General features: G+C 44.0%; 1 protein-coding gene across 1 annotated transcript; it reads left to right on the forward strand.

Annotated features, from left to right (window-relative positions):
* Positions 1-4,849: 4,849 nt before the first annotated feature.
* On the forward strand, positions 4,850-22,137 carry LOC307198224 (Fc receptor-like protein 2; the record flags this gene model as incomplete). The annotated part of the gene is made up of 7 exons (XM_079944984.1): positions 4,850-4,876; positions 8,196-8,268; positions 11,528-11,548; positions 15,924-16,066; positions 17,340-17,679; positions 18,113-18,397; positions 21,809-22,137. The coding sequence occupies 7 exons, from the start codon at positions 4,850-4,852 to the stop codon at positions 22,135-22,137; spliced, it is 1,218 nt and encodes a 405-aa protein (XP_079801110.1).
* Positions 22,138-72,089: the final 49,952 nt, after the last annotated feature.

Here is a 72,089-nt window from a genome sequence, read left to right on the forward strand (position 1 = left end):
TATTGTTATGTTGGTTTCGTTTCTCTTGTTTGTGTGAGTATCTATTACAGATCTTTGGTTTGTGGTTACCATGAAGTTTATATATAGCGATATTTTATATATATATATGATTATTTAAGTTGCTAACTCTTGAGTTCAAATGCATTTTAACCCTCCATTTTTACAACCTGCCACACATGTGTTTACTGTTTTTGACATCATATTTTACATCTTTTTATTTTGTGTATCTCAAATATTTATTACAGATATAGATGATTTTATGACTCTTTAACCTTCCAGTAGATTTATAAATGATTAATTTACTACCTTTACTGTATATTTTGCCTTTACCAATGAGATTTTTCCTTTCATAATTTGTATATTTCTAGTTGTGGCCTGAACATCAGTTTAAATTTTATTTTGGTATCTCTACTCTTGGAAGTGGGACTTTGATACCCCCATATTCCAACATGACCTCATCTTCTTGGACAATACGTATATGACACCTGCTTCTGGAGCCTGACTCAGAGCCTTTGGGCTTGTACTTATACCCTTTCCTGATCGTCCTCAGTCCTGGAGAAAGACAGGAATTCCTACTAGTGCAAGGAGGCGTGAGAACATTGAGGATTTAGGATATTACTATAAATATGACCTTGCTATAGTCACTGAATTCACCATGGGTCTCCCCATGTTTACTTTAGGCTAATGGCCATATCTAGAATACAACCTAGAATACATCACCTACTGGCCAAAGGTACCACAGATTTCAGGCTGACCCTTCACATTCTGTACTAGACCTTGAGATACCACTCCAAAGGGAAAAGGAAGATTTTGAAAATATTTCTATGTCAGCATCAGTGACCTGGGTTAGGTGGAGGACAGGAGACCATTGTAGGGAAAGCACCAATAGAGACTGGACATATCACTCATAAAGTCTGCCACCTGCAGTATTCCTAGAGATCCTGGGAAAGATTACTTCTCTCTCAAATTTCCCTAGAACCTGAGAGGAGCTTATTTCACATTTAATTGGATCTTTTCCCTGAATCTCCAGTCTCTCTGCTCCAGTGGGTATGATAGACCTGCCAAACAAGGTCTGCTGTCAAGAGAATTGACTCATTGCCTTCATGACTCTTCCCATTCTCCTGGCAATCTCCTCCATTCTGGAGACGTGGAGGCAAGACAGGTAAACATTCACAACATTTCTCAGAGCATTGCAAGATTTAAAGTTTGAAAAGTCCTTCCTATGCTAATTGAAGAACCTTCACCCCCTAGTGTATAAATAGTTTCATGAGTTCCCCTCCTCTTCATTCTTTTGAAACTCTGGGTACTATGACACCATAAGACAGAAATCTATCAGATGCCTCTTTTAGTGGCAATTGACTGTCCAGTCCCTTTTGCCAAAGTTTGCAGGAATAAGCTCTCCTGCTCTCCAGGTTATGATTGCTCTGAGGACATACTAGTCCGTACCTCTGACATTTGCCCATTCTCTTGGTTTTAAGTGAAGTTTTCCTCCCCCAACCTGGGAGGGTCACCACATCTATAGAGAAGATGTTGTGTGTGGAGCTGGAAGATGTGGGGCTAAAAGATGCTCCAAGATCTCTATTTTCCCTAGCTGTGCGTCCTTACCAAGAGGGATGGAGGATGCTCCGGAGAATAGGAGCCATGGCAGCTCTGAAAGCTTAGGAGCCCTATGGTCTCTCATTTGGATAATAACTGGCAAAAGCAAACCAGGTTTCTTTTCATGTCTTAAAATTCTAATTAACAAAGAGAAGAGTCAGCTTTTACCATCCACTAAGAAAGTTGTATTTTTCAGGAATTTGTCCTTTGTATAATAGTCCATCTCTATCTTGGCTAGCCTTTGTGCTGCACAGCAGTAGCCTAGTGGCTCTTAATCTGATGTCCCTGGATCATTTATGAAAGTTTTGAGCCTCCCAAGTTATCTGAAAAATGTCTACCTTTGTGTCTTTGTATATTTGAGAAGATAAAGTGTCCATATATTATAGTAAGATCTCAGAGGAACATGTAATAATGAATATCCATCAAGTTTGCAGTTCATCTGCTCCTTAACTGTCATGTCTTACTATTAAATCCTTGATTCATGGTTGGAATGTTCCAGTGGCACCATTTCTTCTCTGTCTCTGGTTCTGTCATTCATTCCCATTTTTGTCATATAATCTTGTTCTTTCTCAAGCATTGCTTTGACTTAAACCACCTTTATATATCTACCTCTGAATAAAAGCTTACCCAGAACATTTACTTGTCACTCTTCTAGAGGGTGAAATATCAAAGGCGTTATAAAACAGAATGTATATGTATCTATATGGATGGAATTTCTTTGTTACCCTCTCTTCTTCCATATATTCAACAAGGCAGGCCTGGAGTCTGTGCCCTCAGATGCTGCCTCCTCCAGCCTCCTGATCCTCACAGATGCTAAACATAAACAAATCAACAGAGAAAGACCTGCACCTAGTAGCTTAGACAAGCTCTAGCTTGTTTCAATGCTTATGCACACATCTGTATTCCAGGGGTAGATTGACTCAAGGAAAAGGCTTTGTAAAGTCATAAAGGTCTATAACATAGGCTAAAAAGAGCTACCTTTGGAATCTGGATCTGAAATTGTGTTGGAGGAGGTAACCAAGAGGACGTGACCTCCAGTTGACCTGAGACGCAGACCTGGGCAATCAGAAGCTCTTCATGCCCTCCACTGTATTTGAAGTATACGTCCTGCCGACTGTCTTCACAGTGGGAGCTGTTTTCAAGGATACAGCCTTGACAGAACAATGTGTTGTTGAGAGCATCTGGAGAGTATACATGACTGAACCCAGTTAAGGCCTCTATATATACTTATAAGATTTGGCGAGAGGGTGCAGAAATCTACTCATCTGGTAGCCATCCAAGACAAGCCTCCTAAGTAAGTTTCCTTGCTTGTTAAACCTGCCACCTACCAGTCTGGAGTGCTTTGCCTCTTTCTTCTGTCTCTCCTTGCCTTCCGTGTATGGGGGCCAGTTTGTGAACCAATAATTGGTGAGCCAGCCAGGAGACCAACATAAAGGGCCTTGGGAAACTGACATCTATGGGGGAAATCCTGAGTTGGTCATCGACCTCTACATGTGGAGGGGTGGCTTCTGTGTTAGATGTGTGTGGACTGCCAAGTGAGTACAGGAATGCCCTGAAAATGCCAGCTGCTTTAATACATTTGTTTGAGAAAGTACACATAGTGAGTGCACTGTGGCAAGGAAGAGAAATGAATGGCTGCTTCAGTGGGCTGGCCTCTACTTGGGCAGTTAGGCTGGCCACCAATACCCAACTGGAAGCTGAAGCCTGAATTAGAAAGTTGGAACAAGAGGTGAAGTTAGAGAAGGATGTGCCGTTGTCCACTGCTCTGCTAGCTCAGGACTGGCAGAAAGGTGGAAGAGCAGAATAATCAGTTGGAGACCTTGACGCACTGTTTTACAAAGGTAGGAGGGCACAAGCTGCCACAGGTTAAGGTCCAAGTGCTTGTGACAAAGCCTGATTAAGATGCTAAGAGGTAAAATCCCTGGGAAAGTGAACAGAACAAGGGGAAGGATATTATGATGATTGACCATAAAACAGACGGTGCTCCTCATGCCATCTGAGCCCCCATACAAAGGAAAATTTTAAATAACAATTACTCTAGACTTCCAATAATAGAGAAATATAGCCCAAAACACCTAGGAGAAAACTTGCATTCTTTCTCTGTCCTTCGAAGTTGTAAATCTTATCATGTCTTTAAAATATAAACACCCCAGGAGATAACTAAAACACTGCCCAACACAGTGGGCAAATACTGAAAGAAGTCTGGGGAGGGGGGACAGAATTTTTAAAATACAGACTGCTATAGAATCTCTCTTGCTCAAAATCTAATCCACAGCCTCCATAAGGTTATTCATCAAGGACAAATACAAATCTTAAAAGTCTTCCCCAAAAATACTAATAAAAAGCATTTGCCATTTAAGTGGGTACGTGATTCATGGCTAAAGTTTTTGAATAAAAACTGTGGGGTCGGGCTTCCCTGGTGGCGCAGTGGTTGGGAGTCCGCCTGCGGATTCAGGGGACGCGGGTTCGTGCCCCGGTCCGGGAGGATCCCACGTGCCGCGGAGCGGCTGGGCCCGTGAGCCATGGCCATTAAGTCTGCGCGTCCGGAGCCTGTGATCCGCAACGGGAGAGGCCACAGCGGTGAGAGGCCCGCGTACCGCAAAAAAAAAAAAAAAAAACTGTGGGGTCTATGTTTAAATTTCTGTGTATGTTTACATATATCTATGGCTATATGTTATGTATATGTGGTATTTTTCTACCCTGAAGGATATTGCCAAAATTATTTTTTAAGAGCTCTATTTAACTGACATAAAGAAAAAATGAAACTTGATGTCAATAATATACTTATGGAAAACTGAAACTTCATTTTATTTCATCTACTAAAAGGACAAAATTTTCTTATATTATTGGTCAAATAAAAATTGATGCTAAACTTTCTTTAGGTTTATTTTATATAAATATATGTTATTAACATAAATGTTCTTACAAAAGTGCTTCATCTTCAAGAGATTCATGAGGAAGATATCTTACAAATAAGGTTTCTGATAACTAAGATCATTTTGCTTTCACATGGACCTTTCAAGAACTTCCCCAAGGTTACCTGCACAGTTCCACAATATGTCATGGGATGATAATTCAAGATCTGTCCTTCCTTTTCTTCCTCACATCAGTAAAATTGGCCCATTACATTAATTATATAATGTTCACGTGAAGACTTGCCTCTGCTGCAGGACACTCTGTAGGCTTTGCTGAAACATCTGCAAGACAGAGGATAAGCAGTGAACCTGCAAAAATTCAATGCCTAGGCACTACCATGAAGTTTGGGAAGTTGTCTGGTCAGGTAAGATGTGCGCTGTCCCAGAAGCTGTAATTGATAAGATGCAAGCCTATCAAACTCCTAAGAATGTAAACGAGATGAAAAGCTTTGCAGGGATTTGGGGGTTTGGGAAGAGTTTTATTCCACCTGGCACAGTGCCTCTGTCCCTTATACTTCCTAGTAAAAAGAAGGCATATAGGGGGCTGGGGATCAGAGCAGCAAGCCACCTTTGAGAAGGCAAAAATACTAATGAAACAAATTAAAGCTCTGGGCATCACCCAAGCAGGGCTACCATTTGATTTAGATGTATCGGTGATTCTGGAAGGTGTGAGTTAAGCACTGTGGCAGAGACAAAAGAAGGAGAGAGTATAGTTAGGATTCTGGAAGGGGGCAGAAACCCGATAGACTCCCACAGAGCAACAGCCCCTAGCAGTGTACACAGCACTCCTCAAGGTACGGCATCTCACAAAGGAACAGCACATCATGGTAAGAACTTCCCTTCCTATCAGGGGGTGGATTAAAAATATGTTTCATCAACCCACCTCCGCCATGGCTCAAACCCCCACTCTAACTTAGCTGCAGCCTATTTGCAGCAAAGGAGCACCCTATCTGCCAGCCCACTGTCTCTAAAAATGTGGGCACTACTAGGCCTTGTAGAGTATGTAGATTCTCCAAATAGCACCCCTCTATTCCTGTGGTAGCCCCCTGAAGCCTATAAAAAGTGAATGAAAAACATTCCCTCTGTGTCTGGTATTCAGATGCCTGCAAACACAGCAGCCAGTGGGCTAGCCTCAAGCAGTTTGGCTGGCCGATCATTCATGAACTCGGGCCATTAACCCCTTGTACTGACTGCTGGGCTTTTCTAATGGGATTAACCCTATGGCTTGAACAATGGGGAGCCGAGGGGTGGACGATCATAAGTAAGCCCCTGGGAGTCAGGGTATGTGGAAAGACATTTGGGTTCACCTGCAAGAGCCTGAGGCCATCCTCACTGTCTTCCATGTTCCAGCTCATCAGACACTGACATCTCTTGGCAATCAGGAAGCTGTTGCCCTAGCTTAGGTACAAGCCCTACAAACTGACCCTTCAGTAGATACAGCAGATTGAGTGCACAAAAAGAGTGGCCACCGCAACACCTGGGTAGGATGACGTAGTGTCAAGGATGCCAGGTTGCCTTTAAAATATAGTGACTTGGTTAATACAGTAACAGCATGTTTTGTGTACTCTAAACAACATCCAAGGCAACTGCCAAAGTAGTCTGGAACCATCCAGCAGAGTTCCCAATTGGTGAGGGATTGACAGATTGATTATATTACCCCCTCCCTCTGAGTGAGGTTTCTAAGTATGCCTTGGTGAGTGTGTATACTGTGTCTGGCTTAACTCAAGCTCTTTCCCGTTGCCAAGCAAATCAGGCTACCACCATTAGGGGTTTAAAGAAGCTGAGAACCATGTAGAGGTACCCTCATCAAATAGACATTATTTAAGGGTCACATTTCAAAAGTCATGATATGCAAGACTGGGAAGAAGAACAAGACCTTAAATGGAGGTTCCATCTCCCCTATAACCTGCAAGCAGCAGGTTAATAAAAAAGAAAAATAGAATATTAAAACAGCAGGGCTTCCCTGGTGGCACAGTGGTTGAGAGTCCGCCTGCCGATGCAGGGGACACGGGTCCGGGAAGATCCCACATGCCGCGGAGCGGCTGGGCCCATGAGCCATGGCCACTGAGCCTGCGCGTCCGGAGCCTGTGCTCCGCAACGGGAGAGGCCACAACAGTGAGAGGCCCGCGTATCGCAAACAAACAAAAACAGAAAACAGCAGAGTAAATTACTAACAGGAAAACCCACCTTGGCTGGGTGGACCAAAGTCATGTCCCAGGCTTTCATACATTTGAATGATTAACCAGCAGGGCCTGTTGCCCTATGTGCCAGACTGGGGACCACTGCTGAGGCACTAAATATCGTAAGGGTATGGGAATCACAAGAAACAGCCATTGGATCAATGAGCTATGCTGCTGAGAACATCAAGCCCCGTCACGCCTAGGTAAGGAATTGTCTACTGAAATTTTCAGTGGGACATCCTGTCATTGGGCCCTTTCCAGATTCTTAGACAGCAATATCATAGAATTGAATATGGCCTCCACAAGATTCTTAGGCAAGCAGAGCTTTTTATTTAAAGAGATAACTTGCGCGGAAGGGCGAAGGCAGAAGAAAAGTGCCAGCTCCCCCCGTAGAAGGGCCGAGTTGCTTTTATAACAAAAGTGAGGTTTTGTCTCATTTCCAGAAATCATCAGACTTCTTTGATCTGCAGCAGGTGATCAAAGGGTGGCTATCAGGAATAGGGAGTGCTTCTGTGAGGGGAAAGAAATGCATGAGACTTTTCTGCAAGAAAGCACAGGAAGAGGTAAGTTTAAAATGTATAGTTGTTGTCTTGTGGCAACCAGGTATACTCATTAGTGTAACAGAGATAAAGCTAACTTTTTATTCCTAGTTTTTTATCTCTGGAACTCTGGCCCCCAGGGCCTTTGTTCCTTAGCTGGCAAGGCCTGTTTTGCTCGAGGCCATTCCCTGGTCCTTTTCCAAAATGGCTGCATTCTTGTCTTCCTGTCTCAGTCCCGCCAGGATGGGTGAGATACTTCACACCCCTGGGTGAGGGAGAACTACTAGATCTCCATTGGGGCCCAACTGCCCTGCTACAAGCTGGACTTGCTGAAACACACTGTAACTGGAACGGGATACACACCATTAAAAGAGGAGAAAAGGTAAGGGTTCTGGTGTGGCATATCCTACCCCAGACCATGTCCTCATGCCTGACCATGCTGCCTCACCCAGAGCACACCTGAGTCAAGTTCCTGAAGCTGCCAACCTCATTCTCCTCGAGGTCGGGTGGGCATGTTCTGTTTTCCATTAGTACGGTCAGTTTGGCTGTTGTCTTTGTTCCCTCCATTGGCCTGGAGGACAATACAGCATATATAGAAGTCCTTACAAAGTTGACCCAGCAAGCCTTAAATGACAGCCAGCAAAGCCTGTCCTTACCAAACACTGAAATGCTCTCAATGGAGGAGAAAAGTTGCTCTCCAAAATAAAATAGCCTTGAACGTTATTATTGCCTCGCAAGAAGAAACCTGGTGCCATGATCCAAAAAGTGTTGTATGTTCAGAGCTGAATCTGCCAATGTTATCATCTTTAAATCATATAAAAACACAAGTAAACGAACATCCTGAGTGATCGGACCCCCAGCCTAGGGGACTTAGTAAATCAGTGGTTTGGATCATGGGGCTCTTGGTGGAAAAAACTGTTACTTATTTTAGGAATCCTTATCTTGATCTGTGTTTTCTCTTACAGGTGCCCATATTGCTGCTGTGGTATCTGACTCTGGTGCAGCCAGATAACCGCCAAACGAGCCACCTCCATGCTGGTGAGACCCCTTGCTGACCACTCAGGGCACATCGTTGGAGAGGGGGCTCTGTGAAGTTGTAAGAGTCGATCACGAGGGGTAAAATGTTGGAGGAAATAACCAGAGCACATGACTGCCACTTGACCCAAGAACTGGACCCGGACAATCATAGGTGCCTCACCCCCTCCCTGTGCTCCCACAGTGGGAGCCATTTTCAAGTACACAGCCTTTGAGAGAGCAGTGTGTTCTTGAGACTGTCTTGACAGTATATGTGCCTAAACCCAGTTAAGGCCTCTAAACAAACTCTTAAGATATGGTGGGTGAGGGCAAAAATCACTCACTTGTGGCCACCCAAGGCAAGCCTCGTGAGTAAGTTGCCTTGCTTATTAAACCTGTCACCTACCCGTCTGGAGTGGTCTACCTCTTACTTTGGTCTCTCCTTGCCCTCCACGTACAGGGGCCACTTGTGAGCCAACAAATTGCTAGTAAAGAAGAGTTCATTTGCCTTGTTTATTCCATTGTCAATATTCCTCCTTGGGGCTTCCCTGGTGACGCAGTGGTTGAGAGTACGCCTGCTGATGCAGGAGACACGGGTTCGTGCCCCGGTCCAGGAGGATCCCACATGCCGCGGAGCGGCTGGGCCCGTGAGCCATGGCCGCTGAGCCTGCGCGTCCGGAGCCTGTGCTCCGCAGTGGGAGAGGCCACAGCAGTGAGAGGCCCGCGTACCGCAAAAAAAAAAAAAAAAAAAAAAAAAATTCCTCCTTAACGTGGCTGACTGAGGATCATCAAGGTGCTCGGTTTTGCCTCACCCAAATATCTTCTTGGTCTCATCTCAGCAACCCACACATTGACAGTATCAGGAGGGGAACATGGACAAAGAAAGGTTTTTGCTGGGAAGGAGCTTCTAATGCTGGTATAACCTTTTTCCCCCCATTTAGGTCTACACTAGTTACTCTTGATTTGAGCCACTCTCACCTCACCCCAGACCCATGCTCTGCCCTTCTCTGCTGCTCTGTGCCCTGGGATGCTGACTCCTGCAGACTGCATCAGCCAGCCTCTCTGGTGTACAGTTGGACTCCATCAGTAGGAGGTGCTAAGGGGAGACCAGGCAGCAAGCAGAGGCCAGGGCATTTTCCCCCTCCCTCTCAGCTTCAGCGTCTCATCTCCAGCAGTAGCTTCATCCTTCCACAGTCACAGCTCCGCCTGGCGGCCCCTCCTTGGTGACTCCAGTTCTCACTGGGCTCTTGTAACAGTCCTTCCTCCCCTTGCTTCTTCACACTGCTTCTTCAGCTGAAACAGTGTCCCACTGTGACTGGCCTCGGGGTGACCCATCGTGTTTAGTTTATTGTTTCAACCCTGTCCCCATCTCTGTGAGTCAGTCCTTTCATTAAAGTCGCTTCTTTTAAACACTAGACTGATTCTATTTCCAGCCTGATATAAGAGCTCTCTTTCAAAATTTATTCTTGAACTTTGAAGTGTGAGGAGAGAGATGTGACCTGCTCTCTGTGTGTTAAAGCTCTTCAGACCACTGTAAAGTAATTTGGGGCTAATGCCTCAAGGTTAATACCACAGAGTGTATTACTTCTTCCATTCTGCTTGTACCAGTCTGGAACGTCTCATGGGAAGGGATGACTTGGGTTGGGTAGAATTTGTATCTTCCTGAGTCCCCGGACTACATAATACCAACTAATATCATCCTAATCCACCATTATTTTTAACAAATGCTTATTTATTTCTTCACGTCGTCTGGGCATATCTCCAAAGAGTGGCAGCCATGCAGTGTTAGCGTGGTGTCACAATATTAGGAACTGCATAACGGACCATGCATTCTGAGTGGTAAAGGGGATTTCCCTTTGAAAGAGACCATGCACGTAATTTGAACTTTAGCAGGTACAGAACTAAATCGGCAAAGTCAAAACAAGTTAGAAAGCTTCCCTAGAGGGACTTTAGCTATAAGGTGAAGACATCTTACATTTTAAGGAGAATTTCTAATCAATACACACATATCTGAGAAACTCTGTAAAGAAGAATATTTATTTTCTCAGCATATGTGGGGCTGGGGGTGGGGACAATGCTGATTGTCAAACAGAGAGCTTTCCTACTTCCTTTTTTTCTGTTTCTATAAAATCCCTGCTGAACCACAGTGCCCAATCCTGGCTTCACAGTCCATGGGGATAGACTGTGGATTCTGCTCTAGGACCTGAGCTGCACTTGTCACTGGGAGAACTTCTTGTCTCCAACCTTATGTTGCTGTGGCCATTGCTTCTGGTCCTTGGTGGGTAGGATGCTGGAGCAGGATTTGGGGGCAGCCAGGGCAGAACCACCTGTGCCTGGGCATCACAGAACCTCTTCTTCTTCTGCTGGGATGAGTAGGAATGGACTTCAGCTTCTAACTCAGGACCAATAGGTAATATGCAGATGGGTACTGAGCAGAGCAGGGGTCTTAGGAAAAATAAAGTACTGTGAGTTTCTTTTCCAAATACTGATGCCTTCTCCCTCTGTTTAATAACCATTTCTACTTTGATCTCTAGGAAAATTGGAAAACTTCTTAAAAGGACATCAAAGGAATTTTCTGTTAGGGTAAATTCTATTTCTAGCCCATGTAAATCCTACTCTGCCCCCAACCCCACTTCCACTTCAAGCTACCATATTTTTGGCTAAGCTCTAACTTTCCTAGACTTAAATTTTGGAGAGGCTTCAAAGATGATGGGATGAGATTGTGGTTTTTGCTGATTAATATGACTCTTGTATATGGATGCAAATGCAGTACTAGATCTAAACAGGGATAAAGGGAGAAACAGTGTCAACTAGATGTGAGAGGACACCTCCATTTCCTTCCTGGTCCTTCCTGGCTTGTGTGTTGCCACCAGGCAGGCAAAATGTCTCAAAAAAAAAAAAGTCTTAAAAAGAGAAGGTGAAAGAGGAGAAAATAAATCACAAAACTTCTGAGATTTTACCTACAAAATAACCAACTTCTGGTAAATGAGATGGACTGTGTTTATAAACTGTGGGTCTTACAAAACAAGTATTTGATTCTACGAGAGCGTTGCTTGTGAGTCAGGGAAGAAGGAAAGATGGAGGGGAAAAATAGGAGGGAAAATAAATAGAGGAACTGAGGGAGGGAGGATAGAAGGGAAGGGAGGATGAGGGTAGAGGGAAGAAGGGATAGAAAGAAAGGGAAAAAGAGAGTTGTTGGGAAGGTTCTTAGAGGGTTATAACTTTTTTAAAAAAGATCTTTATCCTGGTCCTGTGGTAACTCTCTGACTCTATTCTCTCACAGCTCCTCTCAGGGTGCAGTCAGGTGAGTTACTTGCTTTTTCGTTCTTTTCAGTCTCTGGGAATCATACTTATTCTTCCATGCAAGGAAGGTACCGCCTCTCTCAGCCTCCCAGGGATCAGGGCCTGGACTGGGGTAAAGAGAGCAGGAGGCCAGTGTCTCACCCTAGTTCCAGCCGGGGTAGGAATACTCCAGTGTCACATTCATCTTTGTTACCTGCCTGTTTGATGGGTGAAAGACCCTATCCTGACCCTCCAAGGCAATGAATTCTTTTCCCTTTACTATTAAGCCCTGGGACAGGAAAGAAGTTAACTGTGAAGGAAAAGCAAACAATGCAATGTACTGTTGGGAAAACGTTCTCCTGGTTCTGACCACAGGAGCTCAACGGCCTCCACCAGAAGCACTGGAGACAGTGATGGAAAAATATTTATAACAGAGAGAAAAACAGTGTGCAAGGGAGATGCTCTGAGTCAAACAAGAACTTCCCTCAATCTTTTATTTGGATTACAAACTATCTGTGCCTAACTTGTTTCCCTTTCTTTCTTTTTTTTTTTAATTAGAATTCTAATGTAATGAAATAAAGAGGAAAGCTTTGTTTTATATTAGACTGGAAAGTTACATTTTCTTCCTGAATCATTCCTTTGAGAAAGTATTCATTATATTATAGGGAGGGGAAGTGATACTTATAAATCTAGTACTTGTATGTCTGATGATATAAATTATATTATATCTGATATAATTTTAAGCAAGAGTGTTCTTAACACATTAGAGGGTCTCTGAATCAGCCTCATAGGATCCAGTGAACTCCCTGAAATCATGGTAAAAATGTGTGCATATGTCCAATTGTACCTTCGTCTAAGGAAAGGGTCTGTAAGTAATATGTCAAAGTTAAAGGCCACTTATGGTCCAATCCTTGTTCCAGGCTCAGTGTAACCTGGAGTCATCATTTCTTATTCTCCCTTGCCCTGTCATTATTACCAAGTTGGTCACATAAATCTTATTTCTCAAATATTTCTTTAATCAAATAGATTTCATCTCTATAATCTTTACTGGAAAACTTACCCAGTCTCAATGTGGAGGAAGAAACCTTTTGGCCTCCAGGAGGGCTTAAGACTTCTTTTTCTTTATCAGTATTTATGCCCCCCTCGCCCTCCACCCCAACCTCCTAGTCTAATGGTGGAACTTTCAAAGTGGCTAAAAGGTATAGAGTAGTTGTCTCTGAACTTATTTGATCACTTCACTCTATCAAGAAAAAAATTTTCAGCATGTACTTTAAATATATTACATAGATATAGATCCCTGTATTGATGGTGAATGTTGTAAAACATACACAAAAACAGAACATTTGTGGCTTCCCTGGTGGTGCAGTTGTTAAGAATCCGCCTGCCAATGCAGGGGATACGGGTTCGAGCCCTGGGCCGGGAAGATCCCACATGCCAGAGAGCAACTAAGCCCGTGTGCCACAACTACTGAGCCTGTGCTCTAGAGCCCCCAAGCCACAACTACTGAGCTCACATGCCACAACTACTGAAGCTCACACGCCTAGAGCCCAAGCTCCACAACAAGAGAAGCCACTGCAATGAGAAGCCCACACGCCACAACGAAGAGTACCCCCTGTTCACCGCAACTAGAGAAAGCCTGCGCGCAGCAACGAAGACTCAATGTAGCCCAAAAAATTAAATAAATTTAAAAAGAAAACAGAAAATGTTTTGATGAGGAAAGATGAGGCAATGTTTAATATAATATGAAAGTTCTAAATGCTTTCTCTCCACCTCCTTATGGGTCCCACTTTGCATGTTTTTAAAGTTGAAGTATAGTTGATTTATTATTTTCTGTTAGATTCTGCTTTTCAGCAGAGTGATTCATTTATACATATATAACTGAATATATGTAACATATATATTCTTTTTCATTATAGGTTATTACAATATATTGAATATAGTTCCCTATGCTATACAGTAGGACCTTGTTGTTTATCCATTTTATATATAATAGTTTGTATCTGCTAATCCCAAACTCCTAATTTATCCTTCTCCCCCTTTCCCCTTTGGTAATCATAAATTTTTTTTCTATGTCTGTGGGTCTGTTTCTATTTTGTAAATAAGTCCATTTGTATCATATTTTAGATTCCTCATATAAGTGATATCATATGATATTTGTCTCTCTCTGACTTACTTCACTTAGTATGATAATCTCTGGGTCCATCCATGTTGCTGCAAATGACATTATTTCACTCTTTTTTATGGCTGAGTAGTAGTATTCCATTGTATATATTGTATTGTATATACGACATCTTCTTTATCCATTCATCTGTCAATGGACATTTAGGTTGCTTCCGTGTCTTGGCTATTGTAAATAGTGCTGCTATGAACTTTGGGGTGCATGTATCTTTTTGAATTAGAGTTTCACAGATCCCACTTTGAAGACTGGATCTTGACACAATGAGAGAAGACCCTGAGAGCTGGCACTCCTTCCTTCCACCATAAATTTGTGGCTGGAGGGGTGAGCTGGGCAGACAGCCTAAGCAAACCCTCTCAAGTCCAGTCTCTTTCTCCATTCCATTCCGTCATGTCTGACACCACCTCTGTTTTACACTGAAGGGGAATGATCCAAAGTTCAGGCCTGGGATTAAGATTTTTTTTTTAACATCTTTATTGGAGTATAATTGCTTTACAATGGTGTGTTAGTTTCTGCTTTATAACAAAGTGAATCAGTTATACATATACACATGTTCTCATATCTCTTCCCTCCTGCATCATCCTCCCTCCCTCCTTCCCTATCCCACCCCTCTAGGTGGTCACAAACCACTGACCTGATCTCCCTGTGCTACACGGCTGCTTCCCACTAGCTATCCACTTTACGCTTGGTAGTGTATATATGTCCATGCCACTCTCTCACCTCATCACAGCCTCCCCCTCCCCCTCCCCATATCCTCAAGGCCATGCTCTAGTAGGTCTGTGTCTTTATTCCCGTCTTACCCCTAGGTTCTTCTTTTATTTTCTTAGATTCCATATATATGTGTTAGCATACGGTATTTGTTTTTCTCTTTCTGACTTACTTTGCTCCGTATGACAGACTCTAGGTCCAGCCACCTCACCACAAATAACTCAATTTCATTTCTTTTTATGGCTGAGTAATATTCCATTGTATATATGTGCCACATCTTCTTTATCCATTCATCCAATGATGGACACTTAGGTTGTTTCCATCTCTGGGCTATTGTAAATAGTGCTGCAATGAACATTGTGGTGCATGTGTCTTTTTGAATTATGGTTTTCTCAGGGTATATGCCCAGTAGTGGGATTGCTGGGTCATATGGTAGTTCTATTTGTAGTTTTTTAAGAAATCATACTGTTCTCCATAGAGGCTGTATCAATTTACATTCCCACCAGCAGTGCAAGAGTGTTCCCTTTTCTCCACACCCTCTCCAGCATTTATTGTTTCTAGATTTTTTGATGATGGCCATTCTGACTGGTGTGAGATGATATCTCATTGTAGTTTTGATTTGCATTAATGATGTTGAGCATTCTTTCATGTGTTTGTTGGCAATCTGTATATCTTCTTTGGAGAAATGTCTATTTAGATCTTCTGCCCATTTTTGGATTGGGTTGTTTGTTTTTTTGTTATTGAGCTGCATGAGCTGCTTGTAAATTTTGGAGATTAATTCTTTGTCAGTTGCTTCACTTGCAAGTATTTTCTCCCATTCTGAGCGTTGTCTTTTGGTCTTGTTTATGGTTTCCTTTGCTGTGCAAAAGGTTTTAAGTTTCATTAGGTCCCATTTGTTTATTTTTGTTTTTATTTCCATTTCTCTAGGAGGTGGGTCAAAAAGGATCTTGCTGTGATTTATGTCATAAAGTGTTCTGCCTATGATTTCCTCTAAGAGTTTGATAGTGTCTGGCATTACATTTAGGTCTTTAATCCATTTTGAGTTTATTTTTGTGTATGGTGTTACGGAGTGTTCTAATTTCGTAATTTTACATGTACCTGTCCAGTTTTCCCAGCACCACTTATTGAAGAGGCTGTCTTTTCTCCATTGTATATTCTTGCCTCCTTTATCAAAGATAAGGTGACCATATGTGTGTGGGTTTATCTCTGGGCTTTCTATCCTGATCCATTGATCTATATTTCTGTTTTTATGTCAGTACCATACCGTCTTGATTACTGTAGCTTTGTAGTATAGTCTGAAGTCAGGGAGCCTGATTCCTCCAGCTCCATTGGATTAAGATTTTTATCAGAGCAACAAACATTTTCTCTGCAATTCATCCCAATGTGCTACAATTCCAAATTGATTTTTAATAATTTCTAGCTCCATTGCCAACTGAAAAATTTCCCCCCAAAAAGCCCAAGCTGTAGGGCTGGGTCACAGAACAGTGTGGTGGCTGGCTACTCCTTCTTCAAGGATGGCCACACCCTGAGGTCAGACTGGAGCTCACAGAGTTTTGGATCTCATCAATACGGAAGGAAGACTCAGGATATTACTGGTGTGAAGCGATGACAGCATCTCACAGTATCTCAAAACAGAGCCACCAATCCTATATACAAGTGTAGATTAAGCTTCAGCGCTGGACTGCTGGGCTGGGTGGCACAGAGAAGAACAGTAGCTCCCATTCAGACCTGTGTTTGTCTTTTCAACTGTGCTTCCCCCCATCCCCGTGTGTGTGGGGGCTACAACGACCCATCTGGGTTCTGCTTTATTAACTGCTACCATGGCACCATTTCCCAATAGCTTTGCTCTCCCTGTCAGAAAATAATCCCTCTCTGGAGCATTTATGTATGCCTAGCACTGAAGTATGCTCAGTGAACCAAGAGATAAATAAATCATGGTCTCTGTCTGCAGAGAATGACTCCCAACTAGGAGGCACATTTAACCCAGGTAGAGCAATGAAGGAACAAAGTGATGATGGTGATAATGATGATGAGATGATGATGATGATGATGATGATGATGATGATGATAGAAACAACAATAAGGATCCCCAGCATTTATAATAAGTTTACTAAATGCTAAGCCTGAACCCAAGCTGTTGTACTCAATTCAGAACCCCTCTGATGCTCAGAAATATTTGCAGAGGGGAAGACTTGTAGAAAGTTTACCAAGTACTAGGAAGGCACTGCTCAGAGCAGTTTTATGTTTAGTCCTCACAGCAACCCTGTGAAGTAGGGTGAAAGTATCTGTAAAATGGATACTACTGTCATCCCCATTTTACACATGAGGAATTGAAAGCACAGAGCTGTTAAATGGCCTGACCAAGGGAACCCAGCAAACAAATGGCACAGCTGGAATTTAAACCCAGGCACTCTGGTACCAGTGGTTGCCCTTTTAACCACCTTGCTACATTTCCTACCTCAGCCAGGCCTGTGGAGGGTGGTACCAGTAATAGCTACCATTTGCTGGACATCTCCTGTGTAATGGGTGCTTTATACATCTTGTATCTTGTTTCATCTTCATGAGAACTCTATAAAGTTGGTATGATTATCCACACTTTATCTTTGAGAAAACTGAGGATCAGAGAGATTAATTTATCTACCAAGATCATGCAATGAATAAGTGGCAGAGGTGGGTGGGGACTCCCCCTGTTCCCCTCCCACCATACCCACTGCCCCAAGTTTATCTGGAGATCAGGAAGAAGCAAGATCACTGTAGGCTGTGGGCATTAGTGAAGGCTAATGAGTGTGGAGAAAGTGCAAGTTTGAAGTTTTGGAGTGTTCAGCAGCAGGGTGATCCTTCCTGAAGGCCCTCAGTATGCACCTCCCCGATGAAAAATACGCCTCTGCCTAAACCTTCTACCATCTCCACCTGCCATAATGCTCAGCAGGTAGTAACAGCCTCCGCATCAGGCCCTCACCTGCCCTCTTACGTTTACACAGGAATCCCCATGTCTGGAGCGTTCCTGGAGATCCAGCCCCAGGGGGACCAGGCAGTCGAAGGGAAGATGCTGGTCCTTGTCTTCTCTGTGGCTGAAGGCACAGGGGACTCCATGTTCTCCTGGCACAGAGAGGACACGAGGGAGAGTCTGGGGCAGAAAAGTCAGCGTTCCCAGAGAGCAGAGCTGGAGATCCCTGTTATCAGGGAGAGCCACGCAGGGGGCTACTACTGCACAGCTGACAATGGCTACGACCTCATCCAGAGCGAGGCGGTGAACGTCTCCATGAGAAGTAAGTAGCACTCTCCTAATTAGCCAGAGAGTCCCAACTGGGGTCAGTTTCCTTCTGTGGCAGTGAGGATGTTCCAAGGATGATACGGAACAGGGTTGTGAAGAGGTTAAGAAGCCATCTGAACATGCTAGGATTGTTACTGTAATGGTGTTGGCGGCGGTGGCACTGGCTACAGTGGCAGAAGAGCTAAAGGAGATGACAAGGGGATACAGGAGGCAGGCTACGTGGCACGGCCAGAGGCACGCTCTCCAGAACTTATCAAAGCTCTACGGGAACTGTCTCTGCAGTGTTGTTAGATCAGGAGGTGCGACAGTGAGAAAGAATCCCCGGGGCTCGAGGGATACTGTGTGGACACTTGGGTGAGGATGGAGTGGGTTATAAGTCTGTGCCGGCACAAGAGACCCTCTTTGATGGACCGTCCTGCCTTTATCAGTTCCAGTGTCACATCCTGTCCTCACTTTCAGTACTTCTGGGGCCCAGGCCTTTACTGGGGACATGGTGGAGCTTCGCTGTGAGAACAAGAGAGCATCTCCCCCCATCCTATACCGATGTTATCATGAAAATGTCACCCTGGGGAGCACCTCGGTGCCTTTTGGAGGAGGAGCATCCTTCAACCTCTCTCTGACCACAGGGCATTCTGGGAACCATGCCTGTGAAGCTGACAGTGGCCTGGGGGCCCAACGTCACGGGAAGGACAAGTCCAACATCTCCTTCCACAGTACTAGTTGCCATTATGCTAAACCATGGCTTGTGCGTCCTTTCCATGGATTTTCCTCTCCCTCAGGGAATCGAAGCTAGCCTAGAGAGCCTGTCAGCTCTTCCAGCCTCTCCTTCTCATTGGTCTAAACAATAGCATCACTGGCCTTCCTGTTTCCCTGTCACTTACCTCATCAGATAGGTGTGAAATAGGTACTGTACTAGGATCAAGGCAATACTGGAAGTGGGGTAAGTGTATGCTCAGAGCTCTCAGGGAGCAAGGAGTTACAACCAAACCTTGTAAATACTTAAGGAAAAAGTAGAAACCCCATGAACAAACCAGATTCTAGGATTCAAAACTTTACTAGGATTGTCTCATTAATCTCCATTAACAACTCTCATTTTACTAATGAGGAAACGAAATTTAGAATAAGTAACTTGCCCACCATCACACAGCTAATAGGTGCAAAGATAGAACTTTAGGCTAGGGCTACAGAATTGAAAAACTTTGCTCCCTGCCACTATTTTAATATGATGGTTATATAATTTTTTTCCTTTTAATTTATTATTGTGGAGCAGTGCATTAATAGATTTCCTAATATGGAACAATTATTGAATTCCTGCTATAAACCCTTCTTAGTTGTTATATCATCATAGGTAGCGGCTACATACAACTTACTAATATTTATTTCAAATGTTTGCATCTTTATTTAAAAGTGAGTTTTATTTCTTGAACTAGTTTTGGTTTCAGGGATAGGTTAGCCTCATAAGAATGTTTTCAGAGGTTTTCCATATTTTCTGTGCCCTGCAGCTTAAAACCATATTGGAATTATCTGCTATTTGATAAGTCTTTGGAACTAGCCCAAACAACATTCTGAGCCTGTTAGATCTTTACCTCCACTGTCAAATCCTCTTTTTTATTATTCTCCAAATTTTCTATCCTTTGTTAAAATAATTTGGATGATTTTACCCAAATTTAATACATAGTATTCTCATCGAATTTTCAGACAGCCTTTATAGATGTGATTATGCGCTCTTCTCATTTCTGGTTTGTGTGACCCCTTTCTTAATCATATTTGCCAGAGGTTTGTCTTTATTCCTCTTTTTAAAGAGCCAGGGTTTTTTTTGTTTTTGTTTTTTGTGGTACGCGGGCCTCTCACTGTTGTGGCCTCTCCTGTTGCGGAGCACAGGCTCCGGACGCGCAGGCTCAGCAGCCATGGCTCACGGGCCCAGCCACTCCGCAGCATGTGGGATCTTCCCTGACCGGGGCACGAACCCGTGTCCCCTGCATCGGCAGGCGGACTCTCAACCACTGCGCCACCAGGGAAGCCCACCAGGGAAGCCCTAGGTTTGTTATCTGTAATTCAAATCTATTTGGTTTTTGGTTTTCTAATTCATTTATTTCTCCTTTATCTTCAGTATATCTTTCTTCCTTTTTAAGTTTATTTTATGTAGTTCTTTAATGTCTTATTCATTTTTCATCTTTGTTTCCTAATAAGTGCATTAAAAACTGCATGGTTTCTTCTCAGTACCATTTTATCTCATCCTACAAGTTTTGATGTATAATATTTTTATTTGTCTAGTTTCCAAAGCATGTGAAATATGTTTCACATATTTATTTTATAACTTAAGACAACCACTTCTTATGAATACATTTTTATCTTCTATTTTATTAATTTCTTATAGATTTTTTAAAAAACTTTTCATTATAGATTTTTGTATTATCCTTGTATTAAATTTTATCAAAGAATATGGTCTGCATAGTTTTTACACTGGGGATTTACTGAGAATTTCTTTATGACCTAACACACAGTCAACAGTTTTCTAAATACTATAAATGGAATTTGAAAAGAATGTGAATTTTCTGTTTAGGATATACAAAGTTCAGTATTTTTTTTTTATTAAATTAAGCTAGCTGCTTGATCTATTCAGTTTCTATAGAGTCTTACATATGTTTGCTCTTTTTAATCTATTAATTTTTGAGAATTATATTCACATTATTACCTATAATTCTTTTAAATTTAGCTTTTTACAGAGGCTTTGCCAAGAACTTGGTAATTGACTGTGTAAGATGTGACATTTTGGTTGTTAATGACAGAAATCCCATACAAAATGGCTTGGTCCCCAAAAAAAAAGAAATGAAGTTGGTGGGAGGGGTCAGGTATGGACATGGCTAATGTGCGACTGGCCGAGCATTCTGTCTTTGCCTCCCCTCTTTCCTCTGCATTTCTCCATTAGCTTAACTCTCAGACAGGCAAAGCTGGCCACTGACATCTCCAGGCTTATATTCCTCCTTTCTGCTAGATATCCTAGAGAAAAGAGTCTCTTTACACATTACTCCAGTTTAAAAAACAAAAACCAAATAAATAGACAGACGGCTTCCTTGGTGGCACAGTGGTTGAGAGTCCGCCTGCCGATGCAGGGGACACAGGTTCGTGCCGTGGTCCGGGAAGATCCCACATGCCGTGGAGCGGCTGGGCCCGTGAGCCATGGCCTCTGAGCCTGCGCGTTCGGAGCCTGTGCTCTGCAACGGGAGGGGCCACAACAGTGAGAGGCCAGCGTACTGCAACAACAACAAAAAAAAAAATAGGTAAAGATTAGGGATTGACCAGTCTGTGTGATGTGTTCACCCCTTTCTCTCTGCAGAGACTATGAGCCTGTGATTGGTGAAGTCAGTAATAGAGTGGAGCAAAAGGAAACTGAGTAACTCAACTGACCTATTCTAGGCCTTTCCCTATTCTAAGCCTCGGTGTCCATTTCTGGGAAAGATCTAGTTCTAACCTTCTCTTTTTCTAAGATTTTCTGAGCTCATAAGAATCAAACCATAAGTCTCTACGTGCCCATATTCCTTTGTTTTCAGAAAGCAAAAACTTTTCCTAGGTGTCTTTGAGTGAGGGCCTTAGGTGGGGTGAGATGCTCTTAGGAGATGGTAATAGCATAGGATAGAGCAAAGCTCTGTGGTTCCCAACTCAGCAAGCCCCCTACCCCCACACCACATATCACCAGCACTATCAAACAACCTCTCTTAACACTGGGAACTGCCCTAAGAGGACATTTCCTTTTTTTTTTAATTATTTAATTATTTATTTATTTTTGGCTGCGTTGGGTCTTCGTTGCTTTGTGAGGGCTTTCTCTAGTTGCGGTGTGCAGGCTTCTCATTGCGGTGGCTTCTCTTGTTGCGGAGCACGGGCTCTAGGCGCGCAGGCTTCAGTAGTTGTGGCACATGGGCTCAGTAGTTGTGGCTCACGGGCTCTAGAGCGTGGGCTCAGTAGTTGTGGCGCCCGGGCTTAGTTGCTCCATGGCATGCGGGATCTTCCCGAACCAGGGCTCGAACCCGTGTCCCCTGCATTGGCAGGCAGATTCTTAACCACTGCGCCACCAGGGAAGCTGAAGAGGACATTTCTCAGTGTGCTCTGACCCCTTCTGTTTGCAGAACATCCACCCAAAATCCGCTTGGTGAATGGTGCCCACCACTGCAATGGGTGGGTGGAGGTGGAAAAGGAAGGTCTCTGGGGCACTTTGTGTGATGATGGCTGGGACATGAAGGATGTGGCCATGGTGTGCCGGGAGCTGGGCTGTGGAGCAGCCAGACACACACCTGCAGGCGTGTTGTATCTGCCAGTGGCAGAAGATGACCGACCTTTATTTATTCAGGTAGCCCTGTGCCATGGGACAGAAGAGGCCCTGGCTGAATGTGAACAGGTGGAGACCTTTGACTGTGGGCACGATGAGGATACAGGCGTAGTGTGTGAAGGTGGGTGATGGCAGGGCCTGGGGCATGGGAACTTGCTTACCCCCTCCGAGGCCCTTCTCTATGCTGCCTCCAATCCACCTTGATACTCCCCATTGCCCCTGCTGCCTTTAGAACCACTCACCCATTCTATACTAGCATGTGGTCAGGACAACACTGTTAGCTCATATTAGGTAGTCCAGAATTATAAAGGACTCTCTTATGCATGCTGTTATTAGCCTGTATCTGCCACCTCAAAAGATAAGACGTTGGCATTTTCACAGCCATGAGTTTGGCCATAATACCAGGAAAATAATTATGAAAGCATAGAATTACACAGTTTGAGTGATTTTAATCCAGGTCACACTGCTTATATTGTTCTATAATCCCAGCAGCTCTTCTGCGTTCTGTCCCCTAAACAACTCTACTCATCAAAATGAATCCCAGAATAGAAGGAGCACTGGGTGGGGAAGATCCAGATGCTCCTTCTCTCTCAAGATCCTGATGGGACAGGGGGTGGGTGATGGGAAGGACATTGGAAAGACTCTGGGTCCGTCAAGGAAACCAGGCCACAAACTGAGGGTGGAAGTAAAATAAAGAAAGCCCACTGCAGATCCCAAAGCCTCTATAACACTTGTGACTAGAGCAGAAGCCAGTGGGACTGCTCCCTCAGGCCCAGCCGCAGACCCTATCTCTGGCGGAGCACCCCAGTGCCCTGGGCCAGGAGTGCAGAAGCAGCCCTTGAGAGGTGGTGAAAAGAAGGGTCTTTAGAACTATTGAGCCCATGCCCAGTTTTAGGAACATCTAAAGGCCTGTGGCTCATTCAGGGAAATGAATCAGCTTTGGAAACCAGAAAGGATCCAGGATTTATAGTCAGCTATGCAGAGCTTGAGACCTGCCTGCTTCACCCACTTACCAGCCATAGAAGCAGCAAACTTCTCTGAAGCTCATTATCTCTGTCAGAAAAGTGAGATAATACCTGGCCCAGCTTCCTGACAGAGCTGGGACAAGATTGAACACTCATCACTCATAAAGACCTTTTGGAAACAGCAAAGTCCAGGAAGAAGCCCCAGGGCCAGCTTACTGATTTGGGATGGTCTCCATGAGAGGGACAGGTCTGGGGCTCAGGTTTGGCCTTCTTCCTTATACTGGGCTTCACCTCACCAGGGAGACACGGTGAGTTTGTCTGGAAAATCTCTTTTCAGATCTCCCTCTTCTGACCTCCATTTTCCCTTTTCTCTACAGCATTCTGGCCTAGTTCTTTTTGAAGATAGGGAGACTAGAGACTGGAGACTGAGCAGGCCTCAGATTCACTCCTTTTTGGCCTCCCAGGCCTGGTTGGTCCAACAGTTCTGGACAGACCTTAATGCTTTACCTGCGGCTCCATTGCGGCTCCCCTCAACAGGACTCTAAATTGCTCTTCTGAGCCAAAGTTTCAACTGTGCCTGCATCTGGGGCAAAATCCAGCTCCCAAAGAAGCCAAGCTTGAAGAAATTCTCCCTCCATACTGACTCCTTGGCCCCGGCCCTGGCTTTTCCAGTCTCTTCCAGAACTGTCTGGGGATCCCAATACTACTTTCTTGGGCAGATGTAGCAGCTCCTGAGGTGAAACAAGCAAGGAATTAATTGAGATGGGCCCTACATCTGTTGGTAGACTTGTGGGCATATAAAACAGACAAAATAAAAGGAAGTGTAGGGACTTCCCTGGTGGCGCAGTGGTTAAGAATCCGCCTGCCAATGCAGGGGACACGGGTTCGAGCCCTGGTCCGGGAAGATCCCACATGCCACGGAGCACCTAAGTCCATGCACCACAACTACTGAGCCTGAGCTCTAGAGCCTGCGCACCGCAACTACTGAAGCCTGCGTGCCTAGAGCCTGTGCTCCACAACAAGAGAAGCCACCACAATGAGAAGCCCATGTACTGCAACAAAGAGTAGACACCGCTTGCCGCAACTAGAGAAAGCCCATGTGCAGCAACAAAGACCCAATGCAGCCAAGAATTAAAAATAAATAAAAATAAAGAAATTTTTAAAAATAAAGAAAGAAAAGAAAAGAAAATATGGGTACAGTATTTAATTTTGTTTCCAAGTGACTTGGGAAGAAACTAGGTCCTAAATAATTTCTTTTTAAAATATTTTCTTAAATTACAAATATAAAGCATATTATAAAAAGAATAGTATGCAAAAAAGAAAATGAAAATTAGCCAAAATTTTAATACTCAGAAGTAACTGCTGTTAATATTCTGATAATTCTAAAATGTTCTGTGAATATATAAATATATATGAATGAGTATATTTGTTTGTATATTTTATACGTGTGTGTGTGTGTGTGTGTGTGTGTGTGTGTGTTTTCACAAAAACTGACCTCTCAGGAGAATCTTGTCCTACCCGGTTACATGGAAATTTTCTTGCCCTTTTGGAAGTCTGAGATCTTCTGCCTGCATTCAGTAGATATTCTGTGAGAATCATTCCACATGTATCAGTAGATGTATTTCTGATGTATTTGTGGGAGGAGGTGAGCTTCATGTCCTACTACTTAACCATCTTGATCGCTCCCCTCAGGAGAATGTCGATTCATAAGGTCTTTTGTTCTGCTGAGTATCTTGATTGGGTTTGGGTGTGCAAACTGAAGAAAAGGAAAAAGCCACATGCTCCATGATGTAACCTATCCTGTGAGCCCCCCAAAACTTCAGTAGTGTCTAAGTCTCAAAAAATATTTGAATGGGTGTTTTCTTTTAGAAATTTGTACCTAAGTTTTGAATCTTAGTGGATATGGGAAGAAGAAAACTGAAAATATATATTCCTTCATTAACAGTTTTCCTGATAATAAATAATTATCGCAATCTTACCTGGCTATGACATATATTAATATCCTATGGAATCCAATTTGATAGTATTGATATCTTATGTAAAACTTTTGCATAGATATTCATAATGAGGATTTCTCTGTAGCTTTTTATGCTTTCTTTGAAAAGCTTTGATCAATGCTGTGTTGGTTTCTTTTTTTTTAAATTTAATTTTATTTGTTTTTTTATACAGCAGGTTCTTATTAGTTTTCCATTTTATACATATTAGGGTTTCTTATTATTTTGGAAGTTTTCTTTCTCTGTGATTGCTCAAAAAATGTTTAAATACTACTAAATTTATCTTTTCTTTGAAGACTAATAAATATTAGTGTGTGAAACCATCTGGCTTGATATGTTTGTAACGTGTGGCTCCTAACAATGTTCTCATTGTTTTTCATGATTGTTGTTCTGTTTATTTAACTGCCTCTACCTGCAAAAAAAAAAAAGGTAATTTATACTTTTTCGAAAGTCATCCATTTAATGCAGGTTTTCAAAAGTTGTATATTTACTCATTGTCCCCTCTTTCTTGATCAGTCTATTCAGTGGTGTATCTATTTTTCATAGAAAAGCTTTTGAGTTTATTCACATATTCTGTTGGGGTTTTTCTGTTTGTTTTATTCAGTAATGTTTGCTTTTATCTTAATTAGTTTTGTTGATATTTTCCTGTTCTTAATTTCAATGCTTAGTTCATTTACTTTCATTTTTCCTTGTTGGTACTCTTTCCAATTGTTTAAAGACGAGTTTTAATCATATCCCTTAAGTTTTGATAGGTAATGTTTTGATTATAATTATTTTCAAGTCTGTAATATCAGTTTTATTTTCTTGTTTGACCTTGAAAGTTATTTAAAAGAGGAATTTTTTAATTGCCTGATGAAAGGATTTTTCCCTCAATTTTGTGATTTTTAAAATAATTTGATTGCTTTTATAATTTTTAAAGGTTTTCTTTGTGACCTAAAATATGGTCAATTTTGGTAGATCATCTATGAGTACTTAAAAGAAAGTGAATTCTCTGTTAACAGAATCGGGAGTTCAATATATATTCATTAGCCACTTATTAATCATATATCATTTGAATCATATGCACCCTTATTTTTTATCTACTTGATCTGCTGTGGGTCTACAGGCATCATTTGTTTTTGTCATTGTGATTAAGTTTATTTTTCCTTCCATTTCCTGCAGTCCATATGTCAAGTATTTTGATGGCATGGTATTTAATTCCAAAGATTTATGAGGCTTAGAGCTTTCTCATATATTTTAGCCTTTTCCACTCTCATCCAGTGCTTTTTGGCTTCATATGTCTTTGTCCAATCTTTCACTTCTAACTTTCTGAGCAACTTTCCTTTAGATGTCTCTTATATGTAGCATATACGGGTATGTTTTGGTTTTGGTTTTGGTTTTTCATTTATTTTATCCAAGTATAATTGATTTACAGTGTTGTGTTAATGTAACATACAGTTTTTTGGTTTTGTACTGAATACAACATTTATTTTATTAACAGTTTGCTTTTTTATTCTATATTTTCTCTTCTTATTACTTCCTTCATTTTTTGGTGTGTTTTGTTTTCCTTCATCTCTATTTTGTCACCTCTGGTGCCTAGTTAATCACACTCCTCAGCTCATGCTCACTCCCACTGTGGGCCCATACCTATTTTCTCTAGTTTTCTTTATCTACGGCCTTGTATCTTTAGTGGCTATTCTCATTCCTTGGCCTCCAATCATTCTAATATGTTTGATGTGTTTCCTTCACTTACATGTGTTGAATATCATTTTTGGTGAGCTTAAATTTTTTTTTTTTTTTTTTTTTTTTTTTTTTGCGGTACGCGGGCCTCTCACTGTTGTGGCCTCTCCTGTTGCGGAGCACAGGCTCCGGACGCGCAGGCTCAGTGGCCATGGCTCACGGGCCCAGCCGCTCTGCGGCATGTGGGATCTTCCCGGACCAGGGCACGAACCCGTGTCCCCTGCATCAGCAGGCGGACTCTCAACCACTGCGCCACCAGGGAAGCCCGAGCCTAAATTTTTTATTTACCTATGGTATTGCTCTGTTTTTCACTTGGTGCTATTTTTTGATCCATCCATGCTGTTGTGTGTACATCTAGTTCATTGCTCCTAACTTCTGCACATTATTTCACCACACTTTCCTTATCTAATCCCCCAGTGATGGACACCTAGATTATCCCCAACTTGTCACTACTGCAAACACTGACAAACTTCTTTTTTCATGTCCCACCAAGAACCTGTGTGAGAATTTCTCTGAATATATATCCAGGAGTGGGATTAATGCAACAAGGACTGCCAGGTGGTCCCCCAAATTGCTACTGCCTCTATCAGTGCATGACCATCCCCTAACCTGACATCCCAAGTAACACTTGGCATTAGTTAGTGCTTCAATTTTGCCAACCCAGTGGGCATAAAGAGAGATCTCACTGGCAATTTTGTTTCCATTTTTCTAATTATCACGTGTGTTAGCCTTCTGGGTTTCCTTTTCTATGAAATAACTACTTGCCCATTTTTAAAACCTTTTTTTAATTGAAGTATACTTAATTTGCAGTGTTGCATTAGTTTCAGGTGTACAGCAAAATGATTCAGATATATATATATATATATATATATATATATATATATATATATATATATTCAGATACTAGTAGTCTATGGAGGAGTTCAAGCACCAGATTCTTCCAGATATGAGTAACCCAACTTTACACCAGCTCCTGCAAAATGGGCAGAGCTCTGGCAAAAGGCTGAAGCAAACCCCAGGAGTTTCACATTCTGGGGATAGAGGGAAAAAAGCCTCTGGTGTAGTGATGACTGGGAGAGAATGCAAAGGTCACCATGTATGGGAAGAGAGTCAATAATCCCAGGCTCGTATAAGCAGTGTCAGAGGGACCAGTCTGCCAGACTGGGGCTGAGAAGAGGGGGACTGTATTTGTTTCTTCTCTTTCAGTTTTGATCTTGGAAACGGGGCTCTGCTTGAAAGCAGATAGGTCCTGTCAGCCATCCTGGTCTTCTCTATTTCTCATCGGTGCATAAGACTGGGGAAGTTATCATGATATTACAGTAATCTCAAGATGCATAATTCCTCTGCATCCCTGTAACCTTGCTCCTTCCAATCAGTCAAACCACCAAGTATTTACAGTAATTATGGGGATGGGGTGCCATCAGCTGACCACAGAGGTTGTGGGGGTATGAGGAGTGATCCCTTCCAACACTAAGCTGGAAAACAATTGGGAGCCACCACGCACAAACCTGGAACATTACAGAAGAGAGAGAGACAGTATAGACCGGAGCAGAGAGAAGATGGGGTCATGGCCACACTGGAAACACTTGGGCTTGAGATAAGTGTGGAAACATGAGAAGAAAGAGGGATTTATGGTCTTTGGGGTGTCCTTCAAATGAGGGTTAATGTTGTCCAGTGTCCTCCCCCAGATCTACCCGATAAGCCCCCAGGCACATGCCCAATGATGTCACTGTAGCTGCCTACCCTGACCCTCCTAGGGAAATCAGAATTCCTGAAATGAGTTCTTGTTTCAGGAGGCCATATGTTCCTAAGCAAGGAGGTAAGAGTTCTGTCCATCTCCACAGATATATGGTTAAAATCGACTCTGATTTTGTGTAATGGATGCTGTGATACACCGTCCAGATCCTCGGTCAGGAATGGAGGACTTATTCCTCCAGGTGCTAGGATTTCCACTGGCAGATAGCCTGCAGTCATCGGCCCTCTTGGGAAAGTGCCTTGGTCACTTTATTCAAGATCACTTTCCTTTCCCACAGTAATGCATCCAATGGTTGATCATCACTGGGGTATAGAAGCAGGGCCCCTTCACTCCAACTCAGGACCACTTTGAGAGAACATCCCAGCCCACGCTATCTATGGGGGTTGGCTGAGACCTTTGTGGAGACTGCTTCAAAGCCCAGCTTCAGCTTCTCCCTCTATACAAGCTTGCTTCCTCTGGCAATTTTTGATACTGAGATCACTCCCTGATAAATTTCCTACATGCTAATTTCCATGTCAAGGTCTGCTTCTCTGGAAACCCAACCTGTGACATCTTGTACTCACCCAGTGAGCTCTGAATCTAGAGTGATCACTGAGTCCCAGCCCAGCCCCTTCCCCAGAGCAGGGGTAAGTTATTGAGAGAAGCTTGTTCTTGTCTTCTCAGTGAAAAAGAGTGCCACATTCTCCTGGTGCACAGCAGGCAGAGAGAATTTCCGGGGAGGAGCCCTCAGTACTTCCAGAAAGTGAACTGTTGTGAGGGAGAGTGATTCTGTGCAGCTGGGAATAGCCATGACCATATTTTTAGGGGATGGGTAAATGTCACTATGAGAAGTACATTTGCACTCACTCATCTCAACGAGCAATTCCCAAACTAGGGTCATTGTCCCCAGAGGGATCATGAGAACTTTTCAAGGGTGACCCAGAGACCAGTCCTACAGAACACATTTAGCTACTTTTTTCAGGCCACGCCGTGCAGCATGCAGTATCTTAGTTCCTCGACCAGGGATCGAACCCAAGGCCCCTGTATTGGGAGTGCAGAGTCAACCACTGGACCACCAGGGAAGTCCACATTTAGCTACTTTACATGGCAGAGCCTATGAGATACCTTGCTACCTCCTTGGTGATACTGCTATTATTTGTGGTGATGGTAAAAAAAAGGTACTGAAAGGCCCTGGGAAGATCACCATGTGGAATTTATGGAAATCCAAGATCAGGAAGGTTGCACAGAAAAATGCTGTCCAAAATTCCTCATAAGAGCTCTAGGGGTGATTCCTCTGAACGTAAGGTCAGGACTGTGGGGATGCTGTATATTAGGAATGGACTATTTGCCTACTCTAGCCCCCCTGAGTAGATGGAGAGATAGGACAGGGTATTTGTGGAAGCAGTGAGTCCTTTTCTAACAGCTCCTTTATCTCTGTCATCTCCAGATTCTCAATCTGCCATAACCATCAGGGCTCCTGGGATTCAAAATGACATGGGGGACATGGTGGAGCTCCACTGCCAGGCCTAAAGAGAGAGTCTCTCCCACAAACTTGTATCAGTTTTATCATGAGGATAACATTTCAGCCCCTTTTGGAGAAGGACCATCCTTCGACCTCTCTCTGATCCAGAACATCTGGGAACTATGCCTGTGAGGCTGACAAAGGCCCCAGGACCCAGTGCAATGAGGCAGAGACACTTTTTGTCACTGGTTGGCTATCCCTGGGCCATGAGCCACAAGCCACTGATCTGACACATAATTTCAACCCTTGTGGCCCAAAACTACTGTCTGATTTGAGAGCATGTGGCAGTACCTCTGACAAGTTGCCCAAGTGAGAGATATCTAAGAACAAGATTTCTCAGTATAGTGATTCTACTTTGTGCACTCAAAAAGCTTTGGGCACCATGCTTCCTGTGTCATCGGGTCTCAGTTAAAGAAACAGAACCACTAGGCAATATATAGAATAAAGAATATTACTATAGATATTTGGCATTACACAATTCTGGGAACTGTCAAACAGTCTATGGTTGGGTTGAAGATGGACTGGTTAAAGAGCTTTCTGTGTCTGATGTGGCAGGCTGACGTCCACAGAGCAGGCATTTATGAGAAGCAAGGACACTCTGGAACCTGCATGAATGAGTGGTACCTATGAGAATGAGCTGAGACATGCATTAGTCGCTGAGAATTGCAAGCCATCCACATTGATGATGAGGTTGCCCTGCAGGAGAAGTCAGCACCCTTCATCACTAAGCTAGACATGAACGAGGCCCAGGGGTCAGAGAGCTGAAGGAGAAGATCTGGTAGGAGCTAAGCTGCAGACTGTTGCCCCACACCAGCAAAGTGAGCTACTAGAGAGAGAACCACACAGCGTCTTGGGTACAGCTATGCCTCTCAAAGCAGAAAAAGGATAGAGTTACTACTTTACTTCCACCTTGCGAACCTTCCACAAATATCTTGTGTGATCCACGCTTACATAGAACTATGCAGGGGAGGGAATTCTGGAGAATTTAATTCCTGCTTAACTAAGTTGACACAGTGCAAGTCTACCACACTTCCCATCCTGGCCCACTCCCCCTAACTGGGGAGGAAGCACGATATGATGGCAATATCATGAATTTTTTTAGTCAGACAGACTTGGATTCAAAATCCATCTCTACCAGACCTGTGTCTTTAGGAAAATTATCTAATCCTGCAGAGCCTTTCAGCTTCCTCTCCTATAACATGGGCATGTCAATTCCTAGTTTGTTAAATGGGAATTGGCCTTGAATGTGAAGATGCAAACTACCCTATTAAGCATTGATTCTCTTTCTTTTCCACCAATTATTGATTCTGTTAGAGGCTACTGGAGTAAAGATTAATTAATATCTTTATTGCTCAATCTGCACCTGTCACATTTTCCTCCTGACAACTTCTCAAGGATTCACTACATTCTGGGGGACAAAGAAGGAGTGTGTCTTCTATCACCTAAAAGTCCTACCCATGCCATGGGCCTTCCAAATGCAGTGATCATTGAGTCTGTGTCTCCTAGAGTTCCCAGGCCCTGTGGACTTCACAGCATGGCTAGGCCTTCACTGCCTGAGGGGGCTTTCAGACATACAGTCTGTTTCCCTGGCCTGTGGTGGATGCATATCTCATGAGGTCATTGGTTCAATCTTGACTGCATATTGGAATCACCGAGGGTCTTTAAAAGGTATGGATGCTTGGATCTCCCTCCCAAATTCTTTAAGAATCTGACGTGATGCCCAGGAATCAAGATTTTCTAATTCATTTTATTCCCCAGGTGATTCTAATATTTAGACAAACTGAAAACTACTTAAGATCTTACAGACCCCTACATTGATTGCTGGCCCTGAGAGGGATTGTGTCCTCATTCACTAGATCATCCTCCATGCTGCTGATATTCTGATTTTCTTTGGATCCAGAAAAGAGAGTGATGGATAAACTATATTTGGTCTTGTATTCGTTTTCCAGGACTGCCATAACAAAGTACCAGGGTCTGGGTGGCTTAAACAATAGAAATTTACTTTCTCACCATTCTGGAGGCTGAAAGTCCAAGGTCAAGGTGTTGGCAGGGTTGGTTTCTTCTGAGGCCTCTCTCCTTGACTTGCAGATGGTCGTGGTCTTCCTGTGTCTTCACATGGACTTCTCTCTGTATGTGTCTGTATCCAAATGTCCTCTTGTTATAAGGACACCAGTCATATTGGGATTACAGCCCACACTAATAGTCTAATTTTAACTTAATTGCCTCTTTAAAGGTCCTATCTCTAAATACAGTCACATTCTGAGGTCCTAGGGGTTAGGACTTCAACACATGAATTTCTGGAGTACACGACTCAGTCCATAGCACGTCTCGTCTGTTATCTCCTGTTGGTCGATTTAAAGTTTCATGACCACCTAATGTCTAATCACAATAGCCTGATAGGACTTCCCATTCTTACCTTCTCTGCAGCAATTGACTTTGAGTTTGCAACCTCATCTCTCCAGCAAATCTCTCCCTTGCTTCCCTAAATCTCTTGGGGCTCAATCTTACTCCAACCTCACATTTGCTCGGTCCTTTGTGGACTTCCTCATCCTTTTGATGGATTGTTTCTCAAGGCCTTGTTCTTCCCTCTAGCCTTTCTACTCTCAAGAATCCCATCACTTTCAGAGCTTTAACTATGGCTTCTATGCAAATAATTCAAAAATCTGTATCCCCTAACTTCTCTCCTGAGCTCCATGTTTAAAGGACTGTTCCACTACTAGAAGTTTTGTTCAGACATTTCAGTCATCTCAACTTAACTCATCTAGAATCAAAAACCTCTTCTTCTACAGAACTAATTCCCTTCCTCATGTCCTATTTCTGTTGTAGATTTCAACATTCTCTCACTGGCCCCAGCTGCCATCTCTGAGTCACTCCTATCCTTTCCTGCTCCTTGCCTCAAGTCAGTAAGGACAGCAGTTGTCACTACCTTTTATTCTAAACTCTTGTCAATCTCCCTTCATCATAGTTCTCCCCTCTTCCCTGTATCATTGTCACTCCTAGAAAAGTGTCCCCATCAGCACAGAGACTGAGGTTCTCTCTTAGATCAGAGAGTCTGTCTGTGGTCCCTACTAGCTCATATCTGTGAGCCCAGAGCCCCATGGGAACCACAGAGTGGGCTACTGAACCCCTCCAACTCACACGACATAGTCCCTATGGGGGACATGAACTTCCACCCTTGACTCACACAGATGAACATGGACACTTCCACCCTGCAAGAAAAAGGGCACTACTGTGTGTTGAGGTGGGAGTTGATTGAATCTCTGTCTTCCAAGCGATCTTATATCTAACCCACATCTCTCAATCTTCTTGAGAACTTCCACTCTCTCACAGAGTCGGTTTCAGTGAGCAAGACAAGAAAAATCAATCTCAAAACACCTCTTTCTCTCCCCTTCCTAACACTGGATGGTAAAATAAGCAACCAGATGCTGAGTAGAGAAAACTTGTCCTGAAAGGGCACCTTGCTTCTTAGTTTTTACAGAGGTCACAGTAACTTAAGCTGTCCTTTTGTGTCAGGCTGACCATAGCTACCAGTGGCTTCTGTTCTTAGATACTGGAGCTGCCCTGAACAGACCTGCCTTCTCCCTATGCAAAAGGAGGGAGAATGCAGAAGGCATTCTTCAACAGATTCTTGTCTTCATGACTCTGCAAGCAAAGAACTGAATAGATACTCAAAGAGAAAGCGATGTTTTCGGTGCTAAACGTCTGCTGGAATGTTCAGAACTGACTTACCAACTGCAAACTCTTTGGAGCTGTTGTCATGAAACCTCTGTTATATAATATGCATGGCCTAAGGTATATATAGAGAAAGATGAGTCAGACATAGTTCTTCACTGTTAGGGAGTTTCATAATCTAGTATCAGACATGTATATGTAAAGATTCCTCTTTAAATCCAGTGTTCTGGAGTTCCCTGGGGGTCCAGTGGTTAGGACTCAGTGCTCTCACTGCCATGGCCCAGGTTCAATCCTTCGTCAGGGAACTATGATCCCGAAAGCTACGTGGCATAGCCTAAATAAATAAATAAATCCAGTATTCTGACAGAAATAGAATCTATCTTTACAGATGGTGAATTTTATTAAGATTCTATAAAATTACCAAGAATAGTTCTCTTACAGGCTTACTGTGTGCCCCACACTGGGATGAGCAACTTTACCAGCATTATGACTTTTAACTATCAGAACAGCCCTCTAAGGAAAATTATGTTCTTCCCATTTTATTAAGTAAGAAGTAGGTAACCTGTTCAAAGTCTCATGACTAGAGATGGTGGGCTAGGGTTCACACTAAGGTCTGTCTCCCCAGGTGGTAACCACTGCTTTCTATGGCCTCCTCAAAGGTACGTTTAAACTGGGCAGAGTAAGTAAAAGTTCAGTAGATAGGAAGTAAGGAACAGGATAGTACCATTAGGGATTGGCAGGTGAAAAAGCCACAGAAATATGAAAAGTCACAATGTGTTTAGAGGTTGCTATGGACTGAATTGTGCCTCACCCACCATTCATATGTTGACGACCCAACCCCCAATGTGATTGTATTTGGAGACTGGATCTTTAAGGAGGTAACTGAGGTTAAATGAGGTCGTAAGGACACCAATATGACTGGCGTCCTTAGAAGAAGAACTGGCACCAGGAGTGTGCTTGCACAGAGGAAAGGCCACGTGAGGACACAGTGAGAAGGCGGCCACCTGCAAGCCAGGAGGAGAGGCCTCACCAGAAACCAGCCCTGATAGCCCCTTGATCTTGGACTTCCAGCTTCCAGAACTGGGAGAAAATTAATTTCTGTTTTTTAAGCCACCCAGTCTGTGGTATTCAGTATGGCATCCTGGGCTGACAGATACAGAGGTCAATGAGTAAAATGATACAGAGACATTAGACAGGCAAGTTGGAACTTGCCTGTAAAGGGCACTGAATGCTCCAATAAGGAGCTCTTTACTTGGTTGGTGCAGGAAACCTCTGAAGGCTGATAAGAGGATAAGAAACACTGTTCATCCTATTTTACGAATACCCTGTTGGTGGGTATATGGAGAGTCTGAAGAGTAGAGAGACTGATGAGAAGGTTGAGAACACAGATAACACACTTTTCCCAAGCCCAGGCCAGCAGTACAGAGTCCATCAGTCCTGATCACAGTCATTATACCTTAACCCATGTTTCACCATGGGCAGAAGGCACCAGCACAGTGCACACTCAGAAGATTTGCTGATTTGCTGTAGGCATTCAGGCATCTAATTTGAACATCAGGGCAGCTTTGGGATGGGTCAGCAAACAGTGGGCACCATAGTCTCCTTTTCATAACTAAGAACAACCAGGAACCACAGCAGAGTTTACTTGTGTTTCCTGTACTAGATCAAAGCATTTGACCTATCAGATGTATGAGACATCCTGGAGAGAACTGACCCCTCTGAGATGTTCATATACATCCTTCGTGAGTGAAGGGGAGATACCAGGTGCCTTTTCTGTAACTGCCAGCACCCCAAAAGGCCATCATCCTACCTGACTTTTGTTCACACAAATGACACTGCAGAGCTTTGTGCTGCTTCATGAGGATGGTTCAGACAACAGTACGATTTTCAAGTCAGATGGGGGGCAGATCAATCAGAAACTCTGAAAATCACAGCCAGAGCTGCCATTGCCCATTCAAGGCTTTCAACGTGAGCCAATTATTCAGTTGTCATTCAGAAGCAGAAGGCTAGTTTCACCCTCAGCTGGGTTCTAACAGCCAGGACCCAGAGGCCCTCTATTATTTTTTTTATTAATTTTTATTGGAGTGTAGTTGCTTCACAATGCTGTGCCGGTCTCTGCTGTACAGCAAAGGGAACCAGCCACACATATACATATAGCTACTCCCCTTCAGATTTCCCTCTCATTTAGGTTACCACAGAACATCGAGTGGTGTTCCCTCTGCAGAGGTCCTCTATTATGATACTGACCTCCAGGGCATCACTATTGAGAGTTCCTATGGCTCTAAGACCTATGGCTACAGGCAACTCACATCTGATCAACTGAAGTTACAGCAAAAGATAATACCCCATACAAGTAATAACTGCATCTTGATAGAGAAAGAACAGAATATTCCAGACCTGCTAGCAGATCCACAGGGAAGAAGTTTTCATGGAATCTGAATATTGAAGTTAGAAAGAATCTCAGAGATCAGCTTGGTCAAGGATCCCCACCTTTGTGGATGGAAAGACAATGCTCACCCTAAAAGCATCATGGGAGACCATAGTGGCTTCTAATATGTGCAAGGAGGGGACAAAAAGATGTATGGGGGGGGCCCTTCAGATTCAGTGGAACCACCCCATGATGGACCCGTTGAACTGCCAGGTGGATCTGACAGTGCTACTATCATGATGGCAACCAGTCTGCAAAACCCGTGATCAAGCTGACCTTCCCCCTCTCTAGATGAAGAGAACTGAGAGCTAGAGAGATGAAGTAACTTGCCCAAGCTCACCATGTTTGGTGGGAGCAGAGCTGGCACTAGCTTCCTTCTCACATTTAGAATACTTCCGACTATTTCATTTATGTATAAGGGGTTTTTGTACCATCTAGATTGTAGGCTCCATGCAGGTACTATCACATCTGTCTTCACCACACCATCCCCAGTCCCTGACAGAGTCCCTGAAATATTACAGAATACTCAATAAATATTTTTTGACAGACTCACTAAAGTGAGAGCTTCTTGAGAACAAGACTAATAGTCAGCATTTAATGAGAGCTTATGTGTGCCAGGCAGAGTTCAAAGAACTTATTTGTGTTAGTTTATTTAACCCTCAGAATAACCCTGAGTCATTATCATCTTTGCCATCTTAGAGAAGACAGCACAGCCCAGAGAGATTAAGTAAATTACCCAGGATCACACAGGAAGTGGCCGGCCTGTGTCTCTCACCCAGGCATTGTATATCAGAATCCACTCTCTTTTTTTTTTTTTTTTTAATGACTGACAGTAAGACATCTCTTGTTTATTTCCAGAAATATTCATTAAGGCGAGGCAGGAGATTTATCCAGAGCTGTAAACTTGGTACAGGCAGATAGAGACACTAATAAGATATTAATGATGTTATATATTGTTTATTTTTGTTTTTTTTAACATCTTAATTGGGGTATAATTGCTTTACAATGGTGTCTTAGTTTCTACTTTATAACAAAGTGAATCAGTTGTACATATACATATGCAGAACCCACGCTCTTATTCACCATAAAATACTGCCTCTTCATCCATCTCTTCTGTATCCACAGCTAACACATAGACAGCACTCAATCCATATTTATAGAATAAATGCCACATCAACAGACAACAGCCCAAGTCTATGACTCTTTCAGCATCAGGTAGTCCCGCCGGTTGCACCACATGGGTGGCCACTGTCTCAGCTCTGACTGAGGCACCCTGATCCCCTCTGGCTGAAAAGAATGGCTAGTTGGGTTTCTTCTTATTCTGGCTGAGCCTTCCTCCCTCAGCCCAGTCTTCCAGAGTCAGCCCCGTCCTTTAGGAAAGAGTGCCCTCTGCTGACACAGACCAGCTCTTGTTGTGTGCATCCCTTTGGTACTGCAGTGTGAGCTGTGAAAAACATTCAGCCAGTTCCATCCAGCCTGAGCCCTCTGGACACATCACCTCCTGCTGCTGCATCCAGATTAATTTTAAGACCAAGCCAGATGGAGAATTGAGGTTACTGCATAATGAGCACGCTTTGGCCCTGAGTCTTGTTGCCTGTCCGTTCCTCCTGCTGAGGCACCCCTTGGCCATCTTCTGCCTCTTCCTGCCCCTCCCCCACTACGGGGTCCACACTGAAAAATCCCACACAAATTGCATCCCTTTGTTAGCAGTATAGGGTCTTTGGTTTTCCTGACTGCTGACTTTCTGAGATTCTCTCTCTGAGCCCTATTTTCTTACCAGCTCCTCTCCTATTTTCACTTACTGTCTCAGTGAATACTATGTTTTCCTTGCTGCCACAGGGACCCACATGCAGCCTGGGATGGCTCCCAGAGGCCCCCCTATTCCAATTCCCCTGCTCCAGTGGGGCTGCATTCAGTGTGTAGCAATGATGATGATTTCCTTTGGGCTTAAATTCCAGAACTGAACCCAAGGGGGAGGAGAGATGTGGTGAAGTCACCACTGGGTGAGGATTGGAGGGGTCTCCTAACCACTCCAGCTCCTGCTGAGGTTCTAAGGAAAAGAAAAATGACAAGTGATATTATTGTCATTCATTTTTTAACTTCCCCTTCATAAACTCTTAAAAATGGTATAAAAATGAATCCAAGGGGCACTGCGAGAGAGACAGAGAGATTGACAAACATAGACAAGCATCTACCCAATAGCCATGGTCCAGATATAGCATGGCAAACGATTGGCCATACAGGACAAGAGCAGGAGAGGGAGACTTTTGGACACCAGAGGGGCAGACTCCCTGAAAAAACATTGGCTACATGGCCTCTTAATGGCCCAGCTCTGACCATCCATGTTGGAAGACTGTGGGAAAGTACTTCAATGACTTCATGATACAGAAAATTTGGGTGGAGCTTCCCTGGTGGCGCAGTGGTTGAGAGTCCGCCCGCCGATGCAGGGGACACGGGTTTGTGCCCCGGTCCGGGGAGATCCCACGTGCCGCGGAGCGGCTGGGCCCGTGAGCCATGGCTGCTGAGCCTGCGCGTCCGGAGCCTGTGCTCCGCAACGGGAGAGGCCACAACAGTGAGAGGACCACGTACCGCAAAAAAAAAAAAAAAGACCCAGATGCCTCTGACACCTCTACCCCTTATGCCCATCACGATGCTCCCTTCCCAATTTCCACATTTATGGGTATCAGTGGGCTGGACCAGAGTCTGGGTCCTAGATGTCCCTCCTCTGGAGACCTCTAAGACTCCAAAACTTCCACTTTCCTGATTTCATTTCCAAGGAGCGAACAGATGAAGCTTGTATGAGAAACCATCTCTCTTCTTTCCACTTCCTTTTAATACATGACCCCTATACTGTTCGCAAATGCTAGTTGTGGCTATCGGGATCCTTAGTTGTAGTTATTACTCCAAGTGATATATAATTAACTACTTAGTTCTTTTTTCCTTCATTAAACTGTAAGCAAATTGAGAGCAGAAGCTTCTTGTTTTCTGTTCCATCACCTGTAACTAGTACAAGAGTTGCATCATGATCATGAAAAACCTAGGGGTGAAACAGGAATAAAGACACAGACTTAGTAGAGAATGGACTTGAGGCTATGGGGAGGGGGAAGGGTAAACGGTGACAAAGCGATAAAGAGGCATGGACATATATACACTACCAAACGTAACGTAGATAGCTAGTGGGAAGCAGCCGCATAGCACAGGGAGATCAGCTCGGTGCTTTGTGACCGCCTGGAGGGGTGGGATAGGGAGGGTAGGAGGGAGGGAGAGGCAAGCGGGAAGACATATGGGAATATATGTATATATATAACTGATTCATTTTGTTGTGAAGCTGAAACTAACATACCATTGTAAAGCAATTATACTCCAATAAAGATGTTAAAAAAAAAAAAAGAGTTGCATCATTGCTATTCAATAACTGATGGTAGAAGAGATGAAACATTTGCTTAAAAATAAGTTGCTCATTCTCTGGGTTCTGGGCTGCTTTGGGAGCCCACCCAAGCACACATGTCAGATCACCTGAAGCTGAACATCATTGTCCCTGGAGAGGACCTGCTCAGAGCTGCCCACTCAGTTCTGCTAAAGAGAAGCTGCTAGGGACTCCTATGAATGGACCTGCTCAGTTTGCATCCAGCCACAGGAACTAAGCTCTTTTGCACATCATGTGCTTCTAGGATGGGCAGCATTCCTGGCCCTCCTGGAGAGCGTTAGAAGGCGCCCTGTGACAGCCTGGAAGGTACACTGCTCAGATCTCCCTCTAAGAGAGAATCTGTCCCCAAGAATGAACTTTCAGGATCCACTGCAGCATTTGAACCAATGCTAACCTCTCCCCAGATGGCTACAGCCACTGAGCACAGCAGGGGTGCTGTTGATCCTGAGAGGAAGACACTCATGTGCGTTCCCAAGCATCCAGAAATAATGGCATCAGTGCCAGACTTCAGAAACATTGCCTTGCACATGTCTCTGATTCTTGTACAACAGGATTTGGAAGAAGGGTCCAATAAGAGTGTCTGCCACATAGACGGAGGAAGATGTGAGATGAGGATGTGTGACAGCCCGGGGAAGATGCCTTTACCATGTACACTTTATTGTGTAAAGCAGTGGAAAATTGTATTCCCTGGAATTCCCAAAGGTTCTGATGGTTGTGAGAAAAGCTGCAGTCATGTGTGTGAGTAGGGTGAATTATACCTCCCAGGGAATACAGTGCAGCAAAACAAGTTCACAGGTCTGGAGGGGTGTGTGTGTGTGTGTGTGTGTGTGATCAACAAGGGAGAACTCCACAGTAGGGAGATGCCTAGAAAAGCAGAGAAGTGCACAGGAGAGCTCAGTGGACTCAGGGATAAGGGGAGTTCATGGAAAGGAGAGAGAGAAAAGAGAGGAAAGATTTGGTCCTAGACCCACTGCCTGAAGAAAGAGACAGACTGAAGCTAAGAGGATGTCTAAAGAGGACTGCACTGTATGAACATACGCTTCCTGGTGAAACACTTGAAATACTTTCAGTTGCATTTTTCTACCAGATGCTATTTCTTTAAATGTGACTCAGTCCAGGCTCAGAAAGTAATACTCTGATCACATTTTGTATGGGCACCTCCTCCCTTGTGCTCTAAGTATTTACACTCTGGGCCAAGCATCTTTCATGGGGTCCCATGACCCTACTGGGGGTGCTGAGCTGTGAAGACATAACTCAGGGACCAGTATGATGCTGAAACTAAGCCTGATTTACAAGGTACAGTTAAGTCAATCTGTGTGTGTTGTAGCTATGTGCACAGCTGTTCCTGAGCTGCCTGCCATTATACAGGGATGGTTCACATGCTTCAGGGTAAACAAACACATTGAGCTCCTGCTGAATGACAGGCACTGGGTGCTCATTGGCCTCAGATCAGTGGTCCATGACCTGGATTCAGAGCCCACCAGGTGCAACTCTTGCAGAATTCTTACTGAAAAGGAAAGTTAACAGGATGAACATCATTCAAGTATCCTTTCCAGGAACGCATGTGTTCTGAGTCTAGTCTTTCTCTCTGCCTTCTAGCTACAAAGTGGTTTCTGAAAAAGTGTTCTGTGGGAAAGGATCTGATATTATGATGTCTCACTTACTAAAAGTCAGTGAGTGAGTGCATGAGAATATAAGACACATGGATGTTCAGTGTAACATTGTCTATAATAGGGAAAAACTGGAAACAGTTAAATGTCCACCAGCAGGGAACTGGTTAAATATATCACCATATATCAATACAATGACATATTAAACTGTTTCTAAAGATCTATGCTACTTAGGGTAAAGCGGTGCATCCCTAGTGAACACAGGCATATTCAAATTCCCCAACCTTTCTTAAGACACTCCACAACAATTAAAAGATGCAAAATCTTAAAAAAGAAGAAAAAAAGTACTGCTTGCTATACTAGGCAGTTCTAAAAATACTGGTTTATGAAATGGTCACGTGCATGAGAGAAGAAAAATGTGTGAGGAAAAATAAAATGCAACTAAAAGAAAAAAGTAGATCTACATATAATGACAGAAAATATGCCCAAGATATAGTATTTTGCTTAGCAAGAAAAGCAAATGGTAGAATAATATGTGTAGAATAATCCCATCTGCTGAATTAAATTATATGGACTGTCTTTAAGTTTCATTTCAAGCCCCAAAGCTGAAAACGGTAGGTGTTAAAGACCCCTGCATTCTAAAGGGAAGTGCCCTAGAGAGAAGACTAGAGAATCAAAGGGAAGTTTAGGTTACTCATATGAGTAGAGTCTTGTGATGCTTTTCTTTTTCCCCTCAAAACCAGCCAATAGATGAAAATCCCAAGGGAATAATTGACAAGACAAGAGGTACCTACAGGAAAGGGAGACTGGCTTCTTACTGCCTAGCTTAACACTTGCATCTCATAGGCTTACCTAGGTGTACCACAGCGTAACAAGGTGAGAGTTCTGAGCAAAGGACTGCTGCCTACTTACCACTGGCTGGAGCTAGACATGACAGAGGACACGGGGAGAGGGGTCAGTGGTTGGGCAAGCTGCACTTGCAGCATTCAGTGGGTCGAGACTTTTTCCATTGGATTTCCTATGAGTTTCCTATAAGCCTAGTGGATGCTATGAAGAGTAACCATACTATTCCTTTTTATGGCTAACATTCCATTGTATATATGTACCACGTCTTCTTTATCCATTCGTCTGTCGATGGACACCCCGGATGCTTCCGTGTCCTGGCTATTGTAAATAGTACTGCAATGAACATTGGGGTGCATGTGTCTTTTTGAATTAACCTGTTGTATAGCACAGGGAGCTCAGCTTGATGCTCTGTTGTGACCTAGATGAGTGGGATGGGGAGGGGAGGGAGGTCCAAGAAGGAGGGGATATGGGGATATAGGTATACATATAGCTGATTCACTTGGTTGTACAGCAGAAACTAACACAACTTTGAAAAGCAATTATATCCCAATTAAAAAAATAAAAGTAGCCATACTAGAACCGCTTTGATGAGATCCCACCCAACAAGGCTGCCCTCTGGGGCAAAGGGAGTCCACCGGTAAGAAGCTATTGATTGTACCTGTAGGGGCAGGCCCCGAGTAAGGCTCCCAATAGGTCAGCCAGCAGGAAACTGGAGAGTGAGGAGGTCCCCTATGACAGACCTCCCAAGAAGTTGCTGCCACACTAGAAGATGTGTAGCAACTACGTCAGCCGAGAGAGCAGCCACTAAATAAAAAGAACTTTATCCCTTTATCCCTCTTCCTCTGGTCCTAGGAGGAGGGGACAGAAGGAGAATGAATGGCCCCTTTCCCACTGCAGGTGTCTGAGCCACAGGTCAGGCCGATGATTAGGGGAAAAGAAAAGCTTTGAACTGGATGTGACACTTAAGTTTTAAATGGAACTAAACTAGACTATTTTTTCACTGCCTGAAAGTGGTCAGAAAGCTATTGTGTCTGTTCAAGCCAGTCTTCAGGGGCAAGCAAGCTTCTATATAATGTGATAGATAGCAACAGCAGAGCTAAGAGAAAAAATGAAGCTGTTTCTTGTTTCAAGTTCAACCCATTCAATAAAACTATATATATAGCTATTCTTCTGTATCCACAAAAGAATTCTAGAGAAACACAAAAGGAAATGACAGTGGATATCTCTGCCACCAGAAGGGATAAATGGAGTGAGCGCTTGACTTTTCAGTTTGTACTTGTCCTGTGTTATTTTGGTGCTCCATAACAACCTTGTATTACCTCTATAATTTAAATAATTCATTTTCTAAAAATGTGGGTATGCTAACCAAAGTGTCTAGTCCAGAATCTTGTAGTCTCCCGCTCAGCTAGTGAGTTTTAGGAGGAGAAGGGTTTGTTCGGTGATGCAATGGTAAACCAGTGGCTGGAGGAGAAAACCATTCCTGGATTTGTATTATTTACCGATTTCCATGGTGTAAACACTGCAACCACAGTTGATTTCAAATTACCAACAGTTTAACCACTGGCTCCCCAAATCCCTGGCTATTTAACAAGTGGCTTAATCCAGCTGCAGCATAGCAGAAGAGCACCGCGTAGGAGGCAGCGGCTGGTGTCCTTTTCCTGGACCCTGGCAGTTCGTCTCCAGGCTCTGTTAATTACCAGCTGACTGACCAGAAAAGGGTCCCCAGAAAATGTCAGGGCATTCCAGCAGGGCGGTTGGACCCCAACAAACTGCCCATTTGAGCCACGTGGAAGATTCTAGCTCTAGGAGAGCTGGGAGGGCATTAACAGGCAGAACGGTGTATCAGAAGAGACAGAGGAGCGGTGCAAAATCTCAGTCATAAGTGACCCTTTGCAGCCATAGAGCTCCTCCGGAGCAAGGGTGAGAAGAATGTTGGAAAGTCACAAAGATGAATATTCTACTTCAACCTGCCGCTGTCTAATAATGGTAGTAATGTGACCATAACAATTTATATTATATATATATATATATATATATAGTCTTTTACAGATTCTTTTCCATTATAGGGTATTGCAAGATATTGAATATAATTCCCTGTGCTATATAGTAGGTCCTTATTGGTTATCTATTTTATAGGTAGTAGTGTGTATCTGTTAATCCCATATTCCTAATTTATCCCTCTCCTCACCTTATCCCCTTTGGTAACCATAAATTTGTTTCTATGACTGTGAGTCTGCTTCTAGTATGATAATCTCACCTAGTATGATAACTTCAAGGTACTAGTATGATAATCTCAAGGTCCAGCCACATTGCTGTAAATGGCATTACTTCATTCTTTTAATGGCTGAGTAATATTCCATTGTGTGTATATATATATATATATATATATATATATATATATATATATATACACACCACATCTTTATCCATTCATCTGTTGATGAGCACTTAGAACAACGACAATTTATTGAAAGCTCACTCTGTGTTATGTGTTTACTGTGTGCTAAAACGCTGTATACCCCTCACAGCAATCATACAAGATAAGAGCTGTTATCATTTCCACCTTACAGGACAGGACACTGAGACTTAGGTTAAACAACTTGTCCAAGACCCTCAAGTTCGTTACTGGTAAAACTGAGATTCAAACCAACGTTTTATTCCAAAGCAAAGCTGGATTTCTGCACAGGTGCATTAAGCCTCGTGTCAGAGTGAAGCAGTGTCCCCCACAGTAAACCAGGATCCAGTAGCAGATATGGAAATCTGACCTGAAAATGTCCAGATATAACTGCCACCTCCTGGTCTCCCCCAGGACAGGAGTGGATCGGGGCACAGCTGCTTCTTGGGGATAGAGTAGAGTCCAGGAGCTTTCTAACGTTGCTATGTGAGCTTTGGGCAAGTCATTTCATCTCTCCTAGTCTCTGTGTCACTTATAAAAGTAGAGAATTGAATCAAATAATCTCTAAGAATGACAGAGCCTTGTGGACACACCCATTTCTCTAACAGTGCAAATACCAGGAAGCCTGGGGAAATGAGTGTCTATTTTATGTAACAGTCGTTCCACAAATACATATCAGTACGCCTCAGGCATGGTTCTGAAAGACATTGAGGATACGCTCTTCTCTAACAAAAAGCTGAGGTCTTCAGAAATCAGAAAAGGGAGATGAGTTGGTCGAGGAAATTAGCAATTCCACACATCGATGTACTGAGGGCCTACAGAGTGCCTGATATTTCACAAGATCTGGGGAATCCGCTCAGAAGTCACATTATTACAAGAAGAAACGGAGGGCCGCTGGAGTCAGACTGAACTGCGGAATTATGTGGCCCTGGGCAACCCATCCCCAAACCTCTGTTTCCTGGTCTTTAAGTCAGGGATAGTGCCAAATTCCCTTCTCAGGATAAAATTGAGATAGCCTATGTAGTAGAGAGCTCAGTGCAGTCTCAGGCATGAGTGGACCCTCAATAAATGATAGCTGTGCTGATGATGAAGAAACAGCCTACTTTATTGGGATCCCACAGGCACAGTTGTTCTGGAATGGGCAGAACCCACGTGGCTATTTTGATGGAGTCAGGAAGTAGTTGAGCTCCTGAAAGGAGGCACAGGGGTGTCACGTATCAGGACTCAGCAACATCTATGTGCTACATAGGTTTGGGCGCCTGGAGGTTCCAGAGCCTCTGGGGAGGATGAGGAAAGAAGAGGATACCCTTGCCAGGTTTCCTTGAGCTCCACAGAGATAGACACACATTAAAAGCCGCTGATGCTCCAGATATGGACAGCTGGGGAATCTCCCCTAGATATACCTCCAAGCTTTGAGGATAGCAAATCCAGGAAAAACATATTGCTGTTTTCAAGGCCTTCCCACACCTCTGTTCTGCACCCTTGGCCCCAGAGCCCTGAACTTCACAATGTTCATATGACAGTCACCCCTGTCTAACTCCAAGGGGAAGGCCTACGGCTTTTCAGAGCTCTTTCTCCCTCTGTATCAGTTTATTCACTGGTACCTCATCCCTGCTCTCAGAAAAGCAACACTAGGGAGTGTATGTTCATCAGGGCGGCATACTCTGTGGCTCCTTCCTTTCCACCTCCCACTTATGGAGGTTAGAAAGCTTCTCCTACAGCTAGAGTTGGCAGGTGAAATCTAAGGAGACATCCACTAGGAGTTCTCTGGAAAATCTTTTGTGTGTGTGTGTGTGTGTGTTTGTGTGTGTGTGTGTGTTACGCGGGCCTCTCACTGCTGTGGCCTCTCCCGCTGCGGAGTACAGGCTCCGGACGCACAGGCCCGGCAGCCATGGCCCACGGGCCTAGCCGCTCCGTGGCATGTGGGATCTTCCCGGATGGGGCACGAACCTGTGTCCCCTGCATCGGCAGGCGGACTCTCAACCACTGCGCCACCAGGGAAGCCCCTGGAAAATCTTTTGCTTCCTCATAAAAGTGACAGGAGCAGTTGGTAGCACTGGCTTTCCTTCCTGCCTTGAGTAGCTGTGTGATACCTAGAGTTGCAGTAGCTATCCTGTGACCTCAGGGAGACAGTCATGAGAATGCAAAGCCAAGATGTTAAAGACGGTGCCTAGGTCCTCAATGATGCTACTGAGCTGACACATCAGCACAGAGACTGCTTATGCTCAGAATGCTTGTTTGTAAACCATAAATTCTCTCATATCAAAAGCCAATGTTAGCTGAGTATTTTATTTCTCATGAACAAAAGCATTTCCAACAGGTAAAATCAAGTAAACCAGCGACTGAAACATGAATATTAGAGAAGACGGGGCTTAGAGTTAGGGTGACCAACTTGCCCTGGTTTGCCCAGGACTTTCCTGGTTTGTGCACTGAAAATTCCACACCCTGGAACTCCTTTGATGTCAGGTAAACAAGAATGGCTGACCATCCTAGTAGACATACCCCCTCAGTTCATAGAAGAAAGTGCTAAGCCGCAAGGAAGAAAGAGGTATGTCCAGGATAACACAGGACATGGCCAAGCCTGGACCATAATCCAGATTCCTGAGAGCTCTTTAGTCATGTTGCAAATCCACAGAGTCGTGCTGTCCTTCCCAAGAATCAAAATGACCAAAATTACCTCCTCCCAGTGGAAAGCATGTGATTCCCTGGGACTCCTAATTAGGACCTGCTTCAGTCTAGCGTATAAGACACAGCTTCTGCGAATGCTGATGAATTTAGGGGAATGAGGCAAAGCCTGCATCTTCAGAGATCACTAGAGCAAAGTTGGAGGGTGCAAGACCACCTCCTGGCTCCCGGAATGGGCTGGGGCAGACGCAAAGCCTCTAGTCATCAGATGTGCTTTTGGTGAATGAGTGGCTCAACGTTAATGTAAGTTAATAGTCACAGGACATAAGCAGCACTGAATCAGTCCTCTACTCTTCATGGCTTCACATTCGACAAACACTTACTGGGGGCTGACTATGAGTTGAACACAGGGGCTACTGGTTTCATCCTGTTATTTCACTTAACTTTCAGAACAGTACTGTGAAATAGGTAGTTGTATTATCTCTACTTCATAGATGAGAACATTGCCCTGAAGACCCAGCTTGGTAACTGCAGACTCAAAGTCTATCTTTCTATCTTGCCTCAGTGTTGTTTTCCTTCTGTGCCCCCTCCTGCCTCCTTCCCCTCTCTTCTGTGGCTCTCCTTGGCCATTCCTCCTCTCTGCACCCTTCTCCAGGCTCACACTTGCCCCTCTTGAGCCTCGGGGACACGGGAGAGCAGCAACCAGCTGTAGCATGCCCCACTTATCCGTATAGACACCGGGTGACCTCACAGAGAGATGCTCGGGCTGGGGTTTTTGTGGAGCAGAGACTGTGGGATCCCCATAAACACTGATGTCAACATTTCTCATGCATGGACAGATGGGTCAGAGCTCTCAGAGACCCTGAACTACAATCCAGGCCCAACACTCACACTATGATATACAGTTTGATATCATTCATCTGCACTAATCTCTGGGTTATAAACTCTCTGAGCCTCAGTTTCCTCATCAGTTAAATGAGTATGAGATTACTCACCATACGGATCACTATGGAAAGGTGCCGAAGAGAAACCAGCCAACAGGACACAACTCCTTTCCTGGAAGAAAGGGAGGGTGTTGGATTCCTGACAGCCTCTTCCTACAGCCTTTCCAGAAGCACCTGCCCCCTTCACCTCCTCAGGATACACAGGGAGGCCTTCAGTGCTCCTGTCAAGGGGCACCACAGCCACAGCCTCAGGTCTCCGCCAGCTCCTTGGCCTGGACTTGGAGGGGCTTGCTTGACAGTGTGGGGACCTCACCCTTGGGAATTAACTGCGTTTTCCCTTTTGCAGTCAGTTCTCCCCTCAGACCCAAGAGGACGGTTTTCTGTGTCTGCCTTCTTTTCTTTTCCTGTTTTTTTGAACAGGGACCTATCATGTTAGTTACCTACCTGCAGGAGAAGATTAGAGGGATTGGAATTACGAGGGAGAGGTGGGTGGGATCTTGGGGTAAGAGAAATAGAGAGTGGTAAAGAAAGTGTCAGTTACACAAGATAAGTTCTAGAGCTCTGCTGTACAACATTGTATTGTGCACTTGAAATTTTTTAAAGACAGTAGACCTCGTGTCAAGTGTTCTTGCCACAAGAAAAATAAACAGAAAAACGACTGCCCTGGCAGCTGGATTGGCTGGTGACTCCGGCCAGCAGATGGCAGCACTGCACCACAGAATCTGATGTGACCCTGCTAAAGGGACACCAAAGTGTCCCGAACAAGAAGACTGGGAGGAACAACAGGAAGCGTGGGTTGGGTTTGGAGTAGGGAGCAGAGAGAAGAGGCAGAAGCTGTGACCAGAACCCACAGCGGGAGGGTAGTAGGGAGACTGCTAGATGCTGAGCCTCAGCTCCGGAGTTTCACTCCCAGGATGGAGTCAGCAGGATCTGGTACATCCAATGGGACCCCGTCCTAATTTTAAGACCTCACTCTGTCATCGACCCTTTGGGTGACTTTAGGCAAAGCCATTTCACTTCTCTCAACCTGTAAAAGGAAGCTGTCATCGTCCACTCAGGCAGCCATAACAATATACCACAAACTGGGTGGCTGAAACAGCAGACGTTTATTCTCTCACAGTCCCGAAGGCTGGATAATCCACGACGGAGGTGCCCTCAGAGTTAGTTTCCGATGAGACCTCTTTTCCTGGCTTTTTGCTTTGTCCTCACGTGTCCTCTGGGATGGGGGGTGGGGGGACTCGCTGGAGAAAGAGAGGAAATCTCTCTCATGTCTCTTGCACTTACAAGGACACCAGTCTTATCAGATTAGGACCTCATCCTTGCGAATTCATTTAACCTTACTTACTTCGTTATAGGCCCTATCTCCAAATACAGTCACGTTGGGCAGTTAGGGTTCCAACATACAGATCTGGGGAGAACACAGTTCAGTCCATAACAGAAGCTAACAAGAATACGTATTTGACATGGATGTTATGGAAATCCATCAAAATAAATACATAACAAACCGTATGATTCTGTCCACTCTAGGCAGTGACTAGAGACCTGTTTAAAATTCCCTAAGGATGGAAGGAGAATGATGGTGTCCTTTCTTTTCTCCTACCTCATCTCAGGCAGGTCCAGGCTTTCCCTCCCTGAAAGATGAACTGTTTAATATCCTACACTTTCTTCTTGAACGTCATAGCAAGACTGCTTAACACTAGACTTTAGAAAGGACTTGCTGGTGGGCAAGAGGCATTAGGCAGAAGATGAGAGAGGGTAAATTAAATTATCTCCTTTCTCTTCCCACTGGAGATCTATAAATAGGGAAAACTGAAGTCTTTGTCGTCTATCCAGGCAAGATGGTATTGATACAGAGGGAAGAGACCTCATTCAGGTGGCCTCAACCTCGGGGAAACAGCTAACCCCCTCAAGGTCAGGACACTGGGAAGCACATTTGGAATCTGTAGGGTTTTGCTGGAAGGTTATGGGTGGGATAGGTGTGGCTTGGAAGGGATCTTCGATAAAAGTGTCGAGCACGACACTTGCACTTGGATCTGCGTCCACTTGCTTCCTTTCCAGTGACTCCACCCAAACACGCTTCTCCAGCCCAACAGGGGCTCCTCTCTCCATTTATGGTGCCAGTTAGAAACTCAAAGAACCTTCAAGACTGGCCACGTGCTTCCACTGCCTTTGGGGACTGGGGAAGATATGAGAGAGAGAAGGCGAGCAGAGGTGGGAGGCTGAGGAGGTCAACATCACAATTGTTTTTATTATCATCCTCATTAGTATCATCATCAACAACAGCCCACATTTTTTAACTCCCTGGGCGGGGCAGGCTCTGGGCTAGCTAGAGCAGGGGTCATGTTCAGTTAATGCTGAGTCACCTAGTTTAAGGAGACACCTAGTATAGCCGGGGAGACAGGCCAATCAATGGCATGTGTAATGTATTTCATGTATGCCTGGCACTTCGTAGGTTTTCAAGAACTTCACGGAGGCAGTAAGCCTAGTTCAGGTAGCCTGGGAAGACTTCATGCAGGAGGTGGCTTTGAGCAGTAAGCCTAGTTCAGGTAGCCTGGGAAGACTTCATGCAGGAGGTGGCTTTGAGCAGTAAGCCTAGTTCAGGTAGCCTGGGAAGACTTCATGCAGGAGGTGGCTTTGAGCAGTAAGCCTAGTTCAGGTAGCCTGGGAAGACTTCATGCAGGAGGTGGCTTTGAGCAGTAAGCCTAGTTCAGGTAGCCTGGGAAGACTTCATGCAGGAGGTGGCTTTGAGCTGAAGACTGAACAAAAAAGTAGCAGTTAGAGAAGAGAATAGAAGGGCAATGCAAGCAGGAGGGATGCTGCAAGCCAATGCTTAGAGAAAGGACGAGACACACCTTGTCTGGGGGCTCCCATGGCTAGTGCAGGGATAAGAAGAGGAGGAACGATAAGACTGGGAACAAACTGGGGACAGTTCTTGGAGGGTCTTGAATGTCAGGCGGGCATTTAGATTTCCACATGAGGCCCTGGAGAGCTCCTGAAGCTGGGGTGTGTCTCCCCTCCACCTAGAGGTAAGACCTAACATTTCTAGACCAGTCTCTGCACATGTATTTCCTCCCTTCACTGTCTCCCCAAAGATTAGACTAGGGACTCACATCCTTCTCACCGTAACATCGATTTGACTTAGAGCAAATCACTGGGGCCTGCACGTCTTCCTCCTGGATCCAGAAGGCTCAGCAGAGATCTGGGGGGAGGACCCTCAGCTCCCCTTCCCTTCCCTGGCCTTCCCATTCCAGTTCCCCTGGCTGTGTACTTGTGTGAGATCATAAGTCACAGGACCATAAACCACTCCAGAGTGTGTAATAAGTGAATTATTTACTAGTGACCCTGGCTAAACGTTCAGAGGGATAAATGATTAAGCCACAGATCTGTCAGAAAGTTCTCATAAATAAGTAGTTCTGTGCTGCCTTAACGGGCTTTGTAAATTACTCATTTGTGCCATTGCTGAATCACTCTCTGGGGTAAATTCCTCACACCTGCTGATTTACCGCTGCAGTCTGGACAAGATGGGACAAATTCTGCTAGCCAGCTGGGTAGATTTCCAGGTGCTAGGCCACCTGGCAGAGTCCCCAGGGATGAGGACATCTTCCCGTGTCACCTCACAAGAATGTGAGGTCAGAGGTAGACTGGCCTTCTTGGCCACCTGGAGGTTCATCATATGCAGGGTAACTGCAGTGCCCAGGGTTCTTTTCCTACAGACATTCACCCAGTGAGCACGCTCTTAACACCTCCCATGTTCCAGGCTCTGTGCCAGTGAACAAAAATACAGGAGTGTGCCCTGCAAGTTCAGTCTAATGATGGAGACAAGAATGGACATACAATGTGATCAAAGCCACGCTAGAGTGCTACTCGAGCCCATTGGGGAAATAGCTAACTCAGCTGGAGAAATTGGGGAAGACACCTGCGTGTGGGATCTAAGAGTGCTCACTGTCTAGAGAGGCCTGGTTCCAACTCAATCGAGATGGGCTGCACTGTGTCACTGTGATACAAACAGCCCTACAATCTCAGTGTCGTACAACCACAAAGACTTACTGCAGCTCAGCTGAGGGCTCTACTCCACCCCCCCACCATCCTCCCACCAGGACCCAGGCTGATGGTACAGCGCCACCTGGGACACTGCCAGTCGTTGCAGCCGAGGAAAAAGAGAATGTGGCAAAGCACACCCCAGATCCTAGAGCTGCTGTCCGGAAGGGTCACTTCTACTCCCATTTCACTGGCCAGAGGAGTCATATAGCTGTGCTCCAGTTCAACGGAGACAACCTGGAGAAAGAAAGACAGAAAGAGACAGGGACAGGGCCAGAGACAGATTGAGAGGGAGAAATATTTGTGAACAGCCCGAAGGCTTACCCCAAGTGCAAATTCTGACTCTAGGAATGTGTTAGCTATACAGCTGTCAGCAAACTCCTGAACTTCTTTATCTTTTCATTTCTTCAGCTGTGAAATAGGGGTAATAATAATAAGTACTATTTTTTAGAGCATTAAGTGAGATCACCCATGTTATACACTTAGCACTGTGCCGGGTACACGGTAAATGCTCAGTAGCTTGGTTGGCTATTGTTATTACAGTTCTCATTATCAGTAGTCGTCGTCGTTGTCGTAGTAGTATTATCCTAGCAGAAGCTGAATATTGAAGAGTGAATGGGTCACACCCACAAACACACATGCACAAACACGTATATGCACACTGACTTTCACTGGTGAACTTATTCTTGGGTGAACCATCCTCCCAGCATCTGCTCTCCATCACCACCAGCACCATCTTCAATCAGAAGCAGATGGCAGTGACGGCAGGGCAGCAGGCCTGAGCAGCTGCGCCACCATCTTCCATCTCCTTTGCACACACGCTAAGCATTTGCCTCGTACAGGTCACTCCCCCACGCCAGGCCTCAAGTACCTACTTCACTGCAAATCCAGAGCAACAATATCACCTAAAGACCTGAGAGCTGGACCAGATGATCTCTTGAATTCCCCTTCCATTCCCAGGCCTTTGATTCTCCCTTCCAACTGTCATCACCCTCAAGCCTTGCCGCTCTCTGGCCCACCTCCCTGCACTGGTCCTGCATGACTCAGGCCTAAGTTCCCAGTGGCCTGGGAAGAAGAGAAGAAACATCAGATGTGGCATGGGCTTCCTTTGCCTTCCCAGAGGCCAGAGAGGCATCTGTTCCTGTGGCTCTCACGGCAGCCTAAACCGTGTGCCAAGGGAACAGGAGGAAAAGATCTTGTAAATCAGCTTGTTTAGCTCTGAGTGTTTCAAGCTGACTGGTAGAGACCCAAACCCATTGCTGGGAGGAGGGCCCTGAACTGTCGTTGACCATCAAGGCTCCGTGCCTTCTTCAACTTTCATGGGGACCACAAGGCTTAATGAGCTTCCTGTTGCTTAGCTTATCAAAGGTACCATTCTGGGCCCACAGGTCGTAGCCCTGCCCACTCTGTCTAAGTAGGCCTGGGGCAGCTGCGAGGTTTTATTTCCACTCTAAAACTGAAGACGTGCTTTCCCATCTTTCACAATCCAACCAACTCACACTTACAGCCTGGCAGGCTATCGGTGCTGCAGGAGCATCAGTCAACTCTTTATTCAGTTCATTCCACACCAGGTCCCTACCCTGAGCGAGGTGCTGTGCTGGGAGAGGTGGGGCCTCAGGCATCTCTACGGTGCCATCTGGGTCTCCTGGACATGTGCCGGCTACTGGGGAGAATGACACATGTGTGTTGGGAAATGACTTAAAGCAAGAGGTGTTACAGGTGTAAAGGGTCAGTGGAAGAACAAGAGCCCTCTGATAACAAGCAGCTGGTAAAGGAAAGGCTGTGATCTCAGAAGCTCTCCTTACCCACTTTCCAGTCCTGTGGACATGGTCCTGGCCTTGGAGAAGGCAGGCACATTAGGGCTATCAGGGTCTGACCACTGAGCGGAGGGAACCAGACAGCTACAGAGGTGAGAAAAGTGGGACAGGAGAAAGCGAGAATGATGCTGCGTAGGTCGGGGGCCCCTCTCTTGTTTCCAGAAGCAAGGGAGATCTGGGCCTGGTGGGATAGGGCATAAAGATGGGGAAACTGGGACTTCCCTGGCGGTCCGGTGGTTAAGGTAAGACTCCACGCTTCCAGTGGAGGGGACGAGGGTTCAATCCCTGGTCAGGGAATTAAGATCCCGCATGCTGCGTGGTGCAGCCAGAAAAGAAAAAAAAAAGACGGGGAAACTTACAAATTTTTGCTCCTCACATGTAATGTTTCTCATAATAAAATCAAAACAAATGTTTAGGACTTCCCTGGTGGCGCAGTGGTTAAGAATCCGCCTGCCATGCAGGGGACACGGGTTCAAGCCCTAGTCCGGGAAGAGCCCATGTCGTGGAGCAACTAAGCCCGAGCGCCACAACTACTGAGCCTGTGCACTCTAGAGCCCATGAGCCACAACTACTGAGCCCGCGTGCCACAGCTACTGAAGCCCGCGGCCTAGAGCCTGTGCTCCACAACAAGAGAAGCCACCGCAATGAGAAGCCTGTGCACCGCAACGAAGAGTAGCCTCTGCTCGCTGCAACTTAGGGAAAAGCCCACACGCAGCAGCAAAGACCCAATGCAATAAAAAATTAATTAGTTAATTAATTAATTAAAAAACAAATATTTGTTTCATATCTACTATGTTTCATGGACTGGGTTAGACACTTTCATTCTATGATGTAATTTACTCCTCACAGCAGCCCTTTGCTTGCGTTTTGTACACCCTGCTTCCCAACAAAACAAGGCTCAAGGAAAGAACTGGCTCACACACTGATGAGTGTGATGAGCCAGGACACACAATCAGGTCTTTGGAATCCTGCTTCCAGGATTTTGCGATCCCCCTTACAACCATCCTATAGGCAGCCACAGTGAACCTCTTAAAACACTCGTCAAATTGTGTTGTTCCTCAGCCTAAAACCCTTCAACGGTTCCCATCCTCAGAATGAAGTCAAAACCCTTAGTATGACATACAAGTCCCTCTATGTCTGGCTAGCGATGTCTTCAATCTTACATCCTATCAATCCCTGTATCATTGTCTGCACCCAGTAATTGGAAGAACTAGTATTTACGGAGCATCTATGTACCAGACACTGTTATAAGCATTTCACATGTATTGTTTGTTTCTTCCTCATGACAACCCTATGAGACAGATACTACTGTATCCCCACTTTATGGGTAAGGAAACAGATTCACAGCGTGGGTTAGTAATTTGCCCAAGGTCACATTATCTTGCAGAGTCTGGGAGTCACACCCAGGAAGTCGACTTCTAGAACAGAAATGCTGATCTCTTTGCGATCCCCACACCCAACCAGCTGCTTCAGGCTTCCATGATTTGACTTATATTCTTCCTTTTATCTAAAATATCATTTCCTTCTTTCTTCCCCTGGATAAAGATCACTTATCTTTTAGGTCCTGGTGTAGGACTTCTTTTCAAAGTATCTTTTTTCCCCTAAATTAGGTTAGAGTTTTTAGATTTTTCTAGAGTGTGTTGCTTTGGAACCAGGTGAGTATCTCTATGTGATGACTTCTGCTGATGTGTCTGTCTCTCCTTTTAGAATGAAAGGAACTTGAGGACAGACTCTACCATATTCACTTTTATTTCTCCAAACTGAAGGAAAAAGCTCGACCCTACTTCCCCCTCCAGATACCACCGTATTTTCCCTTCTCTTTACAACATAACTTCTCTAACAGTTGTCTGTACTCACTGTTTCTAACGTCTCTCCTCACATTTTTTCTGGAACCCCCTTCAGCCAGGCCTCAGCCCTCATCACTCCACCAAGAAGGTTTACGTCAAGGTCACCCAGGACTTCCTTATTTTCATTGTTATCTTGACCTACCAGCAGCCTTTGACACAGCTGACCACTTGTTCCTGCTATAAATTCCCTCTTCCCTTGCTTCCAGGACACCACACGCACTTCCTTGTGTTTCTTTTCACTTTCCTTCCAAGTCTCCTCTGCTGGTTCCCTCTCATCTCCCTGACCTCTACACATTGGAGTGTCCCCAGGTTCCATCCTTGGACCTTTTCTCTTTTCTTACCTACACTCACATCTTAGGTGATCTCATCCTGTCTCGTGGCTTTAAATACCATCTATATGCTAACAACTCCCCAATTTATCTTACCTGCTCAGAATATCCTCTTCTGAATTCTAGATTCCATTACCTAACTATTTACTGGCTAGCTCCACTTGCATGTCTGATACACACCTCAATCTTAGCATATTTAACACCAAGCTCCTGACCTTCCCTTGTGCCCTCCAGCCTCTCCCATCAAGACCTGCACCTTCTGCGTTCTTCCCTGTCTCAGGAAATGACCGTGGCTCCTCCTGGCACTCAGACCCTGAGAGTCATTCTTGACTCCGCCGTTTCTCTCACACCTCACGTCTAATCTGTCAATGAATCATGTCCATTCCACCTTCAAAGCAAAACCCGACTCCATCCCCTTCTCACCCCTCTCACAGCTCTCACTCTGGTCCAAGTCACTCTTACGTGATGGTTGAGCCACGCCTCCCCACCCCCTCACCCCCAACCCAGCCCGTCTGCTTCTGCCTGTTTCCCATGGCTGCCAAAACGTTCCTGTGAAAACATGTCAGGCTGTATCATTATCATTCCTCTGCTCTAAACCTTCCACTGGCAGCACAGCACGTCATACCCATATTAGAAGTCAGCGTCTTTGCAACGATCTCTAAGGCCTTTCTGACCTCTCCCTTTCTGTCCTTTTATTGTGCTCCTCACCCTCTGTGCTCAAGTTACACTCTCCTCTCTTTGCTGTTTCTCAGACACATTAGATGTGCTCCCCGCTTATGGCCTTTGCATTTGCTGTGCCCTCTCCGGAATGCTCTCCCCAGATTTCTGCATGTCTAACTCCCTCACCTCCTACGGTTCTTCATTATATGTCACCTTTTCCATGAACCTTTCCCTGGCAACCCTCTCCTAACATTTTCTATTCCCTCTTTTTGCTTTATTTATCTCCTTAGTTATATCTAATTATCTATCTATCTTATTTATAATATTGTCTCACATAAACTTATAAGATTATAATTATAAGCTTACTTATAATATTGTCTATTTCCCCTCCAGAAAGGTAGAAGTTTTTATTTGGTTGGTTGCTTTGCTTTAATTACTGCTGTTTCTCCAATGCCTAGTGCAATACTTAGCACATAGTAGGCACTCAATAAATATTGAATGAATGAATGAACCTTTGTAACCCTAGCATCTAGACGAGCATTTGTGGAACCGAACAAGTCCTCCAAAATGCACTGTACGGTGACAGTGGTGTTTCTCCATTGGCAGCAAGCACTGCACATTTTCAAAGCATCAGATGTCACTCCATTCACATGTAAATACAGAAACATAGCCCCAAGCCAAAGAGAAATTACTTGTTTGTTCTCCTGTTTGTGCGGATTGCCTACGCCTCTATTCCCTCTATCAGACAGTCGACAGGAATGTAGTTCACTTACAAATAGAAGAAATGACTTGAAAACCAGCTACTTGGTGAGTAAAGTTCTGGAAAATGCCCTCTTCAAAAAGAAAGAGGCAGTTTCTTGCTCACCTGGGAGGAAATTTCTGGTTTATTGTGTTTCTCTACAAAGTTATGGCTTTCCAATCCTGCCAGAAGCTACCCAGGGAGCACTGCCTTTCAGAATAGGGCTTCCAGTTCTGAAAAATTAATTTTAAATAGAGACACCATACACTTCCCCACAGGGCACTTAACAGAAAAGTGCTACTTAGACTCAACTTGGCAGCCAAGGCTGCTCAGGCTGGGGGACCTTCGGTGGGTGGCTCTCTGTCCCACTAGCCAATCCCCATAGGCCCAGCCTGGCTCCCGACCCCTCCTCCCTTCCAGAATTGCTACAGACAGTCCTGACTTCTCTTTTAAATGGTTGATGTTCCTCATCAGCCGTTTAAATTCCACACAAATTTACTAATGCCTGTTTTTCACCCTGCAGCTGAACTAGGTACTGGGAGAGGGTATGAAGACGGAATGAGTGTACCATCACTTCATTCATCAGAATTGGAGAAACTGTATCATTGGATCCCGCAAGAACCACCATATTCTTCATTAACTCACATTTGACTGAGTGCAGCCCCTGAGCCAGGCACTGTGTACAAGTCAGCAGACACAATGTATATACTTATTAAACAGACTGAATACTAAGAAAAGGCTTTAAATGCAAAGCAAACCAAGAGGCAGTTGGCTATAGTGGCAATAACATATCATTGGGATTCTGACAATCTGAGTTCATGGTCCATCACTGCTGCTTCTATGCTATGGGTAAGTTTCCTTGTTTTCCTCATCTGTAAAATAGAAATAATAACTCTCCTGCCTACTTCACAGGGCTATCATTTACAAGAATGAACGTGTCGTTATTTAAATTGCTATTGCTTCTAGTACAACTGCTGCTGCTACTAGACACAATCATTATTCTGGGAAGGGAGAGGCCAGTGTGAGTTCCCCAGGAAGACTTCCTGGAGGAGGTAGAACTTGGAGCCTGGACTGTTGCCATCTCATCCTAACCATTCCTATCTACAGCCTGATCTCTGCCCACTGCAGCCAGTGAGCTCTCTAGCCGCAAGTCCGCTGTTTAATATCCTTACTACAACACAGATCGCTCCCCTGATTCTAGCCTTTAAACTCCCCTTTGCCTTCAAGATAAAATCCAAACACCTCTAATGACTTCTGTGGTGCTGGGAAATCTTCTCCAATCTCAGGTCCTGCCAAGGCCGTCCTCACACCTTGCATTCTGCCTTTCTCAAGATTCCTCTTGCTCATAGACCTAGGTGTGAACATGCTCTTTTCTCCAGATAAAGTCCAGCCAACTCCTCTATTCACCCATCTCACATGTAGTCAATCTTCAAGACATGGCTCAAGAACCACCTCCTCCAGGAAGCCTTCCCTGACCCCCACATTGGGTTTTGTACTCCCCTCTGTTAACCCACTGTGCCCTTCGCCAACGTCTATCTCTAGCTCAGCACTTAACACAGCACTTTGTTATCGCTTGTTCATCTGTTCCTCCAGTCTGCAAAGTTCTTGAGGACCTGAAAAGTGCCTTGCACCTCTGCATCCTCAGAACACCCAGAGGTCTCTCAAAAAATAATTGCTAAATGAAGATATAAGCAATGGAAGAGAGCAGAATCAGTGGAGAGAAATGAAAAAGGCATTCCAGGCAGTGTAGTCAGGACAAATAAAGGCATGGAAGTTGGAATAAGTTGATGGTGGTGGGGTGGAAGAGTAATAAGCAGGCTAGTGGGTCCAGAGCCTCTGCTGTAAGGGATAACTAGGAAATAGGACTGGGAGGCTTGGTAGTGCCAGTCACGGAGGCTGTAAATGCTGGACCTGATCCCATAGGAAATAGTATAATGTGTGTCTGGGGACTTCCCTGGTGGCACAGTGGTTAAGAATCCACCTGCCAATGCAGGGGACACAGGTTTGATCCCTGGTCCGGGAAGATCCCACATGCCACAGAGCAGCTAAGCCCATGCACCACAACTACTGAGCCTGTGTTCTAGAGCCCATGAGCCACAACTACTTAAGCCTGCATGCCCTAGAGCCCGAGCGCACTGCAACAAGAGAAGCCACTGCAGTGAGAAGCACGTGCACCTCAATGAAGAGTAGACCCCGCTTACTGCAACTAGAGAAAGCCCTCACGAAGCAATGAAGACCCAACACAACCAAAAAAAGAAAAAGAAAAAAATGTAGGTCTGACAAGGTGATGGTATTCTGAGACATTTATTCCAAGGAGGGAAGAGATGGGACCTGGGTGCCTGCCCTGTGTGCCAGAAGGGTGTCTGGAGAAGAAACTTGGTTGGTACCAGGTAGGAGTCTATTGGCAGTGATGAGGGCAGGTCAGACACAAACTTGGTGCAGGGATATTGCAGATGTAATTAAGGCCCCAAATCAGTTGATTCTGAGTTAACTAAAAGGGAGATTATCCTGAGTGAGCCTGCTTAATCAGATGAAAACCCTTAATAGAGGAGCTGGGCCCTCACTGAAGGAAGAGACTCAAAGCAACAGAAACAGTCTTCTGCTGGCCTTAAAAAAGTAAACATTCATAGTGTGAGCACCTATAGAGAGGGTGGGCTTCTAGGAGCTGAGGGCCTCAGTCCCACAACTACAAGGAACAGAGCAGAGAACCCTTTCACAGTCTCCATACCACAGCTCTACAGACTTCCAGGATGCTCTTCCTATATCCTGGGCTTTAGACCCACTGGGCTAGTAATTCCACCCCTCACCCCATTACCCTATTCCTGCTTCATGCCTTTCTTTCTGCCCAGACTTCTGACCTACAGAACTGCGAGCAAATAAATGTGTGTTGTTTAAAGCTGCTAAATTTATGGTATTTGGTTACACAGCAATAGATAACTAATACAGGGAGGAAAAAAAATTTGACCTATAAGGTTTACTTCTAATCTTAGCCCCTTTCTCAAGGACACCACTAATCTAAGAGATCTTGAGTCAGCAAAGTATCAAAGAAATACATCCAGGGTGAGCTTCTGTAGGGTCTTTTTCATGAAGAAGACTCCACAGAGAAGAAGAGCTACAGCTCCCCCACTAGTTCGAAACATCCCCAAGGCCAGAGACCACATTTCCTGCTACATGTGGATCCTTTCTGCCCACCCTCCTGCCTTCCCTCCAGGCCCTTACATTTCTCAAGTATTAGGAAACCTTAATTGGTTAAGGTTTTCAAGGCTCTCCTCTCAAGAGAACAGGCATTGGAAACGACCCAAGGGTCCCTTTTTAGGGGCTTTGTTAAATAAATCATGTTACGTCCATATAATGAAATACTATGAAACTGTTGAAGTAAAAAGACAAGCCATCTGTAGAGCTATGGGGAAAATCTCCTGGATATACTGTTAAGTGAAAAAAACAAGGGGTAGAACAATGAACATACCACCTTTTGTCTAAGAAAGGAGGACTATAAACACATTCATTTGTATGGGCTCGTGGAGGCGCTGGGAAGATAAAGCAAAAACAAATTAATCCAGTTCCCTATAAGAGGTGGAATGGGGTTGGAGCAGGGTGAATGAAGATGGTAAAAACGAGAGTCCTCAATACATTCCTTTTTTTTTTTTTAAACAGGAGAAAATCGAATTTAATTTCATACCTACAGAAACACCACATACATAAGAAGTTCAAAAACAGGAAGGTAAAATGAGGTATATATGCCATCCTGAGCTAAGGCTTCCAAGCACAAGAGGATAATTCACATGGACAGTAAGAGGGAAACCAAATATTGGGTAGTTTGCTCCACCATGCAACTGGCTCACTCAGATAAAATTTTTCTCTGGTAATAATTCTCATTCTGGGAAGGACCCCCAATTTAAATCCTTTTAGGTAGTTAAGGGAGGGGCAGAAGTTTAGCTTGAGATTGCAGGATCTCAATTGCCTTTACCTCAAAATAATCAATGTGCAAGTGTGGCCCATTTGGGGGAGCTCATTCTGAACACTTTTGGTATCTTATCCATTAGTGTACAAATTCCCTTAGAGTGGAGATTAGGTTTTATTCATATTTGCATATGCCTAGACCCTAGTTCAATGACAAGACCATAAAATATAGTCAATAAATTCTATTAATTTTATAATAATAAAAATCCTTATAAAGTAAGTAAGTGATATAAATAAAGGCAAAAAAAGAAGTTGAAAGTTAAACAAGGATGAGATCAGATCACCTGGAGGAAAGTGTAGGGATTTATAAGTGAATAACTTCAAAGTAGCTAAACTGGAGGAAGAAGCCTAAAGATCAGAGGGGTCCACTGAGCAAAGACCAGTTGTAAAGAGTTACACTGCCTTTTCACTTCATGATATTAATTTATCTGGAAAAAAGTTGATCTGGATGACCTTATTAATTTGGTGTACCTCCTACTTCCTTCTCCAGTCTAGAAAGTCTCACATTTAAATAAATTCTACTGATGTTAATGAATATTATACCTGGTGGAATAATGAAGAGATTGAGTGCATTTGGGGACCAGTAACTTGGAAGCAGGCAGGGACTCTGGACAAGGGGCAGACACTAATTACAGAGAGTTAGGAAGCCCTCAACAATACAAATTTCTGAGGCTCCCAAACAATGCCTTTGCCCTAAGGTTGTTTTTGTGGGGTTTTTTTAAACTTAATTTAATTTTTTTATACAGCAGGTTCTTATTAGTTATCCATTTTATACATATTAGTGTATATAGGTCAATCCCAATCTCCCAATTCATCCCACCACCACCACCCCCCACCACTTTCCCCGCTTGGTGTCCATGCATTTGTTCTCCACATCTGTGTCTCACTTTCTGCCCTGCAAACCAGTTCATCTGTACCATTTTTCTAGGTCCCACATATATGTGTTAATATATGGTATTTGTTCTTCTCTTTCTGACTTAACTTCACTCTGTATGATAGTCTCTACGTCCATCCATGTCTCTACAAATGATCCAATTTCATTCTTTTTTACAGATGAGTAATATTCCATTGTATATATGTGCCACATCTTCTTTATCCATTCATCTGTCGTAGGGCATTTAGGTTGCTTCCATGACCTGGCTATTGTAAATAGTGCTGCAATGAACATTGTGGTGCATGTGTCTTTTTGAATTATGGTTTTCTCTGGGTACATGCCCAGTAGTGGGATTGCTGGGTCATATGGGAGTTCTATTTTTAGTTTTTTAAGGAACCTCCATACTGTTCTCCATAGTGGCTGTATCAATTTACATTCCCACCAACAGTGCAAGAGGGCTCACTTTTCTCCACACCCTCTCCAGCATTTGGTTTTTTTCCCTCAAGACTGCTTTGGCTATTTGGGGTCTTTTGTGTCTCCATACAAATTTTAATATTTTTTGTTCTAATTCTGTGAAAAATGCCATTAGTAATTTGATAGGGATTTCATTGAATTGGTAGATTGCTTTGGGTAGTATAGTCATTTTCACAATATTGATTCTTCCAATCCAAGAACATGGTCTATCTCTCCATCTGTTGGTACCATTTTAATTTCTTTTATCAGTGTCTTATAGTTATCTGCATACAGGTCTTTTGTCACCCTATGTAGGTTTATTCCTAGGTATTTTATTCTTTTTGTTGTAATGGTAAGTGGGAGTGCTTCCTTAATTTCTCTTTCATATTTTTCATCATTAGTGTATAGGAATGCAAGAGCTTTCTGTGCATTGATTTTGTACCCTGCAACTTTACCAAATTCATTGATTAGCTCTAGTAGTTTTATGGTGGCATCTTTAGGATTCTCTATGCATAGTACATTTCATCTGCAAACAGTGACAGTTTTACTTCTTCTTTTCCAATTTGTATTCCTTTTATTTCTTTTTCTTCTCTGATTGCCATGGCTAGGACTTTCAAAACTATGTTGAATAATAGTGGTGAGAGTGGACAACTTTGTCTTGTTCCTGATCTTAGAGGAAATGCTTTCAGTTTTTCACCACTGAGAATGATGTTTGCTGTGTGTTTGTCATACATGGCCTTTATTATGTTGAGGTAGGTTTCCTCTATGCCCACTTTCTGGCAATTTTTTATCATAAATGGGTGTTGAATTTTGTCAAAAGTTTATTCTGCATCTATTGAGATGATCATATGGTTTTTATTCTTCAATTTGTTAATATGGTGTATCACATTGATTGATTTGCATATATTGAAGAATCCTTGCATCTCTGGGATAAATCCCACTTGATCATGGTGTATGAGCCTTTTAATGTGTTGTGTTCTGTTTGCTAGTATTTTGTTGAGGATTTTTGCATCTATATTCGTCAGTGATATTGCTCTGTAATTTTCTTTTTTTGTAGTATCTTTGTCTTGTTTCGGTATCAGGGTGATGGTGGCCTCATAGAATGAGTTTGGGAGTGTCCCTTCCTCTGCAGTTTTTTGGAAGAGTTTGAGAAGGATGGGTGTTAGCTCTTCTCTAAATCTTTGATAGAATTCACCTGTGAAGTCATCTGGTCCTGGACTTTTGTTTGTTGGAAGATTTTTAATCACAGTTTCAATTTCATTACTTGTGATTGGTCTGTTCATATTTTCTATTTTTTCCTGGTTCAGTATTGGAAGGTTATCCCATTCTAAGAATTTGTCCATTTCTTCCAGGTTGTCCATTTTATTGTCATAGAGTTGCTTGTAGTAGTCTCTTAGGATGCTTTGTATTTCTGCGGTGTCTGTTATAACTTCACCTTTTTCATTTCTAATTTTACTGATTTGAGTCCTCTCCCTCTTTTTCTTCATGAGTCTGGCTAATGGTTTATCAATTTTGTTTATCTTCTCAAAGAAAAAGCTTTTAGTTTTATTGATCTTTGCTATTGTTTTCTTTGTTTCTATTTCATTTATTTCTGCTCTGATCTTTATGATTTCTTTCCTTCTGCTAACTTTGGGTTTTGTTTGTTCTTCTTTCTCTAGTTACGTTAGGTGTAAGGTTAGATTGTTTATTTGAGATGTTTCTTGTTTCTTGAGGTAAGCTTGTATAGCTATAAACTTCCCTCTTAGAACTGTTTTTGCTGCATCTCATAGGTTTTGGATCGCTGTGTATTCATTTTTATTTGTCTCTAGATATTTTTAATTTCCACTTTGATTTCTTCAATGATCTCTTGGTTCTTTAATAACGTATTGTTTAGCCTCATGTGTTTGTGTTTTTTACGTTTTTTCCCCTGTAATTGATTTCTAATCTCATAGTGTTGTGGTCAGAAAAGATGCTTCATAGGATTTCAGTTTTCTTAAATTTACTGAGGCTTGATTTGTGACCCAAGATGTGATCTATGCTGTAGAATGTTCCATGTGCATTTGAGAAGAAAGTGTAATCTGCTGTTTTTGGTTGGAATGTCCTATAAATATCAATTAAATCTATCTGGTGTATTGTGTCAGTTAAAGCTTGTGTTTCCTTATTAATTTTCTGTTTGGATGATCTGTCCATTGGTGTAAGTGTGGTGTTAAATTTCCCCACTATTATTGTGTTACTGTCGATTTACTCTTTTATAGCTGTTAGCAGTTGCCTTATGTATTGAGGTGCTCCTATGTTGGGTGCATATATATTTATAATTGTTATATCTTCTTCTTGGATTGATCCCTTGATCATTATGTAGTGTCCTTCCTTGTCTCTTGTAACACTGTTTATTTTAAAGTCTATTTTATCTGATATGAGTATTTCTACTCCAGCTTTCTTTTGATTTCAATTTACATGGAATATCTTTTTCCATCCCCTCACTTTCAGTCTGTATGTGTGCCTAGGTCTGAAGTGGGTCTCTTGTAGACAGCATATATATGGGTCTTGTTTTCGTATCCATTCAACGAGCCTCTATCTTTTGGTTGGAGCATTTAATCCATTCATGTTTAAGGTAATTAACGATATGTATGTTCCTATTACCATTTTCTTAATTGTTATGGGTTTGTTTTTGTAGGTCCTTTTCTTCTTTTGTGTTTCCCACTTAGAGAAGTTCCTTTAGCATTTGCTGTAGAGCTGGGTTGGTGGTGATGAATTCTCTTAGCTTTTGCTTGTCTGTAAAGCTTTTGATTTCTCCATGGAACCTGAATGAAATCCTTGCGGGGTAGAGTAATCTTGGTTGTAGGTTCTTCCCTTTCATCACTTTAAATGTATCATGCCACTCCCTTCTGGCTTGTAAAGTTTCTGCTGAGAAATCAGCTGTTAACCTTTTGGGAATTCCCTTGTAAGTTATTTGTCATTTTTCCCTTGCTGTTTTCAATAATTTTTCTTTGTCATTAATTTTTGTCAATTTGATTACTATGTGTCTTGGCATGTTTCTTTTTGGGTTTGTCCTGCCTAGGACTCTCAGCGCTTCCTGGACTTGAGTGGCTATTTCCTTTGCCATGTTAGGGAAATTTTCGACTATAATCTCTTCAAATATTTTCTCTGGTCCTTCCTCTCTCTCCTCCTTCTGGGACCCCTATAATGCGAATGTTGTTGCATTTAATGTTGTCCCAGAGGTCTCTTAGGCTGTCTTTATTTCTTTTCATTCTTTTTCCTTTATTCTGTTCCGCAGCAATGAATTCTACCATTCTGTCTTCTAGGTCACTTATCTGTTCTTCTGCCTCAGTTATTCTGCTATTGATACCTTCTAGTGTATTTTTCATTTCAGTTATTGTATTGTTCATCTCTGTTTGTTTGTTCTTTAATCCTTCTAGGTCTTTGTTAAACATTTCTTGCATCTTCTTGCTCTTTGCCTCCATTCTTTTTCCGAGGTCCTGGATCATTTTCACTATCATTGTTCTGAATTCTTTTTCTGGAATGTTGCATATCTCCACTTCACTTAGTTGTTTTTCTGGGGTTTCTCTTGTTCCTTCATCTGGTACAAAGTCCTCTGCCTTTACATTTTGTCTATGTTTCTGTGAATGTGCTTTTCCTTCCACAGGCTGAAGAACTGTAGTACTTCTTGCTTCATCTATCTGCCCTCTGGTGGGTGAGGTTATCTAAGAGGCTTGTGTAAGTTTCCTCATGGGAGGGACTGGTGGTGGGTAGAGCTGGCTGTTGCTCTGGTGGGCAGAGCTCAGTAAAACTTTAATCTGCTTGTCTGCTGGTGGGTGGGGCTGGGTTCCCTCCCTGTTGGTTGTTTGGCGTGAGGTGACCCAACACTGGAGCCTACCCGGCTCTTTGGTTTGGGCTAATGGCAGACTCTGTGAGGGCTCACGCCAAGGAGTACTTCCCCAAACTTCTGCTGCCAGAGTCCTTGTCCCCAAGGTCAGCCATAGCCACCCCCTGCCTCTGCAGTAGACCCTCCAACAGTAGCAGGTCGGTCTGTTTCAGTCTCCTATGGGGTCACTGCTCCTTCACCTGGGTCCTGATGCGCACACTACTTTGTGTGTGCCCTCCAAGAGTGGAGTCTCTGTTTCCCCCAGTCCTGTTGAAGTCCTGCAATCAATTCCCACTAGGCTTCAAAGTCTGATTCTCTAGGAATTCCTCCTCCCATTGCCAGACCCCCAGGTTGGGAAGCCTGACGTGGGGCTCAGAACCTTTACTCCAGTGGGTGGACTTCTGTGGTATAAGTGTTCTCCAATTTGTGAGTCACCCACCCAGCCGTTATGGGATTTGGTTTTATTGTGATTGCACCCCTCCTACCATCTCATTGTGACTTCTTTGTCTTTGGATGTGGGGTATATTTTTTGGCAAGTTCCAGTGTATTCCTGTTGATGATTGTTCAGCAGTTAGGTGTGATTCTGGTGGTCACTCAAGAGGGAATGGAGCGCATGTCCTTCTACTCTGTCATCTTGAACCAATCTAAAACATTCCTTTTTATATCATTTTTTAAACCTTTAAACCTACTCAAATTATGTAAAGGTACTGAGCAAGGAAAAAAAATTTTTCTACTTCTTAAATGTTGCATCTATACGAGATGATGGATGTTCACTAAACTTTTTGTGGTAATCATTTCATGATGTACAGAAATCAAATCATTATGCTGTACACCTTAAACTTATACAGTGCTATATGTCAGTTACATCTCAATAAAACTGTAAAATAAATAAAGAAAGGTACTGAAATATTTTGAGGGGAAGAGATTCTTAAATGACCAAACGAACTGAAGAGCTATGATCCTGCCTTAGGCAAGCCCCCAAATCTCAGAGAAAGAAGACAGAGGCCAGCGTTGATTTTGCAACCAAGAAGGTGATATCCCTGTGTGCTAGGTTGCATTTGCCAGGTAACTTGGGTCTGTGTGACCCAGTACTTCTGAGAGATCCTGAATGTGTGAGGGTAAAGTGAGGGAGGTGTTAGGTTGTGTTTGTGGGGCTGTGTGTAGGGATGTCACAGTGTCCAGACCAGGGCAACCCTAGATGACCGTGTTAGCTGCAAGATTTGGTGGTAGACTGGTCTGGACAAGGAAGGTGTTAAGCACTGGATTGTGTTCCCTCAAATTCATTTGTTGAGGTCATAACGCCAGGACCTCAGAATATGACTGTATATGGAAATTCTGTCTTTAAAGAGGTAATTAAGTCAAAATAAGGTCATTAGGGTTGGCCTTAATCCAACATGACTGGTGTCCTTATATGAAGAGGGGATTAGGACACACACATGCACTAAGGGAAACCACAGGAAAGCACTGGGAGAAGGCGGCCATTTACAAGCCAAGGAGAGAGGCCTCAGAAGAAACCGCTCTTGCTGACACATTGATCTGGGACTTCTAGCCTTCAGAACTATGAGAAAATATTGACACCACCCAGTCTGTGGTACTTTGTCATGGCAGCCACAGCAAACTAATACAGAAGGGGACTGGAGGGCAAGGAGAACAGCTTTGCTAAGAAAGGGGTGAACCCAGGAGAGAAGCAGGGGTGAGATGGGGGTGGTGGTGATACTGAGGGAGTCACAGCTTTGGGGAATCCTGGGAGAAAAGGAAGAGAGGGAGAGCATCGAAGAGAGGAAGGAGAAACGTGTGGGGGTGGAGGGGTGGAGGGCAGTGAGCAGAAGGCAGCAAGTCTCTCATTTCTCTCTCTTAAAATCCCATTTTCCCCAGAGCCAGCCCTTCCCCAGGGCTACACTCTCAATGTCCCTCTGTTCTGCTTCGGCAGCAGAAGGTTTGGCTCTTAGGAGGGGCCTATGCAGAGCCGTGCCGCCCCTCCCCACCATCTGACGGCCCATTGTGCCCTCAGAGCTTGGAGGGGTGATTCTGAGGGGCACATTCCCTCGGCTCCAGGAAAATCTCTGGCTCCCAGGGCTCCCCGGTGCAATCGGGAGCAGAGGGGGCCGGCTCCCATGCTGGGGAGGGGGCTGCAGGTGGGGGATGGGCAGCCCGGGAATGACTGCGGCCTCAGCTGGCGGGGTCTCCTGCCACCTCCGCCCCTCGGCCCTGCGGCAGCTGGGCCCGCGCCCTCTCCTTCCCCCAGGCTTTTGTAGCTCCAGTTTATTTTCCAGTTAATGAAGTGCGGGGAGGCTGCGTCCTGGCTGCTGCCCCTGGAAACGCTGAAGTTCGGAAGGCATCTCCTCCCGGAGGCTGCAGCCTGCGCCCTCGGCCCCTTCCTCGCCCGCCCCTGCCCCAGGCGGCCTGCGGGTCCCACCTGCCAGAGCGTCTGCCGCCTGGGGCCTCACCCCGCCAGCCCGGGACCAAGGCCAAAGCAGGCGTCCTAGGGTGGTGTGAGGGAGGAAAGGAAAACCCTGCAGCCGAGGCCTATCTCTCCTTCTGCCGTTTGCCGGCTGTGTGTCTTCCAGCAAGTCACTCAGCCTCTCTGAGTGTAAGACGAGCGGTGGAGTCTGGGAACTTAGCTCTTCTCTTTGGAGTCAAGGGAGGTGAGGGAAACAGGGCCTAGGTCGCCAGAAACAGAGAGGAAACAAGCTTCTGTGTTTATTCAGGCTTTGCAGCCTCCCAGCTGAGCAACCTGGAGCAGGTGACCTAACATCTCGGGGACTTATTTCCTTCATCTGTCAAATGGAGGAAACAAGTAGTTGCCAATGGGGCAAACAAGTAGTTATTGAGGGGGTAACTGAGATAATTCACAGTTAAGCATTTATAATAACGTGGGCTCATAATAAAAAGTGCGGCCATTATAATTATTATTATTCAGCATTACCTTAATAAAATACCAATGCTGTGGGCAGAGATCAACCCTACTTTACGGGCCCTGAAGCTTATACCATTTTGGTTTTTTGTTGGGGAGGTGGTGGGGAGGGTCCTTAATAAAGGAAAGGAACATGCAAAATTATAAACGCAAAAGTAGGTAAGAAGTGACCATTTATTTTAAAAATAAAAAAAGGATTCATAACAAGCTACAGGTTTTAAAAAGTTGACAAATCAAAAATCATTAAAAATCCAGAAAAGTGAAATAATCATTTTTATTAATTAACTGCCTGACACACCCATATAATATTTTTCTCTGCATTTTTGGCTGTGTCCCCTTTGACTGATTCCTCATAATGATTCTGTAATGTTTTTCATAGAGAGAGCAGAAGCGTAATTCAGCTTTCCTCTGGAATGGTTGATCAAAATTTATCTTTTTATTACTGGTAGTCTTTAAAAGTGTCTTTCAGCTTCAAAATTGCTATTGGTAATACCATCTATAATTTTAGGATTTTTGTCATTTTTGGAAAAAGAAAAACCTCTACACTTTTTAAAATTGTTTATTTATTTATTTTTGTCTGTGTTGGGTCTTCATGGCTGCGCGCGGGCTTTTCTCTAGCTGTGGCGAGCGGGGGTTACTCTTCCTTGTGGTGCACGGGCTTCTCATTGCCATGGCTTCTCTTGTTGCGGAGCACGGGCTCTAGGTGCGAGGGCTTCAGTAGTTGCGGCACACGGGCTCAGTAGTTGTGGCTCGTGAGCTCTAGAGCGCAGGCTCAGTAGTTGTGGCGCATGGGATTAGTTGCTCCGCAGCCTGTGGGGTCTTCCCAGACCAGGGCTCGAACCCGTGTCCCCCGCATTGGTAGGTGGATTCTTAACCACTGCGCCAACGGGGAAGCCCAAACCTACACACTTTTTTAAAAAATAATTGAGCTGTAAGATATCAGGACAGTTCGAGTTTTCGTATGTTGTAACTAATCTTAAATACTTGTTATAAAGGACACCGTTATTATTAACCAGTTTGTCCTCATTGTAGTGGTCTATTATGAGTTTTATGTTATCTTTATCAAATCACTAAGAAATTTAAAACTTTTCCCACTGTAATTGTATGTGTTACCCTCTTCATTAATTGGATTATTAAAGAATCCCAGAGCCTGTTAGAAAACTATCTCTTCCCTTTTATTTATTTATTTATTTTTTATTTTTTATTTTTTTTTACTTATGGAGCAACTCCTACAGAACACCTACTGAATGCTGGCAGAATTCCCTTTTATTTTTTTTGGCCGTGCTGCATGGCATCCGAGATAATAGTTTCCAACCAGGGATGGAACCCATGCCCTCTAAAATGGAAGCACGGAGTCCTAACCACTGGACCGCCAGGGAATTCCCACTATCTCTTCCTCTTAATGCAGTGTCTCTTTGGGGGTAATCTGAGTTTTGTGTTACAATTCCCGTCCTAATGTCGGAATAATTTCTACCTAATCATCTCATATAAAAATACACAGGAATCATTTTTGTGTGGTATATTTATAATTTATATGCTACCTCATTAGGCATATTCCTGACAGGAAAGAACTTCCATTTTGACAAAGCATCAGTGAGAACCAAACCCAACACTTGCCATATTACACATCAGGTGATTAGAAGAATCTTCCATGGACTAGCTTCCGCTTTCCGTGCCTCCAGGTCCGGGTGCTAGAGGACACGTTCTTGGCACCACGACCCTCTGGCTCTGCATCTACGTGTCCCGATGCTGCATGAGTCAGCTTGGTGACCGTAGGAGCATTCCCGGAAGCCATCCCAACACCAGAGAGTTAGCATAACCATACATGCAAGTGATTGTGAGCTATACCACATAACCCTTTAATCCAACCTAAATGTACTCCCAACTAAATTTCCCCTTAGCCAGACTCCCAGAATGCCCGTGGCTTCTCTAGCACCTGACAAGAGGCGAGGTGGAGGTGGAGGGGAAGTTATAATGAAAAGAAACTACAGACACAATCAGTTGTGATTACAATATCTTACTCTTGCAATTTTTTTTTTTTTTTTTTTGCGGTACGCGGGCCTCTCACTGTTGTGGCCTCTCCGGTTGCGGAGCACAGGCTCCGGACGCGCAGTCTCAGCGACCATGGCTCATGGGCCCAGCCGCTCCTCAGCATGTGGGATCTTCCCGGACCGAGGCACGAACTCGCGTCCCCTGCATCAGCAGGCGGACTCCCAACCACTGCGCCACCAGGGAAACTCACTCCTGCAATTTTTAGTCAGAACCACATGAACGCACTGGCAGGGTACAACCCAGGACCTTAGAAGGAGCAAGTGAGCTTCATTAACTTCACGATAAGTTTGCCTCTGCTTGTAGACTCTTGGGCCAGGTATAATTTTATGGGCTCTAGAAGGTTTCTCTATAGTATCCCCAAAATGCCTCCTTATCAAGTATAAAGATGTCTATAACTACACTGTCAGACATATATTTCTTTGGTTAAAATATTGCCCCAGGGCTACTCTCTTTTAAAATGTATCTGGGAATTCCCTGGTGCTCCAGTGGTTAGGACTTTCACTGCCAGAGGCCCAGGTTCAGTCCCTGGTCAGGGAACTAAGATCCCACAAGCCATGCGACACAGCCAAATATATATATATATTATATATCTGGTGGGGGAGGATATGGAGTCTTTCACATTTTAGTATAAACTCATTTGACAGTGAAAGTTTAGAGCAGTAAGAGAGCTCTCAA

The sequence above is a fragment of the Stenella coeruleoalba genome (genome assembly GCF_951394435.1).
Source record: "Stenella coeruleoalba genome assembly, chromosome: 1".
NCBI classification, from domain to species: Eukaryota; Metazoa; Chordata; class Mammalia; order Artiodactyla; family Delphinidae; genus Stenella; species Stenella coeruleoalba.